Genomic DNA, 70033 nt, shown 5'->3' on the forward strand with positions numbered 1-70033 from the left:
CCTGAGAATGGCTCGTTCTGCACAACTGAGGCGGAAGCAAGGTCCCCTGAGCCGGTGGCTGCAAGTGGTGCCAGTGCAAACTAGGGCGACCAACTGGAAATTTCTGTTTGACCATTTTTGACAAAAACGGCCATTTCCTGTGCTCAGGCAGTTTTGAGTGCTGGTGAATGTAGGAATTCAGGTTTCTCAGGCCTTGTTCCAGGTACTGGAGGCACAGAGATGAGCGAGGACGGCCAGACCCTGTATTCAAGAGCCTAAGGCCAGTGGGCAGACAGGTAATTGCGGGTAAAAGGCGGCTGATGGCTCCAAGGAAGGCGTGGCAGACAGAGTAACTGCCCCTGAGCCCCCCACCCCCACACCACTGCCCAGGATAGCCAAGTCCTAATCCCTGGAATTTTGCCTTTGGAGCAAAAGGAATTCTCCAGATGTGATCACGAGATGGGAGATTAGCCTGGATCATCCATCAGGGCCCAATGGAATCATCAGGGTCTTTGTCAGAAGAAACAAGCTGAACTGCAGATTTAAAAGCAGTTAAAAGGACAACTGTTACTTTAGATCTACTTTACTGCAATTCTAGAAAAGTAATAATGTAGTAGACCCCACGTCATCGAATTGTATACTTTATTAATTTACTTATTTTGACCACAGGGGTGGGGGTGGGGCTTGCGGCATCTTACTCCCCCAACAAGGGAGTGAACCTGTGGCCCCTGCCGTGGAAGTGCAGAGTCCTAACCATTGGACCGCCAGGGAATTCCCTTGGAAACGTAAACTTTCAATGGGTGAATCGTATGGTATGTGAGTTACATCCCAATAAAGATGTTTTTAAAAAACCAAATGGAGGGACAAAATACCCAAGCAGCACTCCTCAAACATGTCGAGATCAGGAAAGACTGAGGGATGGAGGTAACAGAATGTCACGTGGGATCCTAGACAGATTCTGGAACAGGGAAAGTACATCGGTGGTGAAGCTGGTGACATCTAAATAAAGTCTGCAGTTTACAGGGCTGTATATACGTTAACCATCTCATCCTCTGTCGTCCCCTTCTCCTCCTGCCCTCAAGCTTTCCCAGCATCAGGGTCTTTTCCAGTGAGTCAGCTCTTTACACCAGGTGGCCAAAGTATTACAGCTTCAGCTTCAGCATCAGTCTTTCCAATGAGTATTCAGGGTTGAGTTTCTTTGGGATCGACTGGTTTTGATTTCCTTGCGGTCCAAGGGACTCTCAAGAGTCTTCTCCAGCACCACAATTCAAAAGCACCAATTCTTTATGGTCCAACTCTCATATCCATACATGAATACTGGAAAAACCAAAGCTTTGACTATATGGATCTTTGTTAGCAAAGTGATTTCTCTGCTTTTTAATGCACTGTCTAGGTTTATAATAACTTTTCTTCCCAACCTATAAGATTAAAAATTTATGTTGCGTTAAGTCATCACATTAGTGGTCATTTGTTACTGCAGCCACAGGAAGCTGATACCGAGGGTAAGGATAGATAATAACGACAGCCACAATAATGAACACTTAGGAAGGGCCCAGCACGGTTCTTAAAGCACTTCACATGTGTAAACTGAGTTGGTTGTCAAACACTCCTCAGTGGAGGGACTGTTATGGTATTCCCACTATACAGATGAGGTGCCTAAGGCACAGAGAGGTTAAGTAACTTGTCGCAAGTCACACAGCTGGGACAGCAGAGTGGGCTTCTATGCTGGCAGCTGAGTGTATGCGTGTAGCGGCTGCCCTCACTGCCTGGCTTCACCCTGGGTGTGAATTCTGACCCCGTTTGGCCCCTGTTGAGACCTTTGAAAGAATTTGATTAATTTCACAACCATCCTATGGAGTAGATGTTTTCGTCATTCTGTTTTACAGGTGAGGAGACTGAGGCCCACTGAGATGGAGCCCCTTGCCCAAGTCAGAAGGACAAGGCTGAGCAGCGTTTCCTAAAGACGCTGCTGCTTCCAACTGGGGCCTTGGAGCCCCTTCCTGCCCCCTTCTCCACATTCTCTGTGCTCCCTGAATGGGAATGGCATCCTCGTTAAATGTCCCCACACCCCTGCATGCCAGAGAGGGACATCCCGGCCCCATTGTTCAGGCCAGGAAGCCACCCCCTCCTTGATGGCCAGGAGAGGCAGTCTCTGGGGGGAAGAGTTCCTTCCCAGAGAGGTGAATGCTCCGGGAGCAGGCCCTGGCTGGGCCCAGGACAGAAGGCATACACTGGTCCTTTAAGGGCCAGGCCGGGGGTCACTGAGTCTCTTAACCTTTTCTAGCTGGGTGGACCTAGGACCAAGGGCAGCTGCTTACAGCAACTGGGGGAGGGGAGAAAAGGCTGTTGTTTAAGGCATGGCCTCCTCCTTCTCTGAACTCAGTTTTCTCAGCTGTAAAATGGGAGAGAGGGGCTGGGGCTCTGTAAGCCCCTGGCATCCTCTGAGGCCGTGACCCCAAGGATGCCTGCTTCCTGTTCATTCATAAAACAGAGTGAGCACCTATTGGGGCACTCGCACCATGACTTTTCCAGTTAAATCTCACTGCGACTGGGAGCGAAGCATGCCATTACAGTTTTTTATTTTTTCATTTTTTAAATAATTTTTGCTTATTAATATTTATCTTTATTTTTTGACTGTGCTGGGTCTTCACTGCTGCACGGGCTTTTGCTCAAGTTGTAACGAGTGTTGGCTACTCTCTCACTGAGGTGTGCGGGCTTCTCATTGTGGTGTCTTCTCTTGTTGAGGAACACAGGCCCCAGGGCGTGCGGGCTTCAGTCATTGTGGTTCCAGGGCTCTAGAGCACAGGCTCAATAGTTGTGGTGCTCGGGCTTAGATGCTCAGCGGCATGTGGGATCTTCCTGGATCAGGGATCGAACCTGTGTCTCCTGCGTTGGCAGGTGGATTCTTTACCACTGAGCCACCAGGGAAGCCTTACAGTTTGTTTGAGAAGTGAGGAGGGGATTCCCTGGCGGTCCAGGGTCTAGGACTCAGTGCTTCCACTGCCTTGGGCCGTGGGGTCTTCCATCCCTGGTTGGCAACTAGGATCCTGTATGCTGTGAAAGTGAAAGTGTTAGTTGCTTAGTTGGGTCTGATTCTTTGCGACCCCATGGACTGTAGCCCACCAAGCCGGCCAGGCTCCTCCATTCATGGGATTTTCCAGGCAAGAACCTGGAGTGGGTTGCCATTTCCTTCTCCAGGGGATCTTCCTGACCCAGGGATTGAACCCAGGTCTCCTGCATTACAGGCAGACTCTTTACCATCTGAGATACCAGGGAAGCCCCATATGCTATGCGGTGTGGCCAAAAAAAAAAAAAGGTGAGGAAATTGAAGCGCAGAGAGGTTAAGGATTGCCCAAGATCATCCATCTGGGGAGCTTAAAGCTGGGATATGCACCCAGGACTCAGACTCCTTGGGCTGTCAGAGGCCACCGGCCATCCCCTCTGGTCTGTAGTCACTGCCCGCTCTTCCTTTCTCTCTAACCTGCACTGAGGGGTGGGAGCTGGATAAGGGATTAGGGGTTGAAGAGTGAGCATCAGAGGGTCTGGCTTGTGAAAATTTAAGAACCCGGATGCTGCTGATGCTCCAGTAACTCCTACCCTGCCAAGCCCTGTACTTTCTCTGGGATGGACCAGGGCTCAGGAGCCAGTTGCAAACTGCCCCTGGGGTCAAGGAGGGCTTCCTGGAGAAGGTGGCATCTCAGCTGAGCAAGAGTATGCATTAAGCAGGCAAAGGAAGGGGGAGAGGACCTTCTGAGCAGCGGGAAGCCCAGGTTCAGAGAAACAGGAAATCTCCAACCTGCCTTGTCAGCTCCCCTCCCCCTCCCCCTGGCCTATTTTCTCAGCACTGCTTCTTGGCCTGGGGACCCCTCTGAGCTTCCCCTGGCCAAGGCATGGCTGTTTGTCCACCTGGGGGTCCTTCTGGTACCTGATAGCTTCTGCACTAAACTGTGAGCCAGGTGCGGTCGAGAGCCTGGACTTAGAAGCCCGACCACCCCATTTAGACCCTGCCTCTCGCCTGTAGCACCGTCATCTGCCTTGAGACTTGGCCTCCTTGTTACTGTCTCAGTGTTATTTACGATTGTTACTGTTCTTAGTCCCTCCAGCCCAGCTCACATCACGAAAGGCCCGTGGACTGCACTTGCGCAGGAAGCACAACTGAAGAGCCGAGCACGGTGTGGGGCCAGGTGGCCGGGGGCGGGGTCTGGGCCGCAGCGGTCCCCAGGGACCATCTGGGAACCCGGCCCTGCCTGGCCAGGTCTGCAGAGTATTCAGGAGATAGATGCCAGCAATCCAAGAACTCTCTCAATTTTTAAGGGAAGGCCAAATTTTAGAAAACAGTTCGGGGTTGACAAAAACTGGGCTGGATTCTGCCCTCGGGGCTGCCAGATGTCACCCTCTGCCTCCTCAGCGCTGCTCCGATTCTGACAGGCCAATGAGCACCTTTTCTCGTTGGCACAGAGCCGAATGCCAGGGCAGTCTTCCTGTTAGCTTTTTCCCTCCATGCCTTCAGGATGGAAATGTCTTGAGGGCAGGGGTTTTCTCTGTTTTGCTCACTGCAGTATTGCGAGGACCTAGGCCGGTTCCTGGTGGCTCAGAGGTTAAAGTGTCTGCCTGAAATGTGGGAGACCCGGGTTCAATCCCTGGGTCGGGAAGACCCCCTGGCGAAGGAAGTGGCAACCTACTCCAGTATTCTTGCCTGGAGAATCCCATGGACGGAGGAGCCTGGTAGGCTACAGTCCACAGGGTCGCAAAGAGTCGGACACGACTGAGCGACTTCACTTTCACTTTCAGGCCTATTCCTGGCATATAGGAGGTGCACCTCTTCTGCTGAATGATTAGAGGAATGCCTGATGGTGCAGGGAGGTGAGCTACCAAGGAAGGATGGTGGACAAAGCTGATTGGCTGAGTGACTGTGGACACTTCACATCACCTCTCGGGGCCTCTCTTTGCTCTTCTGTAGAATGGATGGTGCTTAAGGCCTTTGGAAAGCAATTCGACCCAGTGTGCCAGAAATCTATATGACTCACTGACCCAGTAATTCCATTCCAGCCAAGGAGATATCCCTAAATATGGAAAAAGGAAAGCTTTATGTACAAAGATCTACCAAAATACATTATTTATAACATCAAAAAACTGGAAATAACGGAGATATCCGACAATAAGGGAATGGCTAAATAAACTATGGAACTTCCACTTGACAAACTATTAGGCAGCCAATAAAAATGAGGTTCAGAGAAGAGGAAAAAGAAACGGGGTTACAGGGAGTGAAATAACCAGAAAAGTGCCCGTGATATAATGGCAAGTCAAAAAGGCAGGATACCACCGTTTTGTTTTTTTTCTTTTAATATACAGTATGACCTCAGCCAGGTTTAAAAAAAGGTTCCAAACAAAAAACTATAGAAGGAAATCCATCAAACCTTAACAATGATTGTCCTGGGTGGTGGGGCCGTGGGTGGTGATTTTTCTTCCTTATTTTGACTTTTCTGCATTTTTCAGGTTTTCATAAATGAACATGTATTGTTGCTTCATTAAAAATGAAAAAGAATGTGAATTGGGAAGTGGGAGTTGATGCAGTCTAAAGTCTACCCAGGTCTCTGAGAGGGAAGGTCACAGTCTCCTCTGGAGAATCAGAGAAGGTTCTGGGCTTGGGGTTGGCAACCCAAGTTCAGAACCAGGGATGTGTGTGTGTGTGTGTGTGTGAGACGCTGGGCAAATCGTTCCATCCCTTTGAGCTTCAGTGATGTCCCCTGTCAAATGGGGCCCGGTCCCTCACTTTATAGTAGCAAGAACAGGACAAGAACATGGCTTTCTCATGACTTCTGAAACTCCAACTGAACGAACCCAAAGGTACCCTTATTAGCAGTTCCTGGGGAGGCCAGTTCTGCTTCCAGTCACCTTGGGAAGATGTCAGCTTCTTTGTTTGGAGTCCTTGGGAGTATTTTTGGCCCCCCAAGGTACAGATGTTCCTGACTCATTTTGGAAAGTCGACCGGGGGTAATTTCCAGAAACGCATCACTGTGTGGAGGAGGAACAGGGCCAGGGACTTAGAGTCCTGGGTTCTTGTCCCAGTTCTTCCTCCACTGCTGTGCGACTTTGGGTGAGTCACTCAGCCTTCCTGGCCTCAGCTTCCCCTTGCCACAGGCTCTGGACGCAGGGGTCACTAAGACCCCTAAACTCTGTTCACCCGAGGCCCTCTCACCCCAGCCCTTAGGGGCAGGGACGCAGGGCTCTGAGAGGCAGCCCCTTAGTGGCTGGGATCCCCAGAACCTCCCGTGTGTGGCCTGTGACCTCATTTCTGGCCCACCATTCCCCAGGAGAGTGTGGGGGTAGGTGGGTGGGTGGTTTGGGGGGACATATCCCAGAGAGTGTCTTGAAGTTCAGTCCATGGGGTGGGATTACCCTCAGTTTCCCTCAGTGCCCACTGTCACATTTGACCCCTCAGAGGGTCCAGCAAGGGGAGGAAGGGCAGAGGCTGCTTTAGGGCTGGCGGTGGGTGTACAAGAAAGAACACCTGTGTACACACACCCAAAACATACAAGTGGTGTGCACCAGTTCTCAGCCAGCAGTGACAGTCACCCCGTCCTTGATACCACGAGGAACCCCAGAGCTTTAGTCCTGGACACTCCCAAGCCTCCTGCTCTGACACACTAGAGATGTGCAACAGGCCTGTCAGCCCTCAGGCACAGATCAAGGACGTCGGCCCTGATTACAGTCTAATTAACCTGATGGTTAATGCGTGTCCAGTGCTTCCCATAGGAGCCACCACTGTGAATCTTCAGACCCGTGAGATAGGCCCTGAAGCTCTTCAGCACCTATAGATGGGGGACTGGAGAATCAGAGGGGTTAAGAAACTCGCCCGTGATCACACAGCTGGCATGGGCACAGGGCCAGGATTTGACCCCAGGCCACCTGGCTTGAGTTCACACTCGAGATCATAATGCTTCGAGACCACTTAGCCTCCTCCAGCTGCGGCTTTGGCAAATGCGAAGCTCAGCACAGGTCAGTGGCTTCCCAAGGTCACACAGTACATGTGTGCAAAGCCCAGACCGGCTCCAGACCTCTGGCTTTGGGGGATGGGGTCTTTACACTTGAACTCGAGGGGCTCTGTCTGTCATAGCCATCTTTGACTTCCGTGGCCAGCACGATGCTCAGCAAACAGGCCAGTGGCTAATGTGCCAAGTGGACCCAGATAACTTCCCTGTTTGTTCATTCATTTATCTGTCTGTCCACTGAGATCCTTCTTGATGCCAGGCCCCTATGCCTGGCCCTAAGGTATAGAGATGAGCAAGACCCCTCTTCTGCTCATGACCCAGGGACTTCCAGGAGGCGGTAACAGCTGAGATGTGAGGAGGGAAGAAAGGGTGTTCTGGGCCCAAGGAATGGCTGATGCTTTTGGGGAACCCCCATGGTGTCTGGGAGGGTTGCTGAAAGGGAAGAAGAGCAGGCTACCAGGGTCTGACCCTACTAGGAGGGGGCGGTCAGTGGGTGGGGGAGGGTTGAGAAGGCAGTCAGTCAGTCAGCCGCTCCGACCTCCGCCATCCTCTCTCGAAGTCCAAGAGGGAGTGAGGAGGGAAGACGCAGTTTCGTAAAGGATGCGGTTCCTGCCTTCCTGGGTCATAACTAGAAGGGGAAGTGGGGGCTGGGCGGGGGCTGGACTGCAGCTGAGGTCACAAGGCAGGAGGGGCGGTGGCGGAGCAGCACCCTAACTCGGGCCTGGGGGGCTGGTGGGCAGTTCTGCAAGCGCTCCACCGTCAGAGGCAGGAAGGGGAGAGGGAAGTGAACCCAGCACCGGGGCTCCTCTGACGGCATCTCCTGCCGCTGCTTCCTCACTCACTTCCCACTGGCCTTGCTGCTGTTTCTCCAACGCATCCCACTCCTTCCTACCTCAGGGCCTTTGCACCCGCTGTCCTTTCTACCTGAAATGACTCTGTTCTGTCATTCATTCGCCTCTTAAATATCACCTGCTTGACCCCTCTGCGCTGCCCTGCCTCCCCCCAACCTCCTTCCCCATCGCAGCACCACTTTCAGTTCAGCTCAGTCAGTTCAGTTGCTCAGTCGTGTCCGACTCTTTGCGACCCCATGAATCGCAACACGCCAGGCCTCCCTGCCATTTAATCACCTTGTGCTCACTTATTCATTGTTCTTCTTCTTAGGACGTGAGTTCTGTAAGGACAGGATCTTGGTCTGTTATGTTCATCCCTGAATTCCCAGCTCCAAGCACAGTGCCTGGCACACAGTGGGCCCTCAACAACATAGCACTGGGCATTCACTATATGCCAGGCACCATCCCGTGGGCAGTTACTCATTTAATTCTGAACATGCCATGGGCAGTGGGCCAATCCTGGATGGGGCCCCTGGTGGGGCCTGAAGCTGAATCATTCTTGAGATCTGTAAGGAAAATGTGATTAAGAACATGAAATAGGTGACATCCCTTACATGCAGAATCTTAAAAAAAAAAATGGTACAAATGAACTTCTTTGCAAAACAGACTCACAGACTTAGGGAATGAATTTGTGGTTACCAGCCAGGGAAGGGTGGGTCGGGGGAGGGAGAGTTAGGGAGTTTGGGATTGCCATGTTCGCACTGCTGTATTTAAAATGGATGTGGGGGTGGGAGGGAGGTCCAAGAGGGAGGGGTTGTATGTATACATAGAGCTGATTCACTCCACCGTACAGCAGAAACTAACAGAACATTGTAAAGCAATTATATGCCAATAAAAATAAGTTAATTTATTAAAAAACTAAAATGGATAACCAACAAGGACCTACTGCTTAGTACAGGGAGCTGTGCTCAATATTATTTAACAAGCTAAATGGGAAAAGACTTTGAAGAAGAACAGATACATATACATGTACAACTGAATTACTTTGCTGTTCAGCTAACACTAACACAGCATAGTTAATCAACTTTGCTACTGCTGCTAAGTCGTTTCAGTCGCGTCCGACTCTGTGCGACCCCATAGACGGCAGCCCAGCAGGCTCCCCTGTCCCTGGGATTCTCCAGGCAAGAACACTGGAGAGGGTTGCCATTTCCTTCTCCAATGCATGAAAGTGAGAAGTGAAAGTGAAGTCGCTCAGTCGTGTCCGACTCTGCGACCTCATGGACTGCAGCCCACCAGGCTCCTCCGTCCATGGGATTTTCCAGACAAGAGTACTGGAGTGGGGTGCTATTGCCTTCTCCATAATCGACTCTACTCCAATATAAAATTTAAAAAGTTTTTTAAAAAAGAACAGGAAATAGGAATGTTGCCTTGGATGGGGCCATGCAGCTGAGGGGTGCTGGGGCTTACAGCTCATTTGTCACAGGGCAAATGTGCTGCCTCTGGGGTGGAAGATTATTCCTATGTTACACGCAAGGACACTGAGGCATGGAGATGAAGTAACTCGCCCCTAGGCTTGCAAGGGGAAGCCCTGGGATTTGAACTCAGGAAGTTTGGATTTGAAGACTCCAGAAGGTTTTGATGCTTTAAAGCTTTTACATTTGTTGACCACATAAATGACTGGCTAGCCTTCAACAAATGATTTACCTTCTCAGGCCTCAGCCTCCTCATTTGGACCATAAGGATGTACCCCGGATGGGCAGAAGGGCAGCTCAATGCCTCTTCTTTTATCCTCTTAACTATCAGGGGTTTTGGTTGAGTGGAAGGATTCTGGAATCATTCATTCACTCATCCATTCTTTCGTTCATTCAGTAGACATCAAAACTCTCCATGCCAGGCCCTGAACTAGGCAGTGAGGACAAAGAAGTGAAAAAAAAGTTGATCTTAGGCGTCCCTGGTGGTCCAGTGGTTAAGAATCCGACTACCAGTGCAGCGGATATAGGCTCAGTCCCTGGTCTGGGAAGACTTCACAAGCTATGGAGCATCTAAGCCCACGCGCCACAACTACTGAGCCGGAATGCCCTAGAACCCATGCAACACAAGAGAGAAGCCACCGTAATGAGAAGCTTGCACACTGCAAGGAAGGGTAGTCTCCACTCGCCGCAACTAGAGAAAGCCGGAGCCCAGCAATGAAGACCCAGTGCAGCCAAAAATTAAAAAAAAAAAAAAAATAGAAGAAAACAACAACAACAACAAAACAAAGTTGCTTTTGGCAGGGAGCTCCTGCGACAATGAAGGCACATGCGAAAAACGGAGACGTAAGTTATCACTTCCCTGCTGGCTCAGATGGTAATGCGTCTGCCTGCAATACGGGAGACCCAGGTTTGATCCCTGGGTTGGGAAGATCTCTTGGAGAAGGAAATGGCAACCCACTCCAGTATTCCTGCCTGGAGAATCCCAGGGACGGAGGAGCCTGGTAGGCTCCAGTCCATGGGGTTGCAAAGAGTTGGACATGACTGAGCGACTTCACTTCAAGTTATCATCATTAGCAGGTAGAAATTCAATGGAGAAAAGTGAAGCAGGGAGAGGGTGGGGAGTTTGGGGGGCACATGGCGGTCAGGGGGGCCTCACTGAGTAGGTGGCATTGGGGGTGAGAGCCGAAAGGGTGAGGGAGTGAGCTAGGCAGACCTCAGGAGGAAAAGCAATCCTAGGCGGAAGGAATCACACGGGCAGTGACTCTGGGGAAGGGCTGAACTTGATGAGTTTGGAGAAACAGCTGAAGTGGAGTAAAGGAGGGAAAGTTGGGAGGGTTGAGGTCAGAGAGTTCGTGAAGGCAGGTCATGTAGAGCCTGTGGGTCGCTGTCAAGACTTGAGGGAGATGAGAGCCACGGGAGGGCTCTGAGCAGGTGTCTTGGCTCCATGGGTTCATTCTGACTGCTGGGCAGACCACAGACTGCAGGGTCCAGGGCAGAAGCAGGGAGACCAGTCAGGAAGCTGCTGAGTGGTCCAGGCAAGAGGTGATGGAGGGCCCAGATTAGGGTGGTGTGGGTGGAGCAGTGAGAAGCAGCTGGATTTTAGAGTATTTTGAATCATGAGTCCCGCAAGATTTGCAATGGGTTGTGTTTATTTTTTTTTAATTGAAGGATAATTGCTTTACAAAATTGGTTCCATTTCTGCCATCCATCAACATGAGGGCTGTGTTTTAATTAGCCACATAACCAACCAACCCCACACTTTACACGGCTTAAAACAACAAGAATCATCTTACTGTTTTTCATAGTTTCTATGGGTCATGAATTTGGAATGGGCTTGGCTACGTGGTCTGGCTTGGGGTCCCTCATGCAGCTGCAGCCAGTGGCTGCAGTCGGCTGGCTGGGCATCTCTCTCCTCCTCCTGTTCTCTCTGGGCCCTTCTACTTGGTCTATGTGGGCTGGTTGGGCTTCCTCCCAGCATGGTGGTGGCTCAGTGCTCCAGAGGTGAGTGTCCTAGGAGAACCAAGTGGAAGCTACATCACATTTTCTGACCTCGCTCAGAAACCACCGAGCTTTGCGTCTGCAAATTCCAAGGCTCTCTAGATTGGAGGAGGGGGAAGACAGAAGGATGTGTCTCCATGGGGGGAAGGTCGAGGTTGTGCTGTAAGCAGAGCATGTCACAAATGGAAGAAACTGTATTTGCATATGCTGTCACTGTACAAGACCAAATCGCTCAGCCTCTTCACGCCTCCGCATCCTCGTATGTTAGAGGGAGCATCGGACACCAGCTACATCCTAAGGTTGGGATTCCTTCCACACGCACCACGCCTCTCACAGGGCTGGGCCCAGGGACCAAGACCTACCCTTCCTCCTTCTCACCAAACATGTTGGCTCCACTCTGTGCAGCCTGGAGAGAAGAACCTCTCCGTGGAGAAGATGCAAACAGCAAGGCTTGGAGTGACTGTGCCTCTCAACGGCTGTTAACTTCAGTGCCATCTGCTTGGGCTGCCCTCCTCCTTATGTGTGCACAGGTGTGCTTACATGCACACCCACGGACTCAGGTGCCTCTGAGCGTCTTTCTCTCTCCAGGCAAGCCAGCAACACCCCCTGAACTCCTGCTTCATGACGGCCCCCTCGCCCTCTGGTCAGCTGCTCCAGCAGGAAGCCTTGCCTCTGCTGCTCACCTGGCCCTGAGGGTTCCTCTCAAGCCCTCCACCTTTCTTCCACCCTTCACCTCCATCCTGCCGGGTCCCTCCACCCTCCTCGGCCCTCCTTACCAGGACCCACGCAACAGCCGGTGTCAGCTCCTCCAAGGCAGGCGTGATCACATCACACACCTTATGCGGCATCCTGGAAAGTTTAACATTATCATACTAGAAGGCAGGCCAGTGCTTGCCTGGGGCCAGGGGTGAAAGTCACTAAGGAGGGACTGAAGGAACCTTTAGGATGAGGAATTAGTCTCGGTCCTGATGGAGATGGTGCTTACACCACTGTATACATTTGAGTTTGATAACTGGCGACTTCCGTTGTGTGTGCATGACATCTCAGTAGAGCTGACAACAAAACCATCCATCCACGTGCTTGTTGAGCACCTACTGTATGTCTGGCACTGCTCTAGGCACTGAGGCAGCAGACAAAACAGACCAAATCTCGGTCTTCCCTGGTGGCTCAGCGGGTCAGGAATCCGCTTGCAATGCAGGAGGCGTGAGTTCAGTCCTTGGGTGCGGAAGATCCCCTGCAGGAGGAGATGGCAACCCACTCCAGTATTCTTGCCTGAAAAGTCCCATGGACAGAGGAGCCTGGGGGGCTACAGTCCAAAATGTAGCAAAGAGTCGGACACGGCTGAGCGCGCACACACTCACGAGTGCAGGCAGAAGGCAGACACAGCAACTACGGGGGCTACACCAGGCGGAACTGCTACGGGGACTGTCAAAGCAGCCTGGGGGGTAGGACAGACAGCCCGCGTTGAGGACGGCAGTGACCTGTGTCCCTCTCCAGCACCCTCTCCCAGACGTCGCCCTTTGAGGCTGCTCCCCAGTGGCCAGGGGCGGGGCTAGACTGTGGGAGTGGGGTCCCAGTAGGAGGAGATGCCAGCGGGAGGATACACACGTGTGCCTCTCAGCTCTGCCATACATGTGGTTAGAGCTGATGTGAATCAAGCACGTCCTTTCTCAATTTTTATCTCAATCTTCCCAAGAACTCTTTGAGACATGTACTGTCTTGATTCCATTTTAGATGGGGACTAAGCGCGTAGTTGCCCCACCTAAAGTCTGAGCCTGATTACGGAGAGCGGGGATCTGCAGCCAGGCTGTCTGGCTCTGGGGTTTGGCGTCTGTGGCTTTTCACCCAGACCAGTGGGCACTGGGGGCAACTGTTTCCAGTGTCTCCTGCCCATCCAAAGGCCCTGCGACCCATGCATCTGTAGCACCTCAGAGCTCACAACCGTCTCCCAGCCTGAGATGGGAGGAGAGTCGGTTAATTATCCCCATTTTGCAGAAGAGGAAACCAAGGGAGAAACGTGGTTCTGGGTCTCTCTCAAGGTCACCTGGGGGTTGATGGTGCGACCAGACCCCGAGTCCCTGACTTCTGATCCGTTGGCCTTGCCCTGCCCTCCGGGAGTATTGCTGCCAGTCACTCCCAGTTCATGTCCTCCTGCTGAACAGACTCGGGAATTTTCTGGAGAGCTGGGAGCAGAGCAAGGGGTGAGGAGGCAGTGATGGATCCAAGGCGGGCAGGGGAGCCTTTCCGAGGATGCAGAGAGGGCTCTGGGGTGGGGCATGGATCGGAGCCAGTCCCCCGTGAGGAGCCAGATGTCCTGGGTTCCACAGGGAACCCAAGAATAGCAGCTGTGCCTCATCTAGGCCTGTCTGGTGGGGGTGGCTCATCCCAGCCTGGGTGGGGAACAGGGACTGTGAAGGACTCCGGAATCCGGACCCCCGAGGGAGAGCAGGGTCAAGGCCAGGGGCAAGAGGAACCCGAGCAGTCCCTGTGCCCCCGTCCGTGCGAGGGCCGTGTCCTCTTGGCACCTGTCTGGGGGTGAGGAGTGCTGGCCCAGGAAGTGTGGCTTCCAGCCCATCCTTGCTCTCTGTCCTCTGCAGGAGGCCGTGCCCGGCCAGGCATTGTTTGCGGGTATAAAAATAAAGGCATCTTGGCCTGGGCCCTGCTGGCAGAGGGAAGGAGGGGGCAGCCCTGGCCCAGGTCTGAAGGGCATCTGGCTGGAAAAGGAGCCTCACCCAGCTCCACCACCAGCAAAGCTGGGCACGTGGGGGGTCCCCAGAGAATCTCCGGCCCCTCGGCTTCTCTTGCCACAAGAGGCACAGGAGCGTGGGTGGGTGTCTGGGTGCTGGCTGCCCTCTCCTCACTCCAGTCACTCAAGTCTGTCTCTGACCTTCACCAGAGGCTTCCAACAACCTGAGACCACTGGGGTATACCAGATTCCCCAAGACTCTCTTTCCCCTACCAGCTGATAACAGTGACAACCGTATCTCAGTAACCTGGTGGGGGAAGGCACTGTTATTATTTATTACCATTGGATAAGTAAGGCAATCGAGGATCAGAGAGTTTAGTAACTTGGAAAAGGCCACACAGCTGGTCAGTGGAGGAGCCAGGGCTCAACTGAGTTCTGTCTGACTCCTGAGCCAGGACCCTAACCAGGGACCGCACTGTCCCTTGCCGCTCCCGAGCTCCACCTCTCCTGGTCTCTGGTCCTGCCACAGCAGAGAAGCTTCCTAGTTCCCCACAGTGGCCAGGGGATGCAGGGATAGGGCAGCTGATCAGGAGCGGGGAGAGGAGGGGGGAACCAATAGACAAGGAGCGCTGGAGGGTGCCAAGCCCTGGGAGTGGGGTGAAATAAAAGTCATTCAGTCGTGTCTGACTCTTTGCAACCCCATGGACTGTACAGTCCATGGAATTCTCCAGGCTAGAATACTGAAGTGCGTAGCCTTTCCCTTCTCCAGGGGATATTCCCCACCCAGGGATGGAACCCAGGTCTCCCGCTTTGCAGGCAGATTCTTTACCAGCTGAGCCACAAGGGAAGTCCAGGAGTGGGGTGGGGGGTTCCTTATTATATTCTCACATGAAGTCCTTGTGCAGGGGGAATCATGTCTATTTTGCAGATGAGGAAACCGAGGCCCAGAAAGTCTACCGCTGTCAAGATAAGATTTGAACCCAGATCAGTTTCTGTCCAAAGCACTGTTCCTCGATCCTGGTATAATAGGAATCTCACAGAGCATGGTCTCCCCTCACCCCCAGCTGGGATTCAGGGTAAAGCTAGAGGATGTGGGCTTGGAGGGAAGAGTGGGATGGGGGCACCATTCCTAGGGAACCGGCTTCCTTGCTCCTGGAGGGATGGTGAGTAGAGAGCCAGTGGGTCAGCAGTTTACGGAAGCCAGGGGTTGGAGGGCAGCTCCAACGTGAGATGTCCCCTACCTGGGAAGCGGCAGGCAGGGCCCAGCCCTCCCCTGGCTCCCAGCAGACAGCTCCCCATTCCAGACAAGATCCGGTGATCCCCCATCCGCCCCCGTGGCCCCCACCAAGGTTGGCACGCTGTTGCTGGCACCGGAAAGTGACATTCCAGAGGCCCCCCCACAACTCCCTGCCAACCCCAGATTCTTGGCAGAGCAGGAGAGCGGGGGCTTCTGGGAGGGGAGAGGGTTGTGGTGGGAGGGGCCTGGCCATCCCCCAGGGACCGTACATCTCCAGTTGGCTCACCTCTACCCCAACTGGATCCTGGGTAGGGCCCACGGCTCAGCCTACAGACTGGGAGAGCCGGGCTGAGGGCAGCATCTCAGATAAGATGCTCTCTTCAGGTGTCAAAGTCCCTCTTACTAACTCCTATAAAAGGTTTTCCAGGCAGAGCACCAACTTGCTGTGTGACCTTGGGCAAGGCACATACCCTCTCTGGGCCTCAGAGACCCACGAAGACTGAAGCAGGTGAATCTCGAAGATGTCCTCTAGCAAATGGTTTTTATTATGCCGAGATGCTACAGCTCCAACATCCTCTGGTCTCTCTGCCCTCCCACCTCTACACAGCAACCATGATTCTCTTAAATCTTCGAGTCAGGCACATGACTCCCTCGCTCATCACCCGGGGGAGGGGACCGCCTCTCACACGGGAATGTCAACCCGCTTCTTCCTCACATAGCCCCTGCCGCCTCTGATCCCACCCCTCCCCACCCCACCCCTCCTGGGATGGTCTCCTGGCCTCCTGACAGCCCCAGCCTGACAACCTGAACAGTTTCTTCCCTCCAGGCCATCTGCCACCCTTGCCTCTCCTCTGGCCTGGGGGGCTTGGCCCCACCCAGATCTTCAAATAGTTCGTTCTGATCATCCAAGACTCAGTTCAAATGTCAACTCTCGAGAGGCCTTCCCTGGCCCCTTTCTCTGAACCAGGGCCCTCCGGTCACGTTTCATGAGCCCATCTCTTTGATTTCTTTTCCGTCATAACACGAGTCATGACAGAAAGGATCTTGGTCATTTATTGTTTACTCCGTTGATTCTCGTTCTTCCTCTGATCTGTCTACTTCAGGAGGGCAGGGTTACCTTCTCTTCCACACTGGGCCCAGCACAGAGCACACACTCAATATACCTTTTTTTTTTTTTTTGGCCATGCCCCGCAGAATGGTGGATCTTAGTTCCCGGACCAGGGATTGAACATGTGCCCCCTGCATTGCAATCTCAGAGTCTTAACCACTGGACCACCAGGGAAGCCCCATCAATACATCTTTTTTGAATGGATGATGATGAAACTCTGTGTTTCTTCCAATATGTCCAGGCCTCTGGGTTGTCAATGGGAGCTTCTTCCCTGGGTGCTCACTGCTCTCTCCCTCCGTGGTGGACTTCCCCAGCTCAGGCTGGTGGTAAATTCCTGGGGACTCAGCTCTAGGCAAAGCAGCCTGAGGGGGAAGGAGGGAGGGAGGAAGAGAAGGAGGGTGGAGGAAGAGAAGGAGGAAGGAAGGACTTATGATCCCTGGTCTCAAGGCATCTCATTCCCCAACAGCAAGAGCACAGCGCTGGACCTGGAAACCCCCTCGGTCTAGCTGCTGGGGCAAGCGGTTCCGGGGTGACCTCATTGCCTTGAAAGGAGGGCAGCAGGGGCAGGAAGCAGAGGACGCATCAGATGGGCTAAATTTAGAGCATTTGATTCAGCCCAGGCAGGACAATATTCCTGGAGTCCCCATTGTTTGTGACGGGCCAGAGGGCAGGCGGTCCACTGAATGGCTGGGTCTGAGCCATGCCAAGCTGTCTGGGCCTGCAGGGGTGGGGGGCGGTGGTGGGGTGGCCCCCGGCCTGCTGGAGGAGAAGCCAGGCCAAGAGTCAGCAGGGCAGAGCTGGGGTGAGGGGTGGCGGTGGTGGGGGTGCCGACACTGGGGGTGCTACCCTTGGGATTAAGGCCAAAGGTAAGAAGGAGGGGGCCTCACAGATGAGAAGAGGAGGCTCTGGGTGGCCCTGATCATAGCCGTTCAGCTGTGTGATGCTCTTCACAGCCAAGACACCATCGGTCCTCCCCACAGCTCTGCCATTTTCTAGTCAGGGGTGGGGCTCGGATCTAAGGCGTGAGTTGCTGACCACCACACAGACGGCTCAGGTCCTGACTCCCATCCTGGATCCACAGCAATCAGCTGTGCCCCAGCCCGCACCCTCCCACCAGGACAAGTACTGTGTGCCTTCTTTCCAGCGTGGCCCTCTCCCCAGTGGGCCAGGCAGCCACAGGGCTCCGCCTGCGCGCAGGCTCCAGAACCTGTTGCCATGGCAACATGGGGTCCAGGCCTGCCCTGCTCTGGAGAGGAGTCTGAAGCTGAGGACTTCCTTGGGTGAGCAGGTGTGTGTTGGGGCGGGGGGTGGCCACGGCTAGGGCTGCCTTCTGACCCCCATATGCCAGAACCCAGGACTGAGCCAGCAGCCTGGCCAGGCTGCCCCGGGCTGGTCACACTGGCTAAGCCGGGATCCTTGAGGGTGTCCTGTTTCTGCACCCACGCCTCATGTCCACCCCGAGGTCAGGCAGCCAGAGGAGGAGGAAGGGGACTGTCCTTGGTTCAGAGCCACCCTGGTGGGGGAAGGTTCAGTAGGCCAAGTGCCCAGGAGCCTTGGGCTCCTGTCTAAGCCCCCATCGCCCACCCTGCACATCCCCTGGAGGCCCAGGAAACTCCTTGGGCCACCTGCCTTGGAGATGGGGGAAGGGGGACCAGAAGTTCCAGCAGACCTGCTCTTCCAGCTGACCAGGCTTCAATGCTCAGAATGGCCCCTGGCCTCCGTCCTCTTCCCAGCTCAGGGAGGACCCCAGGAATGAAGTCCACCCAGCCCACCCTGCCCCACGTTCCAAATGGGTGAGCTGAGGGTCTGAGCTAGGAGGAGGCTTGTCTGAGACCATGAGGGGGAGAGCAGCTTCCCCCATCCTCCTGAGCTCTGCCCACTGCGGGTCTCCAGGCACCAGCTCTCTGCCGGCAGCCCCACTGCCCTGCCCGGAGTGGCGGCCCAAGGCTGTTCACTGCTTCTCTTGATTTCACATCATGACTCATGTTATCATGTTCTCAGGAGCTGAGTAACCACCTGAGTTATTTATACCCTGGCTAAGCAGGCTTCCTTCCCTCCTCCCAGAACCCAGGCTGGGAGGACGAGTGGGGGTGGGGAGGAACCTGGGAGGGGGACGTGGACTGGGAAAAGGCAGCTGAGGTCCCCCTCCCCCAACCATATCCCCTCCCTTAGGGTACCACCCCCATAGAGCGCCCAAAAATAGCGGTGCCTGTCCCAGCACAACAGGATGGGCCTGGATCTATGGCATCGATTTATAGGTATTATGATGGTTTGGGGAGGGGGGAATTCCTTTCCCGAGCGAGTCACCCGTCTGGAAAAATAAAGAAGGAAAAAGCTGAAATTTTTTCCTTCCATCAAAACAGGAAGGAGCTGGGAGAGGTGGGGGATGGACGGAGAGATGAAGGGTGGAGGCCGAGATGCACCCTCCACCCTGTGGTGGTCTTCTGGGAGGGGAGACCCCAGCCGGGCACCTGCACACAGGGCCCCAGGGGCGCTAGGTCTGGCGCCGCGTGTCCCCTGTGTGGGCCATCCCTGACTGCCCCAGGCATTTTTGTCCTCTCTGACCCCCGGGCCCATGTGGCTTCATGGACATAGTACACAGATGCTGATATGCACAAGACCCGTGTCCCCCTGGTCCCCTCTCACACCCGAGTCAGATGCCCATCCCCGCAATCCCCTCCAAATCCCACGGGAGAAAAGGTCTTCCTCTGGGTGAATGGGACTTGGGGAAGGGTCTGCCTTTCTGACCTTTGCTTTTCCCTCCCCTTGAGGACTGCCCTGGAAGTCCTGTGACTTCAGCTCAGATCTGGCTTTGCTCCAACTCCAAGGGGCAGGGCGATCTAAGGGAAGTCAATTTCCCTCTCTGAGCCTCAGTTTTCTCATCTGTAAGGAGGGTATGGTCTTCTCCGTGGTGCTTCCCTCTGGGGCAAATTGCTGGGACCAAGTTTTCCAAGTCAGGGGGCTGATAACCACAGCCTCCGTTTACTGGGCATGCTCTCGGTGCTAAGCACCTACATCCAGTCACTAGATTAACCCCCCTGACCAAATACGGTATGTTCCAGAATCACCCTCATCTATGGCCCAGAGGGCAGGGACCACCTTAGGGCCACATGGCTGGGATGCGATGGAGGTTGGTTGTGAACTCTGGGTTCCTCAGCATGGTTCATATCCAAGGAAAATGAAGGAGCACCCCAAAGAGGAGGGGGAGGAGGGGGAGGGAGGAGGAGTGGGGAGAGGGGGAGAAGGAGGAGGGGGTGGGGAGGAAGGGAGGAGGCGGGGGAGGGTAAGAGGAGCAAGGTGGCCCAGCTTCCTTGGGTCTCACGTTCCCACTGGGTCCATCAATGACAACCCCGTGGCTACAGCAGGGATGTGCCCGGTGACAGGCTGCCTTATGCCCGCTGCATGGTGGTTACTATTAAGACGATTAGTCACTCCCGCCGGGCTGCCCTCTGTTTGCTTGTTGACTTATATAAGCACCACCCGAGGGTGTTTGCACAGTTGTCTCGGTCTTTCTGTCTTTCGCCTGCCTGCCTCAGCCTGTAAGCCCCTCAAGGGCAGGGGGCTCCAGAGAGGTGAGCTGACAGTGCAACACCCGATTCTCTATGAGGACAACTCCCAGCACCACACAGGCCACGTCTGCACACACTCCCCACCGTCAGGTTGTGTCGGGTCCCCACTCGACAGGTGAACAGCTGAGATCTTGCACTGCTCTCCTCCATGCCCAGCGCCAGACTGGCCCAGGACGGCCACCCCAGCAGGTCCAGCCCTGAAGCCCAATGCACTGGATGCCATCTGACTTGGCTGCCTCCCGATCATGTGAATTAGGGAAGTCACGTGATCTCTCCAGGACTCAGTTTTCCTGTCTGTAGAATAGGGATAATACACGTTGCTCTCCCTGGATTGTCAGGTGGTTCAGGGGTTGAGCCATGAAATCACCATGTTGGAGCCTTCTGGACCCATGCTTTAGAGCAGGGATCCTCAGACTGTGCACACGGCTCACCAGAGTCTTTCCAAAATGCAGATTCTCACTCAGCAAGTCTAGGGTTGGCCTGGCACTGTGCATTCCTGACAAGCTCCTGAGAATACGGCCGCTGGTTGGTGAGGTGGGCCACACTGCGGGAGGTAATGGTGGAGAGCTAGACCTCGATGCAAACTGAGCCAAGTATGTGGTGCCAGGCTCTTTCGTATCGTTTCTGCTGTCCAATCCTCAGAGCAGCCCTGCAAGGCCAGTGTGGCTATCTCAGTGTCCAGATGAGGAAAGTGAGGCTCAGAGAGGCCAATGCCCTGCTCAAGGACACACAGCTAGTAACTGGCACCTGCAGGGTCTCAAAGGCAGACCTGCAGGGCTTACCTAGCAGGATCCTTGTCCATCAATCTTAAGTATTGAAGCCACATCAGACCTTCTCCCAAAGGGGCACTTCCTAATGGCAGTGGGGGGAGATGGGGTGTGGGTGGGTAAGCTGAGGCAGAGAGAGAGGACGACCAGGACTGGACCATGAATACCTCCCATGTGCATTTCCTTTCTCGAAGCCTCTAGGGTCCACTGCCCAGTACGTGGCAGCATCATTCATGACAGCGTGATGTTTCTTTAGCCAGGGGTCCAGACCAATGCCCACCAGAGGGTCCTCCCTAGAGAGCTGTGGAGCTGGGCCAAAATCTGAGGGTGACTGAGGGTGGGGCCCAGGTGGACTGGGCACTTACATGTCTTCCTCTTTGCCTGGCCTGGCAGATGGGTGTAGACATCCAGAGAGTGATACTGGCCCCGGTTGCCCAGGTTCACATCCCAGTCCTGCCCTTCCTCATCCCTGCCCTGGTGGAACTGCACCAAATCTTGGTGTTCCCATCTGTAAAATGAGGTGATCATGGCTCCTCTCTTGGGGCTTAACTAAGTCAGTACACCTGAAGGGATTGGAGCAAGCTGCCAAGGAAGTGAGTGCCACGTAGACATTTGTTCTCATGAATGTTGATGAAAAATCTCTGGCTTTTACACTGCAGCTGGCTTCCCATTGACAGGTCCATTATGTTTCCTGCAGTGACAGATATACTCCCCTGGAAAGCTGGTGAGGGTTCGTCTGCTGTTGTAGGTGTACCCCACCCAGGGGGCTGTCTGCTACCTGCCTATCCCATCCTTTCCAGAATTCCTAGTCAAATCTTCGGCACCCAGTGGCCAGGACACCCTGGTTTGGAAAGGGCTGGCTAACCCAGATTGAGAAGGCGGCTTCCCACCCTGGGGTGGTGGGCAGGTCCTGGGGACCCACTGCCCCCCGCCCTGCCCGGCCTCCTTCATCTGGCTTGTGTAATTTGTTTGCTTTTCTATGTGTAAAGTGACATGAAAATCTGGGCAGCTGTGATCCAGGCCACACAGGGAGGCATCATGTATCAGGGTGATGGCAAAAGTGTGGGCTTTGGCATGACAGCCCTGGATTCAAATTCTGGCACGGTGACTTCCTTGCTGGGTGACACCAGGCAAGCTAGTATCTCTCTCTGACCTTCAGTGCCCCCTCCTCCAGGTATGAAAACTATGATAAGAGGACCAGCCCTCTGGGAAGCGGGTAAGGACTCTGCCCGTCGTGTTCGTTTGCTGCTGAAAGGGTGACCTTTGCTGTACTTCTCTCAATGCTGTCAGTTTAGGTAAAGCTCTGGCTCAGGGCGAATGCTCCGGAAGTGAGGCCGTCTCAGTGATCAGGGTGCTCCAGGACCAGCAGGTGAGCAGCAAAAGGTGCGGTGAGAGCGGACCAGGTGCCAGACGGGACTTGTCTCCCAGTCTGTCTGGCCCGGGTTCCCTCACCCTGGGGGGCTTTACTCCATTTCCAGCCAGCTTCCAGGACAGGTACATCAGAGCTGCCCGTCCAAACATCCTCTTCCTTGTCTGGAGACTGGAGGAGCTAAAAATGCATCGCCTTGGCCCTGGGAAAACAAACACGACGCTTCCCTTGCCTTTGTCTCCAGGACACAAGGTCCAAGGCTGCAAAGGCAGTGTGGTGGGCTGCTCCAGGCTTCCCTAGGCCTGCGGGGGCAGGGGCAGGGGGGTCGGGTGTCTCTCTATCTGCCTTCTTGGGGTCTCTCCTGCCTCCCTCACGGCCTCAATGGCCTGAGCCTCAACCAGGGTGGGAGGTGTCTAACAGGACACATGCTGTGGCTTCCCCAGCTGTGGGCTGCTAGCCCTGCCTCTGGAGTTCACCGGTGGGTGTGTGTGTGCACACACGTGTGCAGCTTAGAGTGCTAATAATGCACACAGGGACAACTGATGACACTGCTGGACTGCCTGCTCCTGCTCTCAACACTTAAGATGTATTAACTCATTTGACTCTATGAGGTAATTATGATCATCATTCATGTTTTACAGACGAGGAAACCAAGGCTCGGAAGTGGGATGACTCGTTGAAGGTGACGAGCTAATACGTGGTAAAGTGGGGCTTTGAACCCAGGCAGTTTTTGCTGGGAAGCCTTGTCCGCTGCCCTTGCTAAGTCTCAGTTTCCTCATCTGTAAAATGAGCACACACAATGTGACTCTTCCCTCTCCAGGTGATCATGGGGGCAAGGCAAGGGCAAAGGCCTTGCCATCAGGGAGGCAGGGGACTGGCCAGTGAGGGGGTCTGGGGGAGCCGATGGCAGCTACAGGGTGCAGGGGCAGAGGACACACTTGGCCATCACGCAGCTCGGGCTGGGGTCTCAGGCCATTTGTGGGCTGGTCTTGGACCGTCCCCAGCTTGACGCTCCAGTTCCTCTTCCATCAAGCTGGGAAAAGCTAACTTGCCCGGCAGAGGTACTTCCAGAGCTCCCTCTGCAGAGCAGGAATACCCAGGACACACCGTTCCCATCCTTCTGGACTTGAGGGCACCTGAGGGTGGGCTTGAATCCAACTCCTCCCCCAGCCCCTGGTCCCCACTCCCATGGTATGAGATGCTTTCAATGGACGAGGGTTTAGCTTGCTCTAAACACAGTCCCCAAAGCCCCTAGCTTTGGGCGGGCCCCCTCCAGCACCTATTTGAGGGCTTCGGCTGCTCAGTTTTCCACTTGGGTCAGACCTATTTGGGGTTAGGGGGAATGAGAATTATGGGAGTGTGGCCTCCACCCATCATAATTCACTCCCAGCCCTCCTGGAAAGCCTGGTTCCTCAGTGGTCCCAGTGCCAAAGATGGGCTGGGTTCTGCAAGGGGGTGCCCCTCAGATATCTTGTGCACCTCAGTTTAGAGGCTCATGTTCCAAGCTCCCTCCCCAACTTTTTCCACCCTTCAGATGGAAGCAACAGGCCAGGAAGAAACAGGTAAGATGTTGACTCATTTATTTGTTTCTTCAACAGATATTTATTGAGCAACTACTGTACTGCAGGAGCTGATTGGGTGTAGTCTCGTGCCAGACCCATAAAAGGGCAACGACAATGCCATGGGGGGGGGTGTTCCCTGGTGGCTCAGATGGTCAAGAGTCTGCCTGCAACGCAGGAAACCTGGGTTCAATCCCTGGGACAGGAAGATCCCCTGGAGAAGGAAATGGCTACCCACTCCAGTATTCTTGCCTGGAGAATCCCATGGACAGAGGAGACTGGTGGGCTACAGTCCATGGGGTCGCAGAGTCAGACACAACTAAGTGACTAACACGTCCACTTTCAATACTATGGGGGACATGCTGTGGGAACCCAGAGTAAGCACCAAGCCTGCGGGCTTCCTGGAGGAGGTGTTGGTTAAGCCCAGCCTGTCAAGAGAAAAAGTAGGAGGTGTTTGTCCCCCTCCCTGCCACGCCCATATTGATATGGTGCTTGCTGCAGGAAAGGGCTCTGCTCAGCATGGCAATCAGGGCCATGTGCCATGTGGTCCCTGCTGCCTCTGCTGTGGTCCCTGTTTTGCCACTTCTAACCAGTGTGCAAAGGCATCTTAGGTTGGAATGATTTATGCCTCCCTAACTCAAGAGCCTGGCAGTCCCAGAGTGCCAGGGCTGGCTCTCCTTCCCGATTCCATTTCCCAGTGTTTCACACAGGGCCTGCATGCAGTGGGTGCTCAACGATGCTGCTCCCAGTAGCCTTCTCCCATCACATCCCCCTTCTGAGGCTGAGCTGTGTGCGCTCCCTTTGTGCTCCTACAGCACTCTGTACTTACGTCAGAACTCATATTGGTACAGCACTCTCAGTTGGCAAGGTGCTTTTTCAGGGGTTTGTGTGTTTGATTTGGTGTGTTTTGTTTGGTGTTTGTGTGTTTAAAGCTCATCAAAGCCCTGTGTAAGAAGTGCCGTTGCGGTCATCGCCATCACCTGCCAGGACGCGGCACAGCGTGGTGGTTTAAGCAAACGTGTGAGCACAGCAGGCAGATGACCTGAATTCAAGTCCTGACTCCATGGCTATGTGACCTTGAACTCTGTGGTTATGTGACCTTGCTTCACTGACTCCATTTACAAGACAGGAGCAAACATATCTCACTGGAGCATTGAAGATCATATGCAGAGTAAGAAGAACACTACCAGCCATAAGGACACCTCAGTCATAACGGTAGCTATTGTCAATTATAAAGGATACAGAATGTCAAGGTCAAGGTCACCTAGCTGTCCAGTGGAGCAGGGTTTTATCTCTAAGTCTGCAGACTTCAAATCTTGGGTTTGGGGATTATCTTCCCATCTTCCCCACCCCGTCCCCCTTGTCACCCTGTCTCCTAATTTATCTGTTCGTGCCTCTGTCTGTCCTTCCACATGGGGCTCTTCCAGAGCAGTATCAGCACCAAGCCATCTCCCCAGTGCCCGGACGGTGCCTGGCCATGGGGGACTGTGTTGAAGGAATGACGCATTCCATGTACCAGGCATCCTGCTCTGTGCTTCCACATGGATTATCTGTGCCTCCAGACCACTCTATGAAGTAGATAACAATTCTTCTACAACTGTCTTCAGCTCCAATAAAGCACTTATTGGTCTGGATATATGTGAATACTTGTGAATTCATCACACCCAGCCAAGACGACAAATGTTTTCACCCTCCCCCCCAAAAAATGTCCCATGCTTCTTGGAAATCCTTCCCTCCCTCCAATTGTAGATTTCTCTCCAGTTTCGAGATAGGGAAGGAAATCGAGGGACTGAGAAGTTAGACTTCCCAGAGACACTTGGTCAGCAAGTGGCCACGCCAGTATTTGAACCAAGATGACCCGTCCCCGGCCAAGCTGCCTTGGCGGTAATGGGAAGAGGGTGGGAGTGTGCAGCGGTCTGTAGAGACACCCCCCCGGGAGGTCCTCCCTCCTCACCGCCCCTGCTCAGGCCCAAGAAGACAATCTAGGAAGAGATGGTCGGTGTGTCTCTCAGAAGGGTGTGTGCACATGTGAGGAGCAGGCTGCCACCCCATAGGGATGTTTGGGTACAAAGGGCAGACGACAAAGACAGCACAAGGAGACCAGATAAAGGTGTCCTCAAGCCAGGAGCCGGGCGATGCGGTGAGCCTGCGGGCCTCATGGTGGGTGCTGGGCTCCACGTGTGAGCGTGTGACTCTGTGACTGTGACCGTGTGACTGCTGAAGGCAGGGACATAGCAGCTCCAGGAGCTGGGGGGGGGGGGGGGGGCGGAAGGCATTAACCGTATGAATGCTGGCGTGGGGGGGGGGGGGCCCGGCCTCCAACCTGGGGGCTGAGGGAGGTAGTAAACATCAGGGTGATTGGAGGAGCATGATGGCGTCCCTACAAGGATGCTGCAGGGTTGTGGGGTTTGTGTGACTTTGCAGTTCAACAAATTCAAATTCAGCCAATGCCGGCAGCGCCTGTTGTGTGCCAGGCAACCGGCTAGGAGGAGATGAGCGTATCAGGCTTTTGGCTGCATGGTTCGGGCTGCAGGGTTTGTGTGATCACCTTGTGGCTGGTTTGGGGCTGGGTGCTTTTTGCCCTCTCCAGGCATTAAGTCTTCACAGTCCACCCACCCCACTCTGAGGCGAGATGGAGGAGCACAGAGAGGAAGTGACTTGCCCAAGGTGACCCAGCTACTCAGCGCCAGGCAGGATTGCAGAGCCTGAGTGCTTCAGCACCACGCCTGGGCTAGGGCCGCAAACCTCCGGTCTTGGAGGTGCCGCCTTGGAATCCTGCAAGCCAGCGGCTTGGGAGACACCCTGGCCCCCAACCACGTGGGCTAGAAACCAGGCCACAGACACTGCTGAGGGGCCCAGCGTTTGATGGTCCCTAGTTCTCCCTTACCAGGGACCGGATTCCTGGGCAGAGGGGCGGCGGGGCTTTCGGAGACCCCTAAGTTCCCCCTCCTCGCCTCAGGCCCTCCTGGAGCTCTCCCCACCCTCCCGTTACTGACTCTCGGCCAGAAGAGGAAAAGCTGTCTCCACCCACCTCTCGCCCTCTCCCGTCTCCTTTATAAAGGCCGGAACAGCTGAAAGGGTGGCAACTTCTCCTCCTGCCTCCCCGTGCGCCCGCAGCCTCCCCCGCTGCCTCCCCGAGGGCTCCCCTCTGGCCGCCAGCGCCCATCTTTCATTCCCCAGATAGAGATATTTTGCGCGCACACACAGACACACACGCGCAAAAAGGGGGAAAAAAAAAAAAAGACAACCCACCCTCCAGCCTCGTTGCAAAGAGAAAGCCGGAGCAGCCGCAGCTCGCAGCCCGCAGAGGACGTCCAGAGCGGCGAGAGGGCGTGCAGACGGACCGACAGACTCGCGCCGCGTCCACCTGTCTGCCGGGCGCGGCCCAGGGCGCAGCGGACACGCCGCGCGCGCGAAGCAGCCGTGCCCGCCGCCCGGGCCCCACGCCAGGGCGCACACGCTCCGGCCCCCCCCACCCGGCCCGGGCGGGAGTTTGCACCTCTCCCTGCCCGGGTACTCGAGCCGCCGCTGCAGAACCAACTTTGGAAAAAGTTTTTTGGGGGAGACTTTGGCTTTGAGGTACCCAGCTTTGCGCTTTCCGACTTCAGGGACCTTTCCAGAAAATGTTGCAAAAAAGCTAAGCCGGCGGGCAGAGGAAAACGCCTTTAGTCGGCGAGTGAAGACGAACCATCGACTGCCGTGTTCTTTTTCCTCTTGGAGGTTGGAGTCCCCTGGGCGCCCCCACACGGCTAGACGCCTCGGCTGGTTCGCGACGCAGCCCCCCGGCCGTGGATGCTCGCTCGGGCTCGGGATCCGCCCAGGTAGCGGCCTCGGACCCTGGTCCCGCTCCCAGGCCCTCCCCAACCCCCCAACGACGGAGCCCGGGCTGGGGGCGGCGGCGCCCGGGGGCCATGCGGGTGAGCCGTGGCGGCGGCTGCAGCGGCCTGAGCGCCTGATCGCCGCAGACCCAAGCAGAGCCCACCTCCCTCCCCAGCCCCCGCCCCCCACCCTGGCCGCGGGGGCGGCGCGCTCGGTCCACGCGTCCGGGGCCCCGCGGGGCCGGGCCCGGAGTCGGCATGAATCGCTGCTGGGCGCTCTTCCTGTCTCTCTGCTGCTACCTGCGTCTGGTCAGCGCCGAGGTGAGTTGCGACGGCGGCTGGGGCTGCTTCGCTTCATTCATTACCCCCATCCCTGCCTCCCGATCGCCCCCTCCTTTCGCTGCAGTGAACTTTGGACCCGTGGGCTTGGCGGCGGGCGTGAGGTGACCTCCGAGGGCTGCGACGCGAGGTCCGGGGGGTGCTAGGCTCTAAGGGGAGGGGGCAGCCGTGGCTTTCTTTTCCCTGGGGGGATCTCAGATCTCCGATCTTTTAAGCGTCAGGGGAGGAGGTGTGTGTGGTCCTGTCCCCCACCCCTCCAGGAACCCGAGAATAAGCCCCTTCCTAGCCCAAGCAAGAGGGGTGGGGTGCTGCCTAGGCAGCAGGCAGCGCGTCCTCGCGAGCCCACTTCGGTTAAGCTTAGGTCCTGCCCAGGACCCGGCTTGCCCCGGAGGTGAGAGCTCGCGCACCGGCGGCAGCCACGCCAAGCCTCGGCGGGGGTCTGCGAACTACCCCGGATCCTCCTCCCGCTCGGGGCGGGTGCCCACCGGGCCGTGCAGGTCTTGCCCGGCCCCAGAGTGCAGTGCCGGAGCCGCTTGCAGTCTTGGGCGCGGTGGGTGCAGAGAGAGGTTTGGGGCACCTGGCCTGAGGGGCGGAGTAGGGGCTCGTAGGGAATCTAGCCCCGGTGGCGGTGTGTGCCTGAGGCCGCGCCATACCTGCGCCCGCACCCTGCGAGAGGACGCACCTCTCTTCCCCCGATCGCAGGGTGCGGAACACGCCGCCTCGAAAAGCCCCGCAGCGAGGAAGCTGGGATAGGGAAACGTCTGCGGGAGCTATCAGATCGTACGGGCCCCCCGCACCCCTCCCAGCCTCACGTAGCAGTGAGTTGGCAAGTCTACCCGGAATCCAGGTGGGAAAGGGGGCGGGGCAGGGAGGAGGCGCGAGGTGCCGGGGAGGAGAGGGCGGCGGGCCGCGCGCCGCGCCTGGGTCCCGTCCAGCCAACGCTCGGCCGCGGCCGGGAACCCGCACCTCGCCCGCTCCCGGGGGGGAGGACCGGCCGCTCTCGGCCTCCGACGAGGCGCAGGAAGGAGGCGGCGGCGGCGAAGGGGTTAAGGTGAAGAGCTCCGAGGCCGCGGCCGGGCCTTGGGCCGCCGCCAGCGCAGGTTGTTTTGACCACGGAGGAGCCGTCGCCGTCTCCTTTTGTTCTCGGGGCTCCTCGAGGGCCGCCGGCCGCCCGCCCTGGGGCCCCGCCCTTCCGCGGCCACCCGCCCCCCCACCCCCACCCCCGGCGGCCAGCACCCGGGAGGGAGGACGCGGGGCTCGGCCCGACCGCCTGCAGGCCCCTCCCGACGTCCCCTCCTCTCCGCTCCCGCAGCCCCCCGGGCCGCGGCCAGCTGTTGGGGAGGGGGGCGCCGGCCGGCCCCAGCTGCCGCCTTGCCTCGCCACGGGGCCTGGGGGGCTGGGCCCGGTGCCAGGGCGTCCTGGGAACGGCGGCGGCGCCCCCGCCTCTGCTCTCCGCAGCCCACCCCGCCCGGCCCCCCGACTCGCGCTCACTCACCCCACGCATGCACACTCTTGGCCGGAGGCGATGCTGCGCTCCGGCGGGCGGGCGGGTGCGCAGAGCGACGGGCACGCACTACCGCGGCCGGGTCGCGCGCCCGCCGCCGCCGCCACGCCCGTGCACACGCGGGGCACACGCGCGCGCACCGCATACACACGCACGCACGGCCCCCGAACACGCAGCTTCAGCACACGTGCGCGCACACCCACGCACGCACACAGGCACGCAGGGCTCGTATACCCACCCTGTACCAGGTTCCCACCCCCGCTCAACAGGTGGCCCTGGAACCTGGTCACCTCTGCAGCCACCCCATTTCCTTCCTGGGTCCAATGAGGGGATGGAAACAGGAACCCTCCCGTCAGGTCCTGGCTCCACAGCACACGCTGGTTTTTGCCTGGTCAGGTCAGCCCGACGCCCCTCAAGCATGACCCCTCTGTAGTTGCTTTTTCAAACCATCCTCAGGTGGCCGAAAAAGATGTTGGTGTGATTGGGGGCGCTGTGATGTCCAGAGCACTTCTCCCTTCACATAGGCCCGGCTTTGACCCTCCAGCCAAGACTGAGGGCCCTGAACCGCTGAGGGGGTTTCCCACCCCTGCCGGCACAGTCGTCTTTCCCTCCCCAGCCGGCTCTGGGGAGGCTGGGTGACAGCTGGAAAAGGCCTCTCCAGGCCTGCCCTTTCCATTTCCAGCTTCATCCAGCACCTCCTCCTCCTGTTCCACAACTCCATGGGGGTGTGTGCGTGGTGCGGAGGCTCTGGCCAGGAAGCTGGTGCCTCTCTCCTCACTTGAATCATAGCATCCTTGAACGTGGTCTTCAGGAACTCACGGTTGTGTCGTGCTTTGCAGTTTATGAAGCACTTTGCTGCAGAGCCTGTGTAAGCCTCAGGAGGCTCTGAGGGAGGAGACCTAAAGGGAAAAGGGAAAACCTAGTGACATGGGAGCCAATCCAGGAAGGCTTCCTGGTGGAGGTGGCCTTGAGGTTGGTCCTGTCCCCTGTATGTCAGCAGTTGGAAAGGAAGGGTAGGGAGCTCTGAGGTGGGGCCTGGTTGAGGGTCGGCTGAAGTCCGTAAGGTCTCATCTCCATTAGCTGAGCTGGCTTCCGGGAGGGTGACACTCATTGTCATGTGATGCCTCTGGCCTCAGCACCCTTCTGCCAAGAAGAAGTAAAGGGCCTTCATCACCCAGCTTCTTTCTTATTTGCTAATGGCCTTACTTAGTGGGAGACTGACTTGATGGAATCTCCCAACCCTAGAAGTGTCTGCAAGCTTAGGATCAAACAGAATTTGAAGGCTCTGGTCCAAGACCCAAACTGTGTGTGTGTGTGTGTGTGAGAGAGAGAGAGAGATTGATTCAGCAGAAGGAGTAAAGAAATACTTGCCATGGGCCTCCTAAGACCATCTCAGAATCTTCCCTCATTCCCCCCTTCTCCATTGAAGTACCCCTTCTAGTGCAATTATCTTCATTTTCTGATTTATTTAGTTGTTTCTTACCCATTTTTCCTCACTGGAGTGTAAACTCCACTAGAGAGCTTTTGTCTTGGTCACCACTGTCTCCCCTGCTTAGAATGGTGCCTGGCCATGATGGATAATCTGTAAATATTTGTGGAGAGGACAGTGAATCCTTGGAGGGTGAGGGAAGGACCGGACATGTATCTCAGGCTTGCTAAGTGCTTTATAAACACGGCCTCATTCCGTCCTCACCCAGGGCAGCCCAGTACAGCTCTCCTGCTCTCCAGCAGACATCTTTGAGTCCCCCTACACCATTCCCCAGTCTTGAAAGACAAGCATGTCTTTCTTTTCCGTGTCTTGGGACTTAGACTGCCAAGATTGGACAGAGGGGAAGAAACAGAAGGAAAGTGAGATCACAAATAGTTCTGGGTGTTTTGAGCTGGGCCTCAGTTTCCACCATCTAAAAGCACGCGTGAGAGAGGGAAGACTAGATTAGCTCAGAGTTTCTCAAGAGCAGCAGAATTACCTGGTCTCTTGAAAATGCAGATTCCTGGGCCCCACTGGATGCTGGGAGTTGGGATCAGGGTGGTGGTCGTGGCTGGGGGCAGTGATTGCGGTGGACTGCCAGGATTGTAATTGCTGCTCTGGCCTCTCTCTTCCCAGTCTAACAGTTTTTCTGCTGGAAGGAGAGGAGGGAGCCCACTGGGGGGCGGTGGGGGGGAGGCTGGGCTAACCATAATAAGGATGGGGGAGAGGGAGGGTCCCAGGAGCAATAGGGCAGGGAAATGCTGGTGGGAAAGGCTGGTTCTAAAAGGCTTCTATGGTCTGCCCAGAGAAGGCTTCTTCAAAGGGCTTGGCTTTGGCATCGAATCTAAATCAGGCCTGAGACTCTCAGGCAGGCGGGTGCTCTGAGGCCTTCTTCCTCTGCCAGCCACTGACAACGCCCCTGGTTGCTTGGGCCAAGCCCTTGTCGTCTCCCACAGCGGAACTTGAGGCAGCCTGGGGAGTGTGTATCTGTGTGTGCGCTGAGGCCCAGGCAGAGGGTGGGGTCCAAGCCCCTTTAATCTGCCAGCCTGGCTGGGAGCAGGTAATTCACCTGGCCTCATCCAGCTCGTGCCCTTCCTACCTCTGCAGCTGGCGTTGGGGGTGGGGTGGGGCGGGGTGAGGAGGAGGCTGTTTGCTTTGGCTCCCTAGGAGGCTGGCTGTGCCCCAGCTGCCTTCTCTTGCCACGCCCTCGCCCTGCCAGGAACCCCAGGCCTGAGATCTTGGGCAGCTTTATCAGGGTGCCAGGCCTCCTTTCCCATTTCTGAAGGGGAGCTTCCCACCTTAAGGAGGTTTCTAGAACCTGTGCTCAGGAAACCCAGACTCTGGGCTACTCACCCTCCCACGTCACGAGGAGACTCTGACCCCCGGCAGGTGCCCCGAGTCCCCCCCAGGGCATCGCATCCCGGAGCTGACCACAAGGCGAAATGTCCCCACCTCTCAACCACCCCCAGCCCCGGAAGGGACTCACCCACCAGCCTACAGGGCCCCCCCGGCAAGTGCCAGTGTGGGGCTCAGGTGTCATTTCCTGTGGTTCGCACAGTCACATATCTCCCCTGGGTGGGCAGCTTTCCACCCACCCACTGTTATCCTCAAAAATGTCCTGCACTGTGGCTCCACACATGCGTGCTGCTCACTGCTGCCCTCAAGGAGCCGCACAGAAGGAATGGACGCAGACCACAGCGGGGCTCATTAACTACCCATCAATCTGTTGGCTGCTCTGCTAGGTCTGATTCTACCTCCCAATAACCCCGGCGAGGTATTGTGAGCCCCATTTAAAAGATAAAGAAGCTGAGGTTTTAGGTTGTTAAAAAACTTAACTCCCGGACTTCCCTGGTGATCCAGTGGTTAAGACTCTGTTCTTTCACTGCAGGGGGCATGGGTTTGAACCCTGGTGGGGGAACTAAGATCCAGTATGCCACAAGGCCAACAAATAAATAAATAAAATACTTACTCCAAGAACCCAGGTTTCCGTGACAGCTGAAGCCTTGCCTTTTTTGTCTACTACAGAGCTTCTCCGTCTCTGCACTGTGCATGTTTGGGGCCACAGAATCCTGTATTGTGGAGGCTGTCCTGTGCATAGAAGGATGTTTAGCAGCTGCACTGGCCTCCACCTACTGGATACCAGCAGCATTCCTCTATTTGTAACCACCAAAAATGCCTCCAGACATGGCCAGTGTCCCCTGGAGGCCCACTCGTCCCTGATTGAGAACCACCGCTCATGACACACACAGGGTAGGGAGCTGACAGCAACTGAGGAGCACCTCCGTGGTATTGGGAGAGGGGGCTGTGCTCTGCCTCTTAGGAGTCATGTAGACTTGTAGCTGTTTACTTAATTTTTCTGAGCCTCAGCTTCCTCATCTGGAAGACGGGAATAAAAGCAGCACCAGCCTCTTGGGTTTGGTCATTGGTTCAGCATTTAGCTCAGTGCCTGCCTTGTGGTTAGCACTTCATAGACATTAGCTGTGGTGTTAGTATCAAATCCAGGAGCTCTCAGGGCATTCTGGGCATCTGGTGGCCAAATTACAGAAAGCACGTGCAGGAATCACCTCTCTGCTTAGGAAAAAAGTAGACTGTTTAGGAGGCAGGGTGCTTGGGGAGAGGTCCTCCTGGTGGATGGGGTGGGAGAATCATGCAGAAGGGAACCCCAGAGAGAGGGGGAGAGTCCTTCATGCATTTTACCAGCATTTATTGAGCACCTACTGTGTGCTTCTCCCACTTCCCCAGTCTCTCTCTCAGGCTGGGAGGTTTGCTTCCATGAGATGGCATCTTCTTGGCATCATTAGCCGAGTCAGGAGCATCTGCTAGGCTGCTTTGGGGACCTGCCTGCTCTGCCATCGCTGGCAGCTACAGCTGGTGCTCTAGGGGGCAAGGAGATCTTGGTATGAGTGCTATGTGCCATTCGGTCCTGGGCGTTGGGCCCCTCTCCTGGGGAATTATGAATCATTACTCCACAAGAAGCCGAGGAGACCTGGCTGGGTACCCCACCCTTGGCTTCCCTCTCCTGCTTCTCTAGCCACCCCCAGGCAGGATGAGAACTGAATCAAGTGTCTTCAACCCCTTCTATTCATAGATGAGAGCCAGGACCAGAGAGGGGCGGTGGCCAACCTGAGTTCACGGGACGGTCAGTAGCTGTGGAGGGGGAATCCAGCTCTTTGGACTACTCGCTCTGAGACAGACAGAACCCTCAGGCGGCATGGCCTGCTTTGGGCTTCACTGGAGACCAGCCCCTGCTTTCCCTTGCACGAACTGGGTCCTGTGTTCACATCTGGAGACCAACAAAGGCGTGGTCTCTCTGGGTAGGAGGAGGCAGGGAAGGCTGGAGATGGGAAAGGCAAGTGCGGGCCAACCGAGTTGATATCCTTCCCATCTCACACGCGTATCATCTGGTTTCCCGGCTGTGCCTTTGTGGACCCGAGCTTCCAGCCAGGCTTAACTGCTAGACCTTCACCCTTCTCTCCCGACAGCCCTAGGCACCGGGCAGGATTATAAGCTCCACGTTCAAATGAAGCAACTGAGCTTAAGGCTCTTAAGGAATTTGCTTTAAAAGCATGGCCATGCTCCATCCTGGGTCTTCTGGTTCCAGGGCTGACTCCAGTGGCCAGGGCTGCAAGCGATGAGGAAATGGAGCTTTGGGGGAGGCTAAAACCTCATCAATCACCAGGCTCCTAACAAACCTTCTGGGAGCATCCCTGGGACTGGCCACAAGGCAGGATGACCTCCTTCACCTGTCAGGCAGGGAGAAGGCAGCTCTTTCTCAAGACAGCCTGTGCAGAACCCCTTAGCACTCCAGTCCTTGGAACGTAGAGAACTAGCTGGAGCAGGAGCATCTCTCGTCTTAATCTGGGGAAACTGAGGCGGGAATTGTGTAACCTAAGGTCAGGCAGTAGTAAGCCTGGTCTGCTGATGCCCTCCCTGGGGCTCCTCCCACAAGACAGGGCCCTTCTGTGTGTTTGCACGTGCGTGTGCGTGTGTTGTCTGCAGGGATGTGAGTTCGGACCTGCAGCCGATCTTGCGCATTTTCTTTGCCGAGAGACACTGATGGTCAGAGTCTGCTTTTCAGCCTCTGTTCTGCCATCACCTCTTTCTTAAGACCTTTGCCATCAGCCCCTCGGGTCTCCCTGGACCATGGGGGACGTGGCCGTGACCTTTCTATGAGGGCTGCTGTCATGTTATTGTGGGACCTGTGATTTCCCTGGAGGAAGCCCAGCTTCAAACAGGGCCTGTTAAAGTGCTTATTAAGTTTCAAGTGTTTTTGGTGGCAGGCCAGAGGGGCTCTAAAAATAGGGTTTGGTTGGGCATGGGGCACGGGTGTACTTTCAGGTTTCCTGGCCGTAGCTGAGGATTCCCTTCTCTCCTCTTCTGAGTGAGAGGCTAAACAGATAAGACAAGTACATGTGGCCTCCTGAGACCATCCAACTCTTCAAGCACTTATTAAACACCTTGTATACCCAGGAGGCTGGGAGTACGGGTTCTGCCATCATAAAGACTTGGATTTGAATGCAGCTTCTGCTGATAATCAGCTATAGGACTCTGACAAAGGATGTCGCCTTTTTGAGCCTCTTTTTTTTTTTTTTCTTTTTAACTAATTTATTTTAATTGGAGGATAATTTACATATTGTGATGGGTTTTGCCATCCATTGACACGAATCAGCCATGGGAGCCACTGCTTTTCCATCTGTCCAATGGGGATAATTCGATCTCCCATGACAAATGCTGTCTGCCTTTAGCTGTCAGGTGTGGAGGGGAAGCAGAGAGAAATCAGATTGTTGGAGCCTCCGGAACCTGTAGTGTAATGGGGAGACAGGTGTGTGTGTGTGTGTTAGTCGCTCAATCATGTCTGACTCTTTGCGTCCCCATGGACTCTAGTCCACCTGGCTCCTCTGTCTATGGAATTCTCCAGGCAAGAATATGGATTTCAAGGGGAGACAGATACATATGGTCAAATCTAACTTTAAAGCAAGCTGGGGTTCTGTTTGGGGTGAGGGACACAGATCTGAGCTGGGTCTTAGAGACTTGGTCCTAGGTTTCTGTGCTCCTGGTTGTCCAGCCTGGAATCTGCCCTCACCCCACCCCCACATGCCTTCATCCTGGCTGTCCACTTGCCCTTGACCAAGGGGCCCTGTGGGAACTTCCCATGGGAGGGAGTGTGTGTGTGTGCTGGGAGGAAGAGGGCCATGGCTGGAAAGCCCTGGCTCTCAGTTCATTTGGCCCCTCGTCTTTACCTGGCAGGGAGACCCCATTCCCGAGGAGCTCTACAAGATGCTGAGTGACCACTCCATCCGTTCCTTTGATGACCTTCAGCGCCTGCTGCATGGAGACTCCGTAGGTAAATTGAATCCTCACCCAGTGCTCTGGCCCTTCGCTGAGTCCTGGGGAGCCGCAAGGGGCCGGGCAAGGACATGCCTTCTTCCTTGACATCCAGAGGACCAGAGGCCCGTGGCTGCCTGGGAGGGCTTGCGCACACCTGTCCAGGGCAGGGCTGAGTAGGTGGGAGGGTTGCTACCTGGGACGTGGGGCGTGGCAAACGAAGCTGGTACATGTGGCTCTGGCGGGGGTGCAGAGGACGGGTTCCCAAGAGGAGGGGGTGGGGAGAAGGTGCCCAGGGCATCTGCTGAATGTCTATCCAGGTGTAGACTCAACCAGGGAGGATGGGGCGGGAGGAGCCATCTCCCTGCCCTTCTGGCCGAGGGCCCAGTCTCCAAGGTCTCCCAGGGACACCTGGCCTGGACCAGTGGGCAGCCCTGCCCATGCCCAAGAGCGCTCCCAGCGCATGGGCACGTGCTTGGTGGCACACACGTGGCGGGGCTGACGGGCTGGGTCAGGAATGTATTTATAAACGCTGTCTTCAGAGCAAATTCCTTTCTATTCTAACCTCTGGCCTGTTCCCTGGAGCCCTGGTCGGCACCCCCCCTGCACCCCCAGCTCCCCTTCCCTCTGGGGTTTTGTCTCTTTGTCACTTTGTAATCCTTGCCCAGACTGCTATCTACGGGGGACAGCATTTCCTGCCTTTGTTTCCTCTCCCCGTTGGGCCCCTGGCTCCCTCTCAAAAGCATTCTCGGGCCCTTTCAAACCCGCCTATGCTGGGGGCTGGCGAGGCACGCGGGAGGGGGACCCAGCTGGGCCCACCTATTGTTCACCAGGCCCCCCACCCCACGTCTCCCACACCCCTCACCCCATGCCCGACTGGCCAGCCCTGGTCAACACAATGGGGCAACTGCCAAATTTAGCCTTTCTGCTATTTCTTTCCAAGGCCCTTGGCCCCCACCCTCGGGCAGCCCCTACGTACCCCTGGTGGGGGTCGGGATCTCCGAGATGAACCTTTCAATAGTGGGCCTGTTTCAAGGCAACCATGTGGCTATTTTTTTCCTAATCAACTTAACCTTTCCACAAAGCACATCTTTTCCCCATCTCATCCCCACCAGGGACATTCCAGAGATGGTAGAGAGAAAGGAAGGGAGTGAGAAGGACAGACAGACGCGCTGACGCAGGAGCAGCAGAATAGACGGAAAGGCACCAGTTAGGGCACAGTCTCCTCTGAACAGGACCCCCCGGGAGCCTGCACGGATGAGCGGGGAGCTTTGTCTTGGGCAGGGTCAGCGGGCTGGGGAGACAGAGGCAAAGAGATGAGGTGCTGTGTGAAGCGGTTAGGAGCTTGTCCTCCATGTCCCCATGGTTTATTTGCTGACCCTTGAACCATCGGAGAGATAGAAGGGGCTGCCCACAATTCAGCATGGAGCTCCGAGTCCTCTGCAGCCCTCACTTCCTGCAGCGGCTTCCGGCTGCCATTGCTAGAGAGAGAGATGCCTTCAAGGCGTGCTGATGACACCGAGGTGAGGGCCGCACAGGCTCGAGAAGGGAGCTGTGGCTTGCGACTTCAGGAGTAAATGGACAGCTGAGGGCAGACACGGGGCACAAGGTTAGAGGGAGAGACATAAACACAGTGAAAGACTGGGGGCTGGAGAGAGACTCGTGCCTGAAAGGGGGCAGGGCACAGGCGCCCCTACCCCAGCAGACCTGGCTCTCCACCCTTCTCTCGGTCTTTGGCCCCCACCCCCACCCCTCGCCTTCCCTCTCTCTCTCCCGCCCAACTGCGCCATTGTCCGGGGCTCCGGAGGGGCTGTGTCCAGGGCGTGCTGGTCCCCCCTGGGGATGCTGGGAATTTCTCCATTCAGCACTTCCTGTGGGAACGCTGGGCGGAGGGGCACTGGAAACTGGCCTTCAGAGCTCTGGGTCCTCACCCTGCCCTGGAGGCCAAGGAGGGTTCTCTTACAGTAGCAAAGGGGATGGGTTATTTTTAACTCCATTGACATGGGTTCTGTCCAAATATGTGGTGGAAGGGCCGGGAGTGGGGCTGATGTTCCCTTGGCGATGCAGTCAAAGGCCCCCGCCACCCTCTGAGCCCTGCAGCTACCCTGGCGTTTGTTTGCCTGGTGGGACCCCTCCTCAGAGCTAGGACCCTCGGGTGTACAGGGAGCCAGAAGGGGACGCTATTCCCTGGAGCGGTGGTGGGCCAGTTGGGGTGGGGGAGGGGAGCAATCCTCCCACCTGTCCTGGAATCCCCATCAGATTCCGGCCTTGGTCCGGCCGGCGGTTCTCAGTGTGTCTGACCTCCTTCTACAGATGAAGACGGGGCTGAATTGGACCTGAATTTGACCCGGTCCCATTCTGGAGGCGAGCTCGAGAGCTTATCCCGTGGGAGAAGGAGCCTAGGTAAGACTGAGGGTGATGGCCCCTCAAAGGTGGGAGCTGGGGACAGAGAACTGGGGACATGGCCAGCCCAAGGCTGGAGGGCCGGCTCCTTCGTCCTGACGCTTGAGAAGGCGTGGAGCTAAAAGTGTGTAGCCATCCTTAAATACCCTCTATCCAGGAGACGAGTCATCATTCTTCCCTCCCCCAACACACACTCTTTTTTCTCGATATAGTTCTTTAAAACCTCATTTGTTCATTAGTTCCACCAAGGAGGCAGATATTATTGACCTCATTTTACAGAGTTGAAAACTGGAGCCCAGAGAGGGTAAAGAAGCAGCCTGAGGTCACACAGCCAGCAAGGGGTGATGCGCATCAAGCAAAGGAGGATATAGGTCACTGCGTCCCATAGCAGCATTTTTAGGGAGGCAGGTGCCCACTCCAAGCCCCTCCTCCTCTCTGTCTGCCTACAGTCCCCAAACACTGTAGACTGAGGCTGGGGCCCTGCCACGTAAGAATCAAGTGGCCTGGGTTTCCTTCCTTACTCTGTGAATTTGGGCAGCTAATTTAGCTCTCAGAGCCTCAGTCCCTCTGTATGTGAATGACAGACGGCGGTTGCCCCAGCACTGTCCGTCTGCTGCAGGCCAAGTTTCACTCCCATTACTTGTTCAACTGGCAAGTACAGGGTAGGCAGAGTTATTGTCCCATTTCACAGATGAGGAAACGGAGGCTTGAAAAAAGCAACAAGATAAGACTATATTACAGTGTAAACAGCAATGTAAGGTAATACACAAGTAAGGGCCACATACTGGGCAAACTTAGAAATGTGTGAAATCGTAGAATAAAATGGTGGAGAAACTGACATGTAGCACATGTCAGCCCTTGATCCTTATAGTGGTTCTAAGGTGTAGATCTCCTCAACCCCATTTTGGAGATGGGGAAACTGAGGTCTCGAGCCCATCAGCAGCCTGCCCGAGGCCCATGGCTGGTAACCTTCCAACCCGGGGTTGCAGGAGGTGGGACAGGCCTTGCCTGCTTCTGAAGGCGAGCAGTCCTACAAGGGCTTGGCCCTGGGCTTTTCTACCGGCCACGGGGCCTCTGGAAAGGTCCACCCCCGCTGAAGGAGGTCCCTGCTCCCTCCAGGTTCCCCGACGGTCGACGCAGAGCCAGCCGTGATCGCGGAGTGCAAGACGCGCACGGAGGTGTTTGAGATCTCGCGGCGCCTCATAGACCGCACCAATGCTAACTTCCTGGTGTGGCCGCCCTGCGTGGAGGTGCAGCGCTGCTCCGGCTGCTGCAACAACCGCAACGTGCAGTGCCGCCCCACGCAGGTGCAGGATCGGAAGGTCCAGGTGCGCAGGCCTCGCCCAGCCCGGAATGGGGTTGGGGGCGGGTGCAGAGGCCTTCCTGGAGGGCTCCTGGGGTCTGTCCAGAGAAGGCCGACAGGCGTGGGGAGGCCCCCCAGGCTGGGGTGACCATGGCCACAGGCAAGCCTCCAGGTGGATAAAATCACCAAATGTTCCTGCAACAGACAGGTCCCTAACATACTGGACACTCAGGATCTTCTGGGAAGCTGTTCAGCTTTCCCCAAAGCTCTCCCCTATACAGGGATCTCCATTTTCTTCCTTCCACACAGAGAAGGGCTCATAGGTGCCCCAGCATTTTTAGCACCCACTTATCTCCCTTCAACAAGTCATGTCTTCACCAAGGGGGGCACAGAAGATCTCCCTCTCCAGGCAGCAGGCCCTGCAAGAGCTGGGGCAGCCCCTAGCAGAGAGTCAGAAGGCTGAAGCCTGCCCCTTTGCTGGAAAGATTGGGTATACACTGTGATTCAAGGGAAATTTTAGAGCAGAAGCCATCCTCGGAGCTCCACAGGGCAGGGCAGGGCCAGAGAAGTCTCTGATTCACGTGGAAAGGTTTCCGCACCCCTCTGGCCAGACTTGCCACACAGCAGCTGCTGGGTGGTGGGCATATCTCCCCAGGGCCCAGGACCGACAGGTGACCCCTACCTCCTCTTGCCAAGTGTTCTGCCTCCTCACCATGCTCCCCGCCCTTGTGGTCAGCCACGGCCTTTTCTTGTGTCCCCCTTCTATTTCAAGTTTGGGCCCTGGGCCCGAGATGACCAATGTCACTCTCCACCCCGGCGTCCACTGCCATGGTATCTCCTGTCCCCAGCCCTGCCAACTCTATGGATGGACACCTGACAGCTGACCTCCCCCTTCCCGCCTCCCTCCTGGATAAAGCCTCCCCCTGCTTCCTTCCAGACAACCATCTCCCCGCCTCTGCCGCAGCCCCTGACCTTGGCTGGCGCTCAGGGAATGAGGATACCACAGGCCCCACACTCAACCCGGAAATGCCTTTCTCCCTCTCTGGGGGATCCTAAGGGGACTGCCGGAGGCCAGGTGGGGAGGGCTTGTTTTGATGGAAAAGCTACGAGGGCAGAGGGCAAAGTCCTGCCATTGTTCGGGCTGAAGCGCCTGCCCTGCCGCCCTCTGGGCTTTCGAGGAAAGATGACCTCAGGGGATGCTGAGCAGGCAGGCGGCTCCCTCGGGCCCCTGCCCGTGTGGTCCCCTTCAGAGGCACTTTGGGGGTTCTGTCCTCCAGGTGAAAAAGATTGAGATCGTGCGGAAGAAGAAGATCTTTAAGAAGGCCACAGTGACCTTGGTGGACCACCTGGCGTGCAGGTGTGAGACGGTGGTGGCTCGAGCCGTGACCCGAACCCCGGGGAGTTCCCAGGAGCAGCGAGGTAACTGCTCATCCAAGGTCTGCCTCTCATTGCTCAGCCCCGCAGCCCCCTTTCTCCTATGGCAGCTGCTGGGGACACTCAGGGAGAATTGGATCAGGCATGCCCCTGGTTAAATTCACCTGAAGCTTTTCATAGCGCTGACAACAGTCCAGATTCCTCCCCTGTCTGGGAGGGCTTATGCGAGTATGTAGCCCCCAGCTGGCGCTCTGTCCTTGTTTCCAACCAATGCCCCTCACTTATGCCACCCCAGCCAGGGTGGTCTTATTGAGTGGCCAGATAAGTTTCTGCCTCAGGGCCTTTGCACATGTTTGTCTGGGTGAAATTCACATCTCCTAGCTCTTCCCAAGCCTAGCTCCTATTCCTCACTTGGGTCTAAGGTCAGAAGTCACCTCCTTCTAGAGGTCTGCTGGCCACCCCGTCCAGGGCAGCCCCCCTCCCTGTCTTGCTACCACGGCCCCCTGCTTTGTTAATGAGTGCATGAAACGGTGGGAGGAGCCATGACCTGGATAAGAGAACACCCCATGCATATATCATATCCAGATATTTGACAACTTGTCCTGGAAATGAAAAATCAAATTAATTCCTTGTAGCCTTCCCCCACCCCCACCTTTTTTCCCTTGTAGCCTTGATGAAGGAATTAGGGGCAGTGGGGGAAAATCACCAGAGAGATTTTAACTACATGTACTTCCCTGATGGCACTATTGGTAAAGAACATCCTGCATGCAGGAGACATAAGAGATGCAGGTTCAATCCCTGGATCAGGAAGACCCCCTGGAGAAGGAAATGACAACCCACTCCAGTATTCTTGCCTGGAGAATCCCATGGACAGAGGAGCCTGGCGGGCTACAGTCCATGGGGTCAAAAGAGTCAGACAGACCAAAACGACTAAGCATGCATGCATGCAGTTTGACTTGAATTGAAATGGACTAAAAAATGATCTGGTCCAGTTGCCTCCTCTACATTATATGGAAGAGATGCCTGAGGCCTAGATAGGCCGAGGTCTTGCCCAAGGCCACACAGCCAGTTTCAGACAGGGCATAACTAGAATTCAGGTATTCTGTTTTGTTCTTGGCTCTTCTCTCACCCTGACAGCTGTCACTGGCTCATTTCTTCTTTTTAAGTATTTAAAAATTTTAGAGCTAGAGATGACCTTACAAGTCCCTCCTTCAGTGTTACTAATAGGGCTGCTGGAGCACAGAGAGGTTAAGGGACTTAATGAAGGTTGCACAGCAGCAAAATTGAGCCTGGAACCCAGGTCTTGGAACGTCTAGTTTGGGGTTCTTTTGACTGTATTGTGCTATCTTTTCTTTCTCAGAGAAAAGTAAGGATTATATGAGACTCATTAAGTTAATAGGATTGTTGTTCAGTCACTGAGTTGTGTCTGCCTCTTTGCAACCCCAAGGAAGCACACTGGGCTTCCCTGTCCTTCATTATCTCCCGGAGTTTGCTCAAATTCATGTTCTTTGAGTTGGTAATGCTATCTAACCATCTTATCCTCTGCCGTCCCCTTCTCCTTTTGCCTTCAGTCTTTCCCAGCATCAGGGCCTTTTCCAACGGGTCAGCTCTTCACATTAAGTATTGGAGCTTCAGCATCACTGAAGCTGAAGTGAACATGTGAACAGCATCACACGTTCCAATGAACATTCAGGGTTGATTTCCTTTAGGATTGACTGGTTTGATGTCCTTGCAGTCCAAGGAACTCTCAAGTCTTCTTCAGCACCACAATTTGAAAGCATCAATTCTTTGGCACTCAGCCTCCTTTATGGTCCAGCTCTCACATCTGTACATGACTACTGGAAAAAACCATAGCTTTGACTATACAGACTCTTGTCAGCAAAGTGATGTCTCTGATTTTTAATATGATGTCTAGGTTTGTCATAGCTTTCCTTCCAAGGAGCAAGCAAGCGTCTTTTAATTTCATGGCTGCAGTCACCATCCACAGTAATTTTGGAGCCCAGGAAAATAAAATTTGTCATTGCTTCCACTTTTTCCTGTTCTATTTGCCATGAAGTGATGAGACTGAATGCCATGATCTTAGTTTTTTGAATGTTGAGTTTCAAGCCAGTTTTTTCACTCTCTTTCACACTCATCAAGAGTCTTTTTAGTTCCTCTTCAATTTCTGCCATTAGAGTGGTGTCATCCACATATCTGAGGTTGTTGATATTTCTCCTGGCAATAGGATTAGATAAGCATAAAAAAAAAAATCCATGCAAGTGACTGTTTTGATTTTCAGTAACTTTCTTTGGTTAGGGGGCAGGACAATCTCACTGTCATTTCCTACTAACAAGCTCCCTGAAGGCAGAGCCATCTCAGCCTCTTCCTCCTGCTCTCAGAGCTGAGCTGAGGCAGGGATGCCCTGGGAAAGGGCGATAATCTGACAGCTTCAAACTGACATGCTGTACATTACTTGTAGAGTAACTATGGAGAGTGCTTTCTATTCAGGAAAAATTATATTCTTCTTTATGTTTAGAATGGGGTTCTCTTCCCTGCCTTTGTCTCATAGGATTTTCCAAACCAGTTTCTTAGGAGGCATGTTCAGCCACTTGCTATGTAGGTCTTGCCATTTTAGCTTCAGCATTTTGGCCCTGGGGGACAGTTCGGCTGGCAGTGTGGCTCATGTGATGGTCAGTGTCAGGCCTCCTGGGCTCAAATCTCTGCTCTGTCACTTATGAGCTGAATGATGACCTTGAACTTGCTCAGGCTTTGCCCAGCCTAGCGTCCTGCTGATGGCTTGGTCTCTGGCCCTTCAGTGGCCCCCCTGGGCAGCCTCCCTCAAGAAGGATCTGAGACCCACCTGAGTCCCTAAATTTCACATTTGCTGCAGTGGGATAAGTGCCTCATGGGGACTTGTGTCTGTGAGGTGGAAGGTCAAGTGTTGGCCCCCAGAGAGCTGGATGAGCCAAGGGGGAAACTCCGAAGGCTCCCAGGAAGAGGTGGGCCTTGAGCTTGGCAGAGAAAACTTTCATTTCCAGGCTGTCTGCCTAGCAGCCCAGGAGGAAGAGAGATAGAAGTGAAGTGCTGACCTTGGTCAAGACTTTCAGGCACAGTGATTTACAGTCCAGTGATTGAAAGCATGGATTCCAGAGGCAGATCCCTGGGTTAAAATTCCAGACTTTCTGTCTCGGTTTCTTCATCTGTTAACTATTCACATCTCTGTCTGCTGTGAGGAGGAATAGGCTTAGAACTTTGCCAGGTGCGTGGTAAGTGTTAGCTAAGGGTTTCTGGTGATTTCCACGCATTATCTCCTAGCCCTAGGAGGCCAGGGCAGCTGTTCTGTTTTAAAGGTATGGGAATTTAGGCACAGAGAGTGTGCATGGCTTTCCTCAAAGCTTCCAACTAACTCCTGGCAGAGCTCAGTTTGGATGCAGGTGGTCTGGTCCACCTTGGATGCAGGTGGTCTGGCCCACCTTGGATGCAGGTGGTCTGGCCCACCTTGGATGCAGGTGGTCTGGCCCACCTTGGATGCAGGTGGTCTGGCCCACCTTGCTGTACTGGTGGTGGGGCCAGGTAGACCACAGGTACAGTGGAGGGAGAGGACCAGATGGGAAGTGTGGTTATGCTCAAAGCCTAGTGGCTTCCCCATCCCATGACCAACCAGAAGGGGCTGAAGTGGGTAGGAGGAAACCTCAGTAGGAGGTCAAACTGGGGAAGAAAGAAACAAGTGAATGAGAGCAGCTGCTGTTTTTGCTGATCACTTCTTCTCTAAACTTAGTGGCTTAAGACAATGGCCATTTTCTGTTCTCTGGTCTGTGGGTTGCCTGGGCTCAGCTGGGTGGGCCTGCTGGCATCTCTTACGTTTGCAGTCAGTTATCTGGAGGCTGCACTGGGATGGCTGGGCCTCTGTCCCTCTGTCCCTCTCCCTGAAGTCCAGGGCTTCTCCTCACCCCATGGCCTCTGCAGATGGGATCCCCAGCAGGGGAACCAGACGTCTTATGTGGAGGCACAGGTTTCCCCAAAGTGCAAAGGTGGGAGCTGCCTGGCCTTCTTGAGGCTCATGTCTGAACCTGGCCAGTACCAGTCTGCCTCCTTATATCGGTTAACGGGGTCAAGTCCAGGCCAGGTTCAAGGGCATGGAAACAAGGGCCAGTGTCAGTGGGATAATGACAAATAAATTGAGGCCAGAACTCATCTGTTCCTCTCTGTGTTGGCCAGCATACTATTCCTTCCACTAGTCCTATGAAGTGGACAGTGTATTATCCCCATTTCACAGATGGGGAAGCAGAGGCGTAAAATGGCTCAGTCATTGTTCCTCAGGTGCAGCTGGTGAGCAGTGGAGTTGGGATCCAAACCTGGAAGGTCTGGTCCCAGACTCCCCTCCCCTTAGCCTGCAGGATCTGAGGCGGTCTGTGGCAGGCCTTGGTCAAAGGGGCATTGACATGCCCCGACCTCTGCCAGTTTCATCCACCTGCTAACCAGACCTTTCTTTCTCTCAAGCAGCCAGGACACCCCAAACTCGGGTAACCATTCGGACGGTGCGAGTCCGCCGGCCCCCCAAGGGGAAGCACCGGAAGTTCAAGCACACGCATGATAAGACGGCACTGAAGGAGACCCTCGGAGCCTAGGGGCATCTGCAGGAGAGTGTGGGCAGGTGAGGGCCAGCACTCTGCTCCTTCTCCCTGGCCTGGGCTTGGGCTGAGGCAGGGGTGAGGGGAGAAACAGTTCCCCTACAAAATCCAGGCTGTAAGCCGTGATCCCCTCTTGCCAGTTATCAGTCGAGTTTTTTCATGGGGCAGGTTGGGTAAGAGGCTGGGGGAGGCCCTGACCCAGCTGTGTCCCAGTACATCTTAAAGGAATTGGAAAGTCTAAACCTCATACTTCCCAATCCTGAGTGCTGCTGGAAATCAGGGATAGCTGGTCAACCCTGCCCCTGGTTGCCTGTGAGCGTGGGATGGAGCCCCAGGCTGTCTCTGACCCCCATGTCCCTCTGCTTGGCCTACAGGGTTATTTAATATGGTATTTGCTGTATTGCCCCCATGGGGTCCTTGGAGTGATTATATTGTTCCCCTCGTCCGTCTGTCTCGATGCCTGATTCGGACGGCCAATGGTGCTTCCCCCACCCCTCCACGCGTCTGTCCACCCTTCCACCAGTGGGTCTTCCCTCAGTGGCCTCCAGCGTCTTGCCAAGAAGCTCGAGAAGGAAACGAAGGACCTGGACTCCATCGCTGTCTTCCTCTCCTGACCTGGCAAAAACGGGATAGAAGTGCAAGAGAGACTGATGGGGTCGCTGTTGGGAGAAAGGGGCTTCCTTCCCCAGTGCTGTGGACTGGCCTGAAACCCTGCGCGTGGGCCTGAGGACCTCTCAGCATGGCCCACCTGGTCCCTGGACCCCCAGCCAGCTCTGATGCGAGCACCCCCAGGCTGGCCAGGGTGCTCATACTCCTGTGGCTGAGACCGCGTGGGGAGCATAGACTGGAGAGAACTCCTCCTGTGGCGCCCAGGCCCGGTTGTCTCCCCTTGGTCACCTCTGCTCACAGTGGCTTCTTTTCATTTAATATGTTTGAATTATTGGAAGACGTGGACTCCTCTGGGCAGGTGTGGCCAGAGCACCAGGCAGTCAAGTGCCCTCTCAGACGGGTTAGGGATGAAGTTTGCTTTGAAGGTGGATGTAGGTGGTGACCCGGGCATCCACTGCCTCCTCCCACTCCCCACCCCAGTTCACTGTTTCCCATTTCATCTCTCTACCTCCATCCTGTGTCTCCTCCCTTATCTGCGCCACCAAGGGGCTCTTGGACCCCATATTGAAGCCCCAGATAACCCCAGTCACTGTTCTGTAGGACAGAAAACCAGGGGCCAGAGGGCAGCAGGGTGCCTGCCCATCGTATCCCAGCCCAGCCAAGACTGCCATGTAAGGTTGTACAGGGTGTGCACTGCACAAGGGCACTGCATGTGGGGATCACAGTTCACACACACCATAGACATGGTCAATTTGTGTATTTATTATGACAATTTTTTGGCAAATGGAGGGATTCTTTTCCTAATTGACACGAAGGCTCTGTGTGGACTGGCTGTGTCTATGACCCAGCCCACGATTTGGAGTGGTCAGACAGGAGTAAGCCCTTGGTGAGGGGCAGGGAGGCAGCATTTGTCCATGTGGCCTCCATTACCCCAAGTCCTCAGCTCAAGCAGTCTTCCCTTCAGGCAGGTGTGAAAAGCCCAAGAGAATGTCTCCAAGGGACGGGGCAACCCTGCTCCATGCCCCTGCTCACGCCCCTCCTCTTAGATCCTTTTGAGTTCCGGATCTGGTGGCTCCTCCCAGGAAACCAGCTCTTGGGCTGGGAGTGGGGGAGAAAAGGGAAAAGATCCCCAGGGCCCCCTAGGGGTGGGGTCTGACCTCCCACCTCCCTATCCACCTTCTACTGCACTTTCCCCTCTTCCCTGCTGTCTCCCAAATCTGCTTTCTTCAGTTTGTAAAGTCGGTGATTATATTTTTGGGGGCTTTCCTTTTATTTTTTAAAATTTATTTATATTCCGTATTTAAAGTTGTAAAAAAAAAAAATAACCACAAAACAAAACCAAATGAATCCGCCGGAGATCTGTCTGTTGGCACTGCGTGTGACAATTACCCTTTCTGCATTGGCAGGATTTGCCGACAGCTTGCGGCGTTTTCCTCTCGCTCCCGGAGGCTCAGGCGCAAATTCACGCACACGCACACATACTCACGTTCACACATGCTTATGCACACATGCCAGCCTACTGCTCTGAGGGAGGCCTCTGGGAGTGGGTGAGAGCCAGGCAACCCACTCTGTACAGCTAGGTCCCACTGCAGCTTGTGATACCTGGGCCCCACATGCCAGCCCTGTGCCCTTCACTGGCAGTGAAAAGAGATGAATTTCTCTAGTCTGAGGGTCTCTACAAAGAGATCTCTACAGATTCTCAGCATCACGGGATGGGACTGGCTGTGGGAGGGGAGACCCACTGTGGGGAGGGCTGGAGGAGGTCCCTGAGGAGTGTGGGGTTTAGAAGGACCACAGCTCAAGATTGGGACTGGGGTCTGATCTTGGTTCAACCCTTAGCCAGCTGTGTGGTCTTGGGCAAGTCATAGTCCCTCTCTGGTCAGAGCCCCATCTGAAGCACAAGAAGATGAGCAGGAGGCTTGTGGTCTTCAGGGTTCACCTGTGGGATTCTGTGCTTCCCCTCATCCCTGAAGACTTGGATCTGATTTCATGAGAAAGATGCTACATGTATCTGGGTCTTACCTGCTGGCAGACTGTGTGTGTGTGCTCAGTCGTGTCCTACTTTTTGGGTCCCCATGGACTAGGGGACTTTTGGGTCCCCATGGGCTAGGCTCCTCTGTCCATGGAATTTTCCAGGCAAGAATACCAGAGTGGGTTGCCATTTCCTTCCCCAGAGAATCTTCTCGACCCAGGGACCCAATCTACATCTCTTGAGCCTCCTCAATTGGCAGGTGGATTCTTGACTACTGCACCACCTGAGAAGCCCTTTGGCAGACTGGGGCTGACAGGGAAACCTAGGAGGTGGAGAATCTGACTCATCATAAGGACAATCTAAAACTAAAACCATTTTGCCCCTGTAAGTAGTGAGCTCCCTGTCACTGGAAGTGTGTAAGTGACAAGTTGGCAGCTTGGTGACAAGTTGGCTGAGGTTGGACTGAATAACATTGGGGCACCCCTTGATTGATTGGTTATTTGGTTGATTGATAGACTGACTGGCTCATTCATTCATTCACCTTGATCCCATATTTTGTGTCTGTCTCTGCCACGGTCTTGGATAGCTCTTTGGTGTAGATTCATCCTGGGATTCATGGCCCAGTGCTTGCAGTGGTGATGGACAGTGCAGATCAGAGGGACCTATCTGAAGACTTCTACCCCTGCCTGCCCAGCCTGTCTTAGAACCCTCCCCATTCCCCAGACCCCAGGGTTCTGGGTCCCAAGGCACTAGAGCAGGCTTGGGAGGAGGGGATGGAACTTAGCAGGCAGCTGGAGGGCCCAGTGTATGTGACATCTCGGCATCTGAAAAGCAGCTGTGATGTTCCATGGACAGCTGCAGAAACGTCCTGGGTGAAACAGGCAGAGCTGCCTATATCTTTCCCCTTCCCGGGTGCTCTTGCCGGCTGTGCCATCCCAGGCAGCTGCAGTGTCCAGCCTATAGGCCTCCAGGGTCCTGGTGGGCCCTCTCTGAGTTTTAGAACCACCAACCTAAAATGACATTCTTCCAGAATCCCCTCTGCTTGGGACAGGGCATTGCCTTCTTGGTTCCTTTCTCTGCCCTGTGGGCTGTAATACAGGCATGATGTCTGGCACTTCAGCAGCCATCCTGAGCACTGAGGTGAAAAAGTGCTGAGACTGGTGGAGCACAACAGAGGGGCCGGGGGTCCCTGACACCTGACCGCCTAGCTCAAGAGTTTTTTACATAAGAAAGGAGGAAATATCTCTATTTGACCTACTCTTATTTGGGGTTTTCTGTTCATAACCAAACTCAATCATAATATATAGCCCTGTTCATTCTGGGAAAGAAATGATATGGCTCCCAGGTTGGACCATTAATCTTCCACAATCCTTGGGCACTTAGCATCACCTTGTGAACTCTTCTCCTTTATTCAGAGCCCACTCAGATCTTGTTCTCCACCCATACCCCCACACCCCAGGAATCTTCTCTGTCCCAGTTAGCAATACTTCTTCCTCAACTAGAGTAGAACTGTAGCCCTCCTTGGAGGCTTAGAGTTGGCTGCCTCTGTAACATAACAAAATAATGGACCTTTTTCACTTGTAAAGAAAAATATCTATGACCTTTTAATACCAGTGGGATTGTTTTAAGGAATGGAGGAGGAAATGAAGGGTGAAGTAATGGCAAACAGGCTTAGAGAGAGTAAGTGACTTGCAGAAGATCAGGCAGCTCCTGAGTGGCTGGATCCCAACCACACCCTCCTCTGCTAACGCCACATCTGGTGTGTTTTCACTATTTCATAACATCAGACCAAGAACCCCAGAATCCCAACGCTTGTACACAACCTGGGGTATAGTCCTGGTTCAGCCATGTAGTTAACATGTGATCCTGGGAAAGTCACTGCTCCTTTCAGATTTCAGCCCTTCCTTTGGCTTCCATGCAATTGTCAACCCACCAGTGAGTCTTGCTCCAGAACTAACTCCCTCACTCCCCGCTGCCTTCTTACCTGCTTTATTTATCGCCATAAAACTTACCTCTTTTGGCTCACTCGACATGTATAGTTGACCCCTGAACAACATAAGGATTGATCCGTATATCGTTTTTATAGGCGGCCCTCCCTATCTACCTTGCATCCTTGGTTCTTCATCATCCGCAGATTCAACCAACCATGGTCCACATAGTACTGTTGTATTTACTATTGAAAAATATATGTGTATAAGTGGACCCATGCCGTTCAAACCCGCATTGTTCAGGGGTCCACTGTGCATCTTTTCTCATCTCCTCCAAGCCTCCACTGAGTTATTCTGTTCATCTTTCTGTCCCCAGAGCCTAGTACCTGGTACATAATAGGCACTCAATAGATGCCCGTTAAATGAATGAACATAAAGTTCTGTTACCGGAGCAATCAAGTGTGTCTGCCCCATGTGGCAGCTTGGCTAATCTTCATCACACACACTGTGGTGAGGCTGGGACGTTGCAGTCACTAACTACAGATAAGATATTTCAACTTCTCAGCAACCTTCCTTGATGGGAAGATTCTTGCGAGCTGGGGGTCATGTCGAATCCATCTTCTAAACTATTCAGCCATCATCTCTCTCCATATCTGCAACTCTCCATTCATCCATCTATCCACCCCGCCACCCATCCACCCACCCACCCACCCTTTCACCCATCTACCTATCTCCCACAACATCCATCCACTCACCCATCCATCCACTCACCCATCTATCCATCATCCATCCACCCACCCATTCACCCATCTGTCCATTCATTCATCCACCCATCTATCTATCTGTCCTTCTATCTACTTATCCACCATCTCCCTCCTTCCTCCCCTCTCTATTTCTTACTTTTACCATGTCCCAAGATCTGTACTTGCCACCTCATTTTATTAACTTCCGAGGAGTATCGCACCAGTGAAAAGAACAAAGGTTTAGCACGGAACACAGCTGGCCCCATCCCAGCAGCACTAAGCCCCTGTATGGCCTTACAGAACAGCTGCACAGGTTAGAGACATGAGGGCCGCACACTGATCCTGGCATGTCCCTCACCTTGGTCAGCGGTGGGGTGTTATTTTTTAACTCTCAGCATCCAGCAAAGGGCCAATCACACTCGACTACTGTGCAGTAAAGATGGAAACAAAGAATGAGCACAAAATCACAGAGGGATGAAAAGTTCAGCTGCAGCCAGAGCATGCATTTATATTCCAGGCACTGCCCCATTATTCTACTCAATTAACCCCACAATCCTTTCAGGCAGATATTATTGTCCTCCGTTACAGATGAGGAAACAAGGACTCAGCGAGGTTCAGACCTACCTCCCTCCTACTCTCCAGGGCATAGTTCTTCCATAAATGGCCATGGTCCCCTTGGGGGAATGTTTTGGGGAGATGTATGGGACCAACTCGGAGTGCAATGTCAGGTCCTTTCCTTGCTCAGGGAGCTCTGGGTCTGTGAACAGACTTGGCTTTGAGATGGGGGTGGGACCACCCACTGATTTCTGTCAAGTCAGACCTCTGTTTACCAGACCCAGATCTTTCGGGTTATAAAAGTCTTAGGTCCAGACATCCCTAGTGATTCAGTGGATAAGAATCCACCTGCCAATGCAGGGGGCACGCGTTCCTTCCCTGTCTCGGGGAGATTCCACATGCCGTGGAGCAACTAAGCCCGTGGACCACAACTACTGAGCCCACACACCTCAAGTCCATGCTTGGCAACAAGAGAAACCACTGAAATGAGAAGTCCTCGGACCACAGCAAAGAGTAGCCTGTGCAAAAGGAATGAAGACCCAGCACAACCAAAAAATCAAAAATAAATTATTTTTTAAAAGAAAAGCCTTAGGTCCTTGTGGGTCGTTGATCCATGTTCGCCCTGGGGACTTTGTGATCCATTAACCCCACCCGTCCTCATGGTCAGACCACCGGGATGGCCACCTGGTCCTGCTGCTGATGGCCAGTCATGGCTGCCATGGCCTCTGCCCTCCAAGGGCTAGGTGCCCCCTTACTCTGCCTTCCCCCAGAAATCAGGAGTCAGATCACTGGCAGCACTCCACACCTGGACACCGAGTCCTTTGAAAGCTGTTGGGTTGCCTCAGCATCCTGGTCCTCACCCTCTTGGCGAAGGAAAGCATGAAAGTATTTTGAGGTGTCCTCAGGTAGGATGGGTCACCCACGGTTAACTCACACAGCTGTCTCTTCGGTCCACCTCGGCATCTCTGCCATCCCTGCCTTGGTGAGCGTGGGCCATCGTTGAGTCAGGCTTCAGCATGCCTGCGAAAAACAAACCAGTCCTGAAAACAATTAGAGCCACCCCAGCTGATCAGTCTGACACCCCGAATCCAGCACTGCCACTAGGTACAGCCGTTTTAGATTTGTCTCGGTCAGTGCATTCACAGACTGTCTCCAGATTTTTGATGATATGAAATAACATCTGGGCAGTTGTGCCCAAAATTTGATTTGGGGTTGACATTCAGTGCTGCCCCATCCCACTGGCCATCTGGGGACGGCTTTGTGATCTGAAGACCCTGAGGGATGGGGGGACACAGGGGGCTCGTTAAATGGGCCCTGGACAGGGCCAGCATCATCAGACAGTGAGAAGTTGCTTCAGCTCTCAAGGGAGTTCAGTGAGTATGGGGGATCAGGGAAGGGTTCAGCATTACCCCATACCCTCCCACGTGGCTCCATACAAAGGCTGAGCTCACAGTTTCCCAAAGATCTGATGTCCACGGAGCAGAGCTGATGAAAGCCGTGGCATCTGCTAATGATATAACTTGCCACGCTGCAGGCTCAGATTCGGTTTCATTTTTGGCTGTCTCAGCCTTACGGCTGCAAGAAATCAGGTACCTTCAGCACACGAGTCCTCTGGTTTTGATCTGGCTCTGGAGTCAAGAATTCAGGACACTGTCTTCTGTTTCTTCATCTGTCTGGGCCAGCAGTGCATTCCCACAGTCTATTTCCTCATTCCTTACATGCTCTTGTAAGGCAGTGGAATTTCAGTCTCAAAACCCCTGCCCTCAACAGGCTCTTCATTCCAGGTGATTCCAGGTGGTGGACTGCAATTCCCATTTTCCTCCGCATGCCATAGGATTCCTGGTCTGATTCCCTTGTTATGCTCTGAATTTTTACTGTCTCCAGTCCCAAGCAGTCCAGATAACCAATCTCAGCTTCTCTGAATATCCTCCAGCATCCATGGTCTGTAACCCCTTCTGGCACCAGTTTCTATATAAGGCAGCATTCTTGGTTGCAGGCAGTAGAAACCAACTCAGGTTAACTTAAGCAGAAAAGGATGTTCAAATAGATACTCAAAAGGATGTTCAAAGAATGTTGAGTGACTCATGAATCATCAGTGAGCTGGAGACCCAGGCTTGTGGTATGCAAACAAGATCGATGCTCCCAGGTGACCTCTGAGGCCAGTGCTCCAAACACCTGAAGGATGTCACAGCCCCTGTGACCAGCACGTCCCACACGCCAACACCCAGCCCTGGGCACCGCTGTCCTCGGGGCTCAGCAGGGAGGTGCTCTGCTCCTTGGCAGCCCAAGTCTAGTTTTTAAATCTTGAGTTGGTGCATCTGATGGGTGAGCCTTGAAGGCCCCAGCTGCAAGGGAGTCTGAGAAAGTGGGATTGGCATTTTTAGTTTCTATTGAAGGGGGTGGTCCATGGGCTAAGACCCATGAAGTGGGGTTCAGAGTGGGTGGTCAAAACCCTGAAGCAAAACAAAAGCTAAATGTCTGTCTCATTCTGTACCACACTTCACTCATTTCTTCTAAGCTAGGCCAGAAGTCTACCTGCCCAAGATTATCTCCCCAGGGGACCTCCCTGGTGGTCCAGTGGTTAAGAGTTCACCTTCCAATGCAGGGGACACAAGTTCCATCCCTGATTGGGGAACTAAGATCCCACATGTTGAGGCAACTAAGCCCGCGAGCTGCAACTCCTGAGCCCATGTGCCTCAACTAGAGGGAAGATAACATGTATTTAAATAAAATATAAATTTTATCTATCTGTGCACAACGAAGATTTCGCATGCTAAAACTAAGACCTGACGCAGCCATAAATAAAAAAAACAAATAAACTCTTTTAAAACAGGTCTTTCTCTGATTCATTATTTACTTGGCCTTAAACTTGAGGACAGAGAACTACACTGATTTCACCGACTTTTGGATCCCCAGATCCTAGCACAGTTACGTCACAGGCTCACAGTAAGTCCTGCTGAATAATTGCATGAATCTATGCCACAGTCCAGGGTGGAGTTAAGTGAGGCGCTCACCTCAGGTGCAAAGTTGCAGGCGACACCCAACACTCAGTATCAAGATAAGTAATATTTTCAACACGATTTTTAAAAATTTTATTGAAGTAGAGTTGATTTACAATGTCGTGCATTGTAAATCACTTTGCTGTACTGCAAAGTGATTCAGTTATACATGTATATACATATAATTCTTTTTTAAAAAAAAATTTAAAGATTTTTAACACCAAAAGCATTTTGTACTGGGGCATGCCAATGTTGAGGTAGATTCAGATGAACAGCAAAGGATACACATATATATATTTTCGTGTTCTTTCCCATTATGGTTTATCACAGGATATGGAATACAGTTCCCTGTTCTATACAGGAGGATATTGTTGTTTTTCCATCCTAAATATACTACTTCGCATCTGTTAATCTCAAACTCCCAGTCCTTGTCTCCCCCTTGGCAAGCACAAGTCTGTCCTCTATATCTTCGAGTCTGTTTCTGTTTTGTAGATATGCTCATTAACAGAAAAAAAAATTTTTTTAATCAAAATGAATGCAAAAAATAAGTCCGCAGTGAACCAAATAAATTTCATTTAAAGACACGATCCAACCTTACACTTTCAGGATGTCTCACTTGCTTCACTCTAATCTTGGCCAGGTCAGATCCTTTATTTAAATAAAATATAAATTTTATCTATATTTATAATACAAACATTAGAACATTATGATAAATATTGTCATAAATTGTTTTATATAATTTTATTTATTTTTGTTTTTGCCTGTGCTGGCTGTTCGATGCTGCTCGGGCTTTTCTCTAGTTGCGGCAAGAGGGGGCTACCCTCTAGAGGCGGTGCTCAGGCTTCTCGTTGTGATGCGATGGCTTCTGTTGCAGAGCACAGGCTTTCGGCACACAGCCTTCAGTAGTTGCAGCACAGGGGCTTGGTGGTTGCAGCTCCTGGGCCCTAGAGTCCAGGCTCAGGAGTTCTGGTGCTCAGGCTTAGTTGCTCTGAAGCATGTAAGATCTCCCTGGATCAGGGATTAAACCCTTCTCTCTTGCATTGGCAGGCAAATTGTTTACCACTGAGCCACCAGGGAAGTCTTATAGTAAATTATTTAAACAAGTAATATGCATGTGTGCTAAGTCATTTCAGTCATGTCCAACTCTTTACGACACTGAGGACCCTCCAGGCTCCTCTGTCCACGGGATTCTCCAGGCAAGAATATTGAAGTAGGTTGCCATTTCCTCCTCCAGGGGATCTTCCCAACCCAGGGACTGAACCTGTGTCTCCTGCAATTCCTGCATTGCAGGCAGATTCTTTACACTGAGCCACCAGGGAAGCCCTAAATAAATATTATTTATTTAAAATGTTGTGCCCAAGGTGAGTGCTTCAGCGGCTTCCCCCTAGTCCTAACCCTGCTATCCTGGTTCCATATTCACTGCTTTCTTTGCTTCTTTTTGTGGACTTGGTTTCTATTCTCACTCTATTGCCCCAGCTATCAAAAACCTCCTCCTGGGTCACCCACCCCTAGAATATTCTGCCACAGTCCCCCTCAATCTTAGCCACCCCATGAAGCTTGCTGGGAGTAGAGTGGTCAGGTCACTCCTTTGTTCAAAGTCATCTGTGGGTCCCATCCTCAAAGGAGAGTCACACTCACCCACAGACGTGCAGAGGCCCTTGCCCTGATCTACACCCTGATCTCTTCCTCCCCAGCCGCCCCCGTGAGCAGCCTGCCCTCCTGCCCGCAATTTGGGCTGCACCTCCTCCTTCCTTCCCCACTGTGCTTCGGGTTTCCCCACATCTAAGCCTCGCTGATCATCCTCAGGGTCAACCTCGAACTTGCTGTTAAAACTGCCCCCGCAGGAATGTAAAATAGTGTCACTGCTGTGGAAAAGAGTACGGTGGTTGCTAAAAAGACTTAATGGAATTACTGTATGACCCACCAGTTCCACTTCTGGGTATACACACAAAATAATTGAAAGCACAGTTTCAAAGACATATTGGTACCCCACGTTCCCAGCAGCACAATAGCCCAAAGCTGGAAGCAAGCCAGTGTCCATTGACAGATGAATGGATAAGTAAAATGTGGTCTATACATACAAATGGATTATTATTCAGCCCCCCTTTTTTTTGCCGCACGATACATGGGATCTCAACTCCCCGACCAGGGATCGAATTCATGTCCCCTGCAGTGGAAGCGCAGGGTCCTAGATCAGATCAGATCAGATCAGTCGCTCAGTCGTGTCCAACTCTTTGCGACCCCCTGAATCGCAGCACGCCAGGCCTCCCTGTCCATCACCAACTCCCGGAGTTCACTCAGACTCACGTCCATCGAGTCAGTGATGCCATCCAGCCATCTCATCCTCTGTCGTCCCCTTCTCCTCCTGCCCCCAATCCCTCCCAGCATCAGAGTCTTTTCCAATGAATCAACTCTTCACATACGGTGGCCAAAGTACTGGAGTTTCAGCTTTAGCATCATTCCTTCCAAAGAAATCCCAGGGCTGATCTCCATCAGAATGGACTGGTTGGATCTCCCTGCAGTCCAAGGGACTCTCAAGAGTCTTCTCCAACACCACAGTTCAAAAGCATCCATTCTTCGGCGCTCAGCCTTCTTCACAGTCCAACTCTCACATCCATACATGACCACAGGAAAAACCATAGGCTTGACTAGACGAACCTTTGTTGGCAAAGTAATGTGTCTGCTTTTGAATAAGCTATCTAGGTTGGTCATAACTTTCCTTCCAAGGAATAAGCGTCTTTTAATTTCATGGCTGCAGTCACCATCTGTAGTGATTTTGGAGTCCAGAAAAATAAAGTCTGACACTGTTTCCACTGTTTCCCCATCTATTTCCCATGAAGTGGTGGGGCTGGATGCCATGATCTTAGTTTTCTGAATGTTGAGCTTTAAGCCAACTTTTTCACTCTCCACTTTCACTTTCATCAAGAGGCTTTTGAGTTCCTCTTCACTTTCTGCCATAAGGGTGGTGTCATCTGCATATCTGAGGTTATTGATATTTCTCCCGGCAATCTTGATTCCAGTTTGTGTGTCTTCCAGTCCAGTGTTTCTCATGATGTACTCTGCATATAAGTTAAATAAACAGGGTGACAATATTCAGCCTTGATGAACTCCTTTTCCTATTTGGAACCAGTCTGTTTTTCCATGTCCAGTTCTAACTGTTGCTTCCTGACCTGCATACAAATTTCTCAAGAGGCAGATCAGGTGGTCTGGTATTCCCATCTCTTTCAGAATTTTCCACAGTTTATTGTGATCCACACAGTCAAAGGGTTTGGCACAGTCAATAAAGCAGAAATAGATGTTTTTCTGGAACTCTCTTGCTTTTTCTATGATCCAGCGGATGTTGGCAATTTGATCTCTGTTTCCTCTGCCTTTTCTAAAACCAGCTTGAACATCAGGAAGTTCACGGTTCACATATTGCTGAAGCCTGGCTTGGAGAATTTTGAGCATTACTTTACTAGCGTGTGAGATGAGTGCAATTGTGCAGTAGTTTGAGCATTCTGTGGCATTGCCTTTCTTTGGGATTGGAATGAAAACTGACCTTTTCCAGTCCTGTGGCCACTGCTGAGTTTTCCAAATTTGCTGGCATATTGAGTGCAGCACTTTCACAGCATCATCTTTCAGGATTTGGAATAGCTCAACTGGAATTCCATCACCTCCACTACCTTTGTTCGTAGTGATGCTTTCTAAGGCCCACTTGACTTCACATTCCAGGATGTCTGGCTCTAGGTCAGTGATCACACCATCGTGATTATCTGGGTCGTGAAGATCTTTTTTGTACAGTTCTTCGGTGTAGGGTCCTAACCACTCGACAAATAGGGAAGCCCATAGTCAGCCCTGAAAAAGAAGGAAATTCTAATACAAACTACAACATGGGTGAATCTTGATGACATTCTACTAAGTCAAATAAGCCAGTTACAAAAATACAAAAACTGTATGATTCCACTTCAGTAAGGTCCCTGCTGCTGCTGCTGTTGCTGCTAAGTCACTTTAGTCGTGTCCGACTCTGTGCGACCCCGTAGACAGCAGCCCACCAGGCTCCCACTTCCCTGGGATTCTCCAGGCAAGAACACTGGAGTGGGTTGCCATTTCCTTCTCCAATGCATGAAAGTGAAAAAATAAAGTGAAGTCATTCAGTCGTGTCCGACTCCTAGCGACCCCATGGACTGCAGCCCACCAGGCCCCTCTGTCCATGGGATTTGCCAGGCAAGAGTACTGGAGTGGAGTGCCATTGCCTTCTCCGAGTAAGGTCCCTAGGGGAGTCAAATTCATAGAGACAGAAACTAGAATAATGGTTGCCAGGGGATGGGGAAGGAGGAGTAGGGAGTTAGTGTTTGATGGCGTGATCGCTTCAGTTTTGCCAGATGAAAATGTCCTGGAGATGGATTGTGGCGCTGGTTGCACAACAATCTGAATGTATCTGAAATCACTAAATTGTACACGTAAAAATGATTAAAATGCTAACTTTAATGTTATGTGCATTTTGTGAGTGTTAATCATTCACTAACTAACTAGTGTCGTGTCCAGCTCTTTGCGACCCCATGGACTGTAGCCTGCCAGGCTCCTCCCTCTGTCCATGGAATTCTCCAGGCAAAAAGACTGGAGTGGGTAGCCATTTCCTCCTCCAGGAGATCTTCCTGATCCAGGGATCGAACCCAGATCTCCTGCACTGCAGGCAGATTCTTTTACCATCTGAGCCACGAGTGAAGCCCATTTTACCACAATTTTTTTAAAAAAGAAAAACTGGGAGAAAAAAGACAGTCCTTGTGGTCAGAGTGAGCACTTTTTCCTCTGAATCCCTTAGTCATTCTACCCAAGATTTCTTTGAAGTAGGAGAGCCTGGCAGCAAGGTCTCTCCACAAGGGCAGGGGTAGGGGGAGAGAGGCTCAGCCCATACCTCTGGCTAAAGCACAGTGGCTGCAGTGAGCTTTGTGGGCAGCCCCCCTCCACCCCCAGGCATGGGTGCATTCACCTGTCATACCTGGGTACCGAGGTACTCTGACCCTGCACAGTTGGAGCCAAGAGAGGGCAGGTGTGTGGTGAGGTGTGTGTGGTAAGTGGGCCTGACATAGTCACATCGCACAGTCTCCTGCTTTGCTGGCATGTGAGTCCCTCCATGCCCTGCAGTCTGGAAGAATAGTTAAGAACACGGAGCAGCTCTCCAGCTCTCCAGCTCTCCAGCTTTGTTACTTCATTTGCTAAGTTGACATAAAACAGTCCTGGCTTCATAAGGCTGTATGAGGACCAAGTGAGATGCTGTATGGAAACTGACTGGTGGTGTGCCTGTCGCCTCACCTGACTGGTGGCCATCCTCCCTTTTCCCGATAAACAGAACACTGATCTGCTTATGAAGTCAGCAGAAATGCTGTGATCTCAGTGCCAGAAGATGAACTGTGATTGGTCAAACCCAGTCATGGACCTCTGATTCCCCTGGACCAGTGGTTGGTCTGAGTGTGGCCATGTGACCCTATTTTGACTACTGAGATGTAAGAGGAAGTCTATTGGGTATAGAGGAAGGGTGACAGTGGAGGCTCTTCTGCAATAAAAAGACAGAGACTTCCAGGGAAGTCATCCTTCTCTATTCTCCCTTCCTGCTTTGAATGCAGATGCAGTGCTTGGAGGAACAGCAGCCATTTTGCAGTAATGAGGTGATGTGCATGATAACAAAGTCAAGGAAACAGTAAGAACTCCAGCTCTGACCCTGTCGAGTTATGGGACAATGCCAGGATTACTGTTGCTGTTTCTTGATTTCTTATGATGGAAAAAAATTAAATCCCTGTTTCTCTTCCCTCAGCTGATATGAATTGGATATTTCTTTTGTTTGCTTACAATCGAATTTATTTTTATAGAATACACTGTCACATATGTTAGCTTTTATCTGCCCTCATATTCTTTTCCATCCTTGGGCAAGATGTACAGTTCTCTGAGCCTCTCATCGTGTACAAGTTGAAGGTAGAGACACTTGTCTCCCCAGGCTCTTGTAAGTATTAAATGAGACACAGGCTGTGAAATTACTCCGTAGACTGTGAAGGCTTCAGCTGGGAAGGAGGGCTGCTGCAGGCCTCTCTCCTGGAGACCAAGGCTCCCTACATGAGGAGCAAGCTAAAAAAGGAACAAGAGAACAAGCAGAGTCTGGACCCAGCCGGGGTGTGGCCTCACCCCTGTTTCTGGGGTAGGAGATTTGATTACTGAGAGTGATGGGGTGGTTAAGTACTCAAGTTCTGGATCTCAAATGCCTCTGCCCCTCCCTTAGGGTTGTGGTAGCCTCTCTGTTTCAGTTCTCTCAGCTGAAAAACAGGAGTAACGATAATGGTGAGCCAGATAAGCTTAGTGAATCAAGTGAAAAAGTGCATGTGAGTTCAGCTGTTTCAGTCAGCAACTGACATGTTAACACCGTGTAACAAACACCAAACTCAGTGGTACAGAACACTGAGAGTGCACATCTCCCTTACCAGTCTGAGAGTCGACTGGACTTGTTTCCAAATTACAGGTATTTGTTCCTTGACTGAGCAAACCTAATGAGCTCCTACTGTATGGCAAGCTCTGTGCCAGGTGCTGGGGTACTGTGAATGGGAGAAAGATCCTGCCCATACAGAGCTCATATCCCCGCCGGGTGGGGGAATGGACAGCAGTGGAAGCAGGAGGAAGAAATAGGGACATTACACTGGAGGTCCCAAGGTGGGGAGTGCTGAAGGGCCACTCAGTGCAGACATACTGTGCACTACTGTGTGCTAGCTGTGGGAGAGAGAGATCTCTGCAGGGGCACAAAACTGTGAGTGCATTTGCACCACCCCCCCGTCTGTGTGTCTGTGTGCATGTGCACAGCTGTCCGTGGGCATGGCTTTGAGTGCATCCATGTTTTGCTGGCAGTTCTATGTATTCCTGAGAGAGAGAGAGAGAGAGAGAGTGTGTGTAAGGAGAGAGGTGTGTGACTCAGACCTTCCCCGCTGTGGCAGAAGCTGAGATCGGATGTGGGGGGGAAAGTGGGTTTCTCTCACACGCCTGCTCCGGGGTGGGGGTGGGGGCCCCAGGCTGCCCAGGACTTTGTGGGAAGAAGGTCTGGGAGCAGCCAGAATGTGTTTGCATTTCCTGGGTGATTGACGACGCCGGGGAGCAGGCTGTCTTCCCATGACAGATGTAGGAATGTTTCTGCTAATCAAGGCGGAAAGCAGGGGCGTGGGGGCCGTCAGAGCACCACCCACCCCCCAGCCCTGCTCCGTGGCCACCTGTTTGGGGTCTGGGAAGCAGTTGGGCGATGCGAGTGAGAAGCTCCCGGACCCGGGGCGACTCCGCCACCCACCCCTGCCTCCCCGTGGCTCAGACACCTCTCGCCTGCCTCCACTCCCCCCAGGGTAGGTGGGAGACGGGGGTCAAGGGTTCAGCCCAGAGGACGATCCCACACACAGAGGGGGTGTTGAGTCGCGGAGCGGGACTTGGAGCCCCAGCAGCGGGGACCCCGCCCCCCGCATGAACCCCCTTCCCCCACACAACCTGCCCTCCTCCCCCATGTCTTTTCTGAGTTGAGGGAAGATAGAGCCTCAGAAGAGTCAGTGATGGCAGGAAATCACCCAAATCGGGAAACTGAGGTGGCTCCAGGTCTCAAGGGGGTGGCTGGTCGTCCCAGCCTCAGTGTTGCCCCCAGGCCCCACATCCTCCCAGCCCACTGCATCCCTGATCCTGTTACTCATGAAGCTTTCCACCCTGAGGAGGGGGCGGCAGATAACACGATCCTCCAGACCAGTGTGGTCCAGGCCTCCGCCACTCATCTGTGACGCGGGTGACTCCCTGCCCTGTCTGCACACCTCCCTGGAGAGGGATGTGGGCCCTGGAAGTGTGAGGATTGTAACTGAGGGCGGGGTGGGCTGGGGCCTAGGGGGCTATTGGCCAGTGGGAATGGTTCTCCCCCCCAGGAGCCACTGGGAGGCCCGAGGATGGGGCCTGGTCTTGATGCTGTGTGTGTGTGTGTGTTTAACTCTCCCTACACAGTCCTGTGGGCTTGTGCGGGAGGGGAGGACTTGCTGACTCGGTGACTTGCTTGGTTTCCCAGGAGGGACCCCTTGAGACCAAGCCCCAGCCCTGACCCGGCAGTCCCTTGCCAGGCGTGTCCAAAGTCACTTTCTCACGTTTGGCTCTGAGATACCTCTTTTCCCTCTCCTGTTCCCATCAGGGAGGGGGTGTGCCTGTGAGTCACCCCATGACTCACACAGGCACACCAGGGCCTGGGAGGGGTGTGTGTATGTGCATGCAGTCGGGCAAATGTGTGTGCCTACAGGGCAAGTGTGCTTGCATGTGTGTGTAAGTGTGTGTGTTCACGTATTAGGGGGAGGAACCTCAGCTGGGGGTGGGAAGGGAACACGCCTTGGCTTCTGGCCTTTATAATTGTTAACATCATTGCAGCCAGACTGCCACTCGGAGGGGCACCTGATCACAGGACAGGATGGTCACCTCAGCAGGTGGGTAAGGCCTGGGTACTGGTCTGTTTCGACCAGACAGAGGCTGACCCTGTGTACGTGGAAGCCCAGTGGCTTCTTGGATGGTTGCCTGGGAAACATTGAATTTGTCCCCAAAGGGAGTCCCCAGCAATAAAAGGTGCTAGAATTCACTTAAAATATTTTGCTAGAAACAAAACAAAACACAGGGACTTCCCTGGTAGTCCAGGGATTAAGAATCCGCCTTCCAATGCAGGAGATGCAGGTTCAATCCCTGGTCAGGGAATGAAGATCCCTCATGCCGAGGGGCACCTAAGCCTGCAGGCCACAACAACAGAAGCCCACGTGCCAAAGCTAGAGAGGCCCGTGTGCTGCAACAAAGATAAAAAGATATCAGCGCAGCCAAGATAAAAAACAAACAAAAATCAGCCCCCCCAAAACCCCACAACATTTTGCTGCTTGATTGAACAGATATGAATGGGCCACACAGAGGGATTTAGGGGTCTATGCTATAAGACAGCGCTTCTGAAACATTACTGGGCAAAATAATCCCCTGGGGATCTTGTCAGAAGGCAGATTCTGCATCAGCAGGGCTAGGTAGGGTCTGAGACTCTGCATTCTAACAAGCTCCCAGGGGAGGCCCATGCTACTGATCAAGGGACCGCATTTTGAGAGACAAGAACGGAAGAATGTTTGGCAGGGAAACTCCGGGTCAGTTCAGGAGGGTGCTTGCCCTGTGAATCTTGCGGCAGACCCTGCACCTCAGCTGTAAGATGGGATCACCCAGCTCCTGCCTGTGGTTCAGGCGTCCTGGCTAGGGAGCTCTGAAGGTGACAGGGTTCCCAGAGAACTGCAACTTGTTCCATGACTGAGCCCTGACAGCCATAGGTTAGGTGACTTGGGAACTCTGTGTCCTGCACCCATTTTCTGAAGACCTACTGTGTGCTGCCGAGGGGCATGAGTTGGGGGGGAGTCAGATCATGGGGGTTGAAGTCTGGTTGGGGAGCTCATGGAGTTGGTGTTGGAGGGAACCATTGAGGCTACCCCTCTGCTCCCATATGACAGATGGGGAAACTGAGGCCATAGGGGGCAGGAATGGACTCAAAGTCTCACAAGTAACTGATGGAGCCAGGACTTGAACACTAGCCCTCTTGCTCTCAGGGTAAAATTCTTTCCATCCCCAGAAGAGAGCACACAGGAGGGGCAGGGGGCCATGGATGAGCAGGCTGGGGCCAGACTAGGAGGGAGTTGGTGACCTGGACCTCACGCAAGTCCAGAGAGGCCTAAAAGCTTCCATTTTGTTGGAAGAACCCACTTGGGTTCCCACGATTTAGGTATCCCACTTAGTCCTCCTCCACCCTGGAAGTCTGCCAGGGCTTATGTCAAGCCCTCCAGTTTAGGCCTTCTGGTATCGTTTCCCCTCGTTTCATGTGAAACCACATTTGCCTGCCTTTAGCATCTGGCTTCAGTCCCATTCTCTTAAGTTTCCTCAAAGATAATGGCAGTGGTTCTGACACCCTGGCTCGCCAGCCACGGCTGCTCCGCAGAAACAGCATCAGCCCTCCTGGACTAGGGGAGGCGGGAGGGAAAGAGGGAGGTGATACCAGCTAAAGTCTTTTTTTAAATTAAAGTTTTCATTTTCAGGTAATTGTAGATTCACACGCAGTTTCAAGAAATAGCATAGAGATCCCATGTACCCTTTACCTAGTATCCCCCACTGAGAACATCTTGCAGAACTGTAGGACAACATGATAATCAGGATGTTAACATGGATACAGTCAAGATAATGAGCATTTCCATCCTCACAAAGATCCCCCCTGTGGCCCTTTTACGGCCACACCCACTTCCCGCTAATCCCTATCCTTCCTTAAACCCTGGCAAGCATGCAATTTTGTTATTTCAAGAATGTTATATAAATGGAATCATGCACTATGTACCCTTCTGGGGTCGGCTTTTCTAACTCGGCGTGATTCTCCAGAGAGTCATCCAGGTTGTTGTGGACATGAGTGGTTCCCTTCTTATGGTCATCAAGTACTTTTCCACGGTGTGGATGTCCCCCAGTCTGTTTGTGGATGTCCCCCAGTCTGTTTAGCCATTCATTCACTGGAGGACATCTGGGTTGTTCCCAGTTTGGGCTATTATGAATAAAGTTGCCATAGACATCCCGGTACAGGTTTGTGAACATAAATTTTCGTTTCTCTGGCATAAATGCCCAGGAGTGCAATTACTGGATCATATAGAGTTGCATGTTTAATTTTTAAAGAAATTGCCACACTGTTTTCTAGAGGGGCTATACCATTTTATGTTTCCACCAGCAATATAAAGAGATGGGAATACCAGACCAGCTGACCTGCCTCCTGAGAAATCTGTGTGCGGGTCAGGAAGCAACAGTTAGAACTGGACATGGAACAACAGACTGGTTCCAAATAGGAAAAGGAGTACGTCAAGGCTGTATATTGTCACCCGGCTTATTTAACTTCTATGCAGAGTACATCATGAGAAACGCTGGGCTGGAAGAAGCACAAGCTGGAATCAAGATTGCCGGGAGAAATATCAATAACCTCAGATATGCAGATGACACCACCCTTATGGCAGAAAGTGAAGAGGAACTCAAAAGCCTCTTGATGAAAGTGAAAGTGGATAGTGAAAAAGTTGGCTTAAAGCTCAACATTCAGAAAACTAAGATCATGGCATCCAGTCTCATCACTTCATGGCAAATAGATGGGGAAACAATGGAAAATGACAGACTACAATTTCTTGGGCTCCAACGTCACTGCAGATGGTGACTGCAGCCATGAAATAAAAAGACGCTTGCTCCTTGGAAGGAAAGTTATGACCAAACTAGATAGCATATTAAAAAGTAGAAACATTACTTTGTCAGCAAAGGTCCATCTAGTCAAAGCTATGGTTTTTCCAGTAGTCATGTATGGACGTAAGAGTTGGGCTATGAAGAAAGCTGAGTGCCAAAGAATTGATGCTTCTGAAGTGTGGTGTTGGAGAAGACTCTTGAGAGTCCCTTGGACTGCAAGGAGATCCAACCAGTCCATCCTAAAGGAAATCAGTCCTGGGTGTTCACTGGAAGGAATGATGCTAAAGCTGAAACTCCAAAACTTTGGCCACCTGATGCAAAGAATTGACTCATTTGAAAAGACCGTGATGTTGGGAAAGACTGAAGGCAGGAGGAGAAGGGGACAACAGACGATGAGATGGTTGGATGGCATCACTGACTTGATGGACATGAGTTTGAGTAAGCTCCAGAAGTTGGTGATGGACAAGGAAGCCTGGCGTGGTGCAGTCCATGGGTCTCAAAGAGTCGGACACGACTGATCGACTGAACTGAGCTGAGTTTCTCTGCATCCTCTCCAACACTTGATGTTGCCACTATTTTTTATTTTAGCCATTCTGAGAGATATGTAATGATAGCTCAGTGTGGTTTAATTTGCATTTCACTTACAGTTAATGATGTTGAACATATTTTCACATACTTACCTGCCATCTGAATATCCTCTTTGGTGAAGTGTCTCTTTATGTGTTTTCTAATTAGATATTTTCTTCTTTTGCTGTTGACTTTTGAGAGTTCTTTATGTGTCCTGGATACTGGTCCTTCGTCAGATAGTGTTAGTTGCTCGGTTGTGTCCATTTCTTTGTGAACTGTAGCCCACAAGGCTTCTCTTTCCATGGAATTCTCCAGGCAAGAATACTGGAGTGGGTAGCCATTTCCTTCTCCAGGGAATCAAACCCAGGTCTCCTACATTGCAGGATCATTCTTCACAGTCGGAGCCACCTGGGAATCCCTTCTTTGTACAATAAGTGGTTTACAATTTTTTTTTTTCCAATTCTGTATCTTCTTAACAGGTTCTTTCACAAAGGAAAAGTTCTAAATTCCGATGGTGTCCAATTTATCAGTCTTTCCTTTTATGGATTATGTTTTGGTGTCAAGTGTAAAAACTATTCACCTAGCCTTAGATCCCAAAGTTTTTCTCCTGCATTTTTAGAAAGTTTTATAGTTTTACGTTTTGCATTTAAGCCTATGGTCCCTTTTGAATTAATTTTTGTAAAAGGTATGAGACTTAGGTTGAGGGGTTTTTGGTTTTATTTTGGGGGCTTTTTTTTTCTCTATGGATATTCAGTTGGTCTGACACCACTTATTAAGAGTCTGTCTTTCCTCCATCGAATTGCTTTTGTGTTCTTATAAAAAAAAAATCCATCAGGAATATTTGTGTGGTTTGTTCTACTGATCTATGTGCTACTCGCACAGCCAATACAACAGTCTTGATTGCAGTAGGTGTATAATAAATCCTTTATGCCTTATAAAAGTTTATACCAAATCAAGTAGACCAATTCCTCTCATTTTCTTTTTTCTTCCAAAGTTGTTAAATGACTGAATCACTTTGCTGTGTACCTGAAACACTGTAAGTCAACCATACTTCAATAAAATATATATATTAAGAAAAAAGCAAAGCTGTTTAAATGATTCAAGTGCCTTTACTTCTTCATATAAATTTTAGAATAATCTTGTCTATAGCTACAAAAAATCTTGCTGGAGTGTTTAAAGGAATTCTGTTAAATCTATATGTCAACTGGGGAAAACTGACATCTTTTCTGTGTTGAGTCTTTCAATTAATGAACATGATATATTGCTCCATTTATTTATCTTTGCTTTATGTGATCAGCATATAGTTTTTAGCATGTGAATCCTGTATATATATTTTGTTAGATTTACATCTAAGCATTTTATTTATTTTGAGAGATTATAAATGGTATTTAAAATTTGGTGCCCGTATGCTTGTTTCTATGACATAGAAATACTATTGATTTTTGAACATATATATTGTATCCTGCTACCTTGCTGAATTCACTTATTAATTCTAGGAGTTTTTTGGTAGATTCTTTGGGATTTTCTATATTAACAATGATGTCATCTATGAAGAGGGACAGTTTTATTTCTTCTTTTCTGATCTGTATATTATTTATTTTTCTTGCCTTCTTGCATAGGCTAGAACTTCCAGCACTTTGTTGAATAAAAGTGTGAGAGCAGATATACTTATTTTGTTTCTGATCTTGGGGGAAAGGCATTTAGTCTTTCATTTTTAAGTATGTTATCTGTAGGAGTTTTGTAGATACTTTATCAAGTTAAGGAAGTTCCTCCTCTATGCCTATTTTTTCTGAGTGTTTTTATCATGAATTATCACGTCAAATGTTTTTTCTACATCAACTGATATGATCATGTGATTTCTTTTTTTCTTTAATCTGTTAATAGAGTGGATTGCATTGATAGCTTTTCAAATATCAAACTACTTTTGCATCCCTGGAATAAATCCCACTTGATCATGATGTATAAATATTTTTATATACTGTTTAATTATATTTGCTGATATTTTGCTAAGGTTCTTTGCACCTACACTCATGAAGGAAATTGGTTCCTTGTTCTGTACTGTCTTTCTCTGGTTTTGATATTGGGATAATACTAGCTTTATAAAATGAATTGGGTAGTGTTTTCTCCTCTTCCATTCCCTGGAAGAGATCATGTAAAGTTGGTGTTAAAACATGTGGTAGAATTCTCTGTGAAACTATCTGGGCCTGGAGACATTCGGTAGGGGGGTGAGTTTTAAAAACTACAAATTCAATTTCTTTGATAGTTACAGAATTTTTCAAATTATCGGTTTTATATTGAGTGAGTTGCGGTAGTTTGTATTTTTCTAAAAATGGGTATATTTCATCTAAGTTGTCAAATTTATGTGTGTAAAGTTGTTCATAGCATTTCCTTATAATCATTTTGGTGTCTATGGTGTCTGTAGTGAAATCTCCTGCTTTGTTCCTGATACTGATAATTTGTATTCTTTCTTTTTTCCTCTTTCTTTGTCAGTCTTGCTGGAGACTTCTGAGTTTTATTGATCTTTTCAAAGAACCAGCTCTCTGTTTCATTGATTTTCTCCATTATTTTTGTTTTCAATTTCACTGATTTCTACTTTTATCTCTATTATTTCTTTCCTTTGCTTGTTTTGGGTTTATTATATTCTTCTTTTCCTAGATTCTCGAGATGGGATACTTTCCCTCTTTTCTAATATGTGTGCTTAGTGCTATAATTTTCCCTTTCAGTAATACTTTAGCTGTGTCCCATATTTTGGTATGTTGTATTTTCATTTTCACTCAGTTCAATATATTTTTGGAATTCCTTTGAGACTTCCTCTTTGATCTGTGGATTATTTAGAAGTGTTTTATCTAATTCTAAGTGTTTGGAGATTTTCCTATTATACTTCTGTTACTGATTTCTAGCTTGATTCCACTGTAGTCAGAGAACAACTTTGCATTATTTCATTTATTTTAAATTTACTGAGTTTACAAAAAATGATATATCTTGGTACATGTTCTAAAGTTGTTATTGTTGTTGTTCAGTTGCTACATCGTGTCCAACTCTTTGCCACCCCGTGGACTGCAGCACATCAGGCTCCTCCGTCCTCCACTATATCCTGGAGTTTGCTTACTTTCTTGTCCATTGAGTCAGTGATGCTAACCAAGCATCTCATCCTCTGTCGCCCCCTTCTCCTTTTGCCTTCAATCTTTCCCAGCATCAGGGTCTTTTCCAATGAGTCGGCTCTCTGCATCAGGTGGCCAAAGTATTGGAACTTCAGCATGAGTCCTTCCAATGAAAATTCAGGGTTGATTTTCTTTAAGATTGACTGGCTTGATCTCCTTGCTGTCAAGAGACTCCCAAGAGGCTTTTCCAGCACCACAGATTGAAAGCATCAAATCTTCTCCACTCAACCTTCTTTATGGTCCAACTCTCACATTCATATGTATTCTGAAAGTACTTGAATGTGTATTCTGCCATTGTTGGGTGGTATGTTCTACAAATGTTGATCTGTTGGTTAATGGTGTTGTTGAGTTCTTCTATATCTTTGCTGATTTTCTCTTTGTTCTATCACTTATGAGAAATGATGTTGAAATCTCCAACTGTAATTGGGGATTTGTCTATTTTCTCCTTTTAGTCCTATAAGGGTTTTCTTCACATACCTTGCAGTTTTTGGTACATACATGCTTAGGATTGCTATGACTTCTTCATAGGTTGACACTTCTATCATCACAAAATG

At 52.4% G+C, this 70033-nt stretch overlaps 1 protein-coding gene and 2 long non-coding RNA genes across 5 annotated transcripts; 1 reads left to right on the top strand and 2 right to left on the bottom strand.

Moving 5' to 3' along the window:
• Positions 1–10648: 10648 nt before the first annotated feature.
• On the bottom strand, positions 10649–29356 carry LOC123333165. Its single transcript, XR_006550319.2, has 3 exons — positions 29219–29356; positions 12048–12120; positions 10649–11283 (listed from the first exon to the last, which is right to left on the bottom strand). It is a non-coding gene; the product is annotated as an uncharacterized LOC123333165 (long non-coding RNA).
• On the top strand, positions 26611–47666 carry PDGFB (platelet derived growth factor subunit B). 3 transcript variants are annotated; one of them, XM_044940852.1, is made up of 8 exons: positions 26611–27387; positions 27561–27705; positions 35943–36039; positions 38334–38423; positions 39543–39751; positions 41004–41145; positions 45580–45733; positions 46234–47666. In XM_044940852.1, exons 1-7 carry the CDS (start codon positions 27359–27361, stop codon positions 45705–45707), a joined length of 840 nt encoding a protein of 279 aa, XP_044796787.1. In that variant the 5' UTR covers positions 26611–27358; the 3' UTR covers positions 45708–45733; positions 46234–47666. The 3 variants fall into 3 exon arrangements, with proteins under 3 accessions (XP_044796787.1, XP_044796786.1, XP_044796788.1); XM_044940851.1 differs by having other exon boundaries at positions 26621–27387; positions 46085–47666; XM_044940853.1 differs by having other exon boundaries at positions 26633–27387; positions 45583–45733; positions 46085–47666.
• A 4407-nt stretch (positions 47667–52073) lies between these two features.
• Positions 52074–53103, bottom strand: LOC123333166. Its single transcript, XR_006550320.1, has 2 exons — positions 52969–53103; positions 52074–52537 (listed from the first exon to the last, which is right to left on the bottom strand). It is a non-coding gene; the product is annotated as an uncharacterized LOC123333166 (long non-coding RNA).
• Positions 53104–70033: the final 16930 nt, after the last annotated feature.

This window comes from Bubalus bubalis, chromosome 4 (genome assembly GCF_019923935.1).
Source record: "Bubalus bubalis isolate 160015118507 breed Murrah chromosome 4, NDDB_SH_1, whole genome shotgun sequence".
NCBI classification, from domain to species: domain Eukaryota; kingdom Metazoa; phylum Chordata; class Mammalia; order Artiodactyla; family Bovidae; genus Bubalus; species Bubalus bubalis.

Bases quoted from the DNA above. Each gene is read 5' to 3' on its own strand.
- PDGFB (XM_044940852.1), top strand. From the start codon at position 27,359: ATGCTCGCTCGGGCTCGGGATCCGCCCAG. The intron at 39,752-41,003 runs GTGCGCAGGCCT...TCTGTCCTCCAG, and splicing joins TGCAGGATCGGAAGGTCCAG to GTGAAAAAGATTGAGATCGT. The intron at 41,146-45,579 runs GTAACTGCTCAT...CTTTCTCTCAAG, and splicing joins GAGTTCCCAGGAGCAGCGAG to CAGCCAGGACACCCCAAACT.